We start from the raw sequence: 71911 nt of genomic DNA, 5'->3' as shown, positions 1-71911 counted from the left end.
CAAGCATGGACATTTTGGGAAAGAATGTAGAAAAAACAAAAAGAATTTTAGAGACGTGACCAATATTGCTCAGCTTTTACTCAGTCTGTTTGCTACTCTGAAGCAGCCGCTCCCCTCGTCATTAAACTCGTGGGGCAACTTGTTGAGGTGTTAGCCATTTGGGCTGTGAGTGCTTAATTTCCCCAGTAACTTACAACAAAGATGAAAGACTTGTTTTTGTTTAATAGCACAAAAAGGAAAGTGACTGTCACAGTTTTCCTTTGGGGGACACTGATTAAGTAAACTCACAGCCTAAAATGTTAAGTTACAGCACAGGCTTCATCAGTAATGGTGTTAGGTCAGACTGTAAATGTAAAAAGCCCTCATGAAGGTACTAATGAATCAAGCAAAAGAAATTGGTTAACGACCCTCACAGCTCCGAATATTGTATTACAGCGTGCACCAGTTACGAACCCATCCTCATGTATGATGTCTGCAATGACTGAAGTTGTGTTAGAGGATGAAGGAGAAATGACTCACAATTGTGTTACGTTTACATACACACCTACGAGGGAAGTAAAAGAAACTCCCATAGAAAATTTTGTTTGAAAATAGTTGTTTTGTTGATGGTTCAGCTCAAGAAACAAGCCGTTAGAACCTAAGTGGTACAGACCACATCGAGTGATGTTGATTACAGCAGCTGAAGTATTGTGTCAGGGAAGGGAAAACTTGTAAATGAACATGTCACACTGTTCCCTCATCTACAGGGATAGGATAGGACACACGGACAAGTGAGGTGCCCTGGGAAGAACTGAACGCAACAGGCTTCGGGGGCCAACCCAGGGTGAAGATTCCCTCTTAGGCCTTCCCCTCCCTTAGTCCATCCTTACCTCACTGGTTCATATAGGTGTCTCATGAATTAAGTATTAGGGAAAGAAGGAACAACAAATAGCAGACTCAGATGGAACAGAGGATACAACCAGTCTTTACAACGAATACTGCTCTGTTGCCGTTTTTCTCTTTTGTTTTCTTTCTTCCTCTGTGCAGATACCACTGGATGACTGTCCCGAGACCCATATGCATTGACCTCCTCACCTGTGTATGAAGCCACAACCTTCCAGAAAACGACTCGATCCACTGCTGAGCCAACTATCACAAAGAAAAAGAAAAAAATACACAACGCAGAGACTCACATACGTTCCGTATGTCAACAGTGGAACCTTCAGTCATCCATCGAACATGATCAAGATTGTCACACTACTAACCATCATGGACATCGCGCAAAGTGTAGACTCCAGAAACAACATATTCTTAGAGCTAATGAATATGTCAAGAACGCCTTGTTTGCTGGAAAGAACGTTGCATGGCACACGCAACTTCAGCTTCTGCCACAAACAAAGAACATGGCTGCTTTCCAGGACTGACTTGTGCACAACCATGGTGGTGAAAGAACTTTTGGAGCTTTAATCCCATCTCACAGGTTTAATGGATCCAACAGAGAACTTGAACAAAATCCAACAAGACATTCTTGATCTTTCAGCAAAATTCCACCAGATGACTGAAAGGTTCACGAACCCTAATTGCATGTTTGTTTCTGTGTCCGCATGCAATTACAGAAGAACTACACAGAATAAGTTATATGTGCCTGTAATTTACACCAGTTACAAGAATGAACTTTTAAGTGTTTAAATTTGTATATTATGTGAGAGTTTTAAAGAACTCTCAAACGGGGGACTGAAGGATAACAAATTTTAAGAATCTATTTCATTTTAGGTTTAACTGATGATTATTGAGTTTCCAGCAGTAGATTCCGGCCAGACTTGTAAATGAGTCAAATCATTGAATTCTCTCACCTTTAGTTCTGCAAATTACTTTCAGAGCCATTTGCTCAAGGTACAGCGGTGCCTTTGTCTCTATGATAATGTTAAGGTTTGAGCAATCAAGTCAGGATGATTGGATTAGCAATACAATAGCTGATTGGCTCGGGTTCTCTAGAGCAATCTAGAGAACCTGCCATACCGGTTTTTGCTGGATAAGAAGACTCCTCCCCCTGGGAATGTATATAACTACAATGTATACTGTTTAGATCTAGACTGTTTGAAAGAATTGCAGCCACGCGCAATAAAGAAGAACTTCTGCTTGAACGTGATCCAAACGTCTCCTGGTATTTGCTTAGAAGAAGGAAAAGTTTCCTACAGTTGTCAAATGGATAGTACACTTTTTTTGAGCATTATGTACATTTACTGTTCTTTAAAGGATCATGTGACACTGGAGACTGGAGTAATGGCTGCTGAAAATTCAGCTTTACCATCACAGGAATACATTACATTTTGAAATATATTAAATTAGAAAAAAAAAATGTAATTGTAATAATACTTCGATATTACTGCTTTTACTATAGTTTTGATCAAAGTGATCAAATAAATGTAGCCTTGGTGAGTATAAGAGACTTCTTTCAAAAACAAAAATAACGTAATAGTTAATATAGGGATGACAATTTGATATTCTTCCAAACCATTGAAAAAAATTTTTTACATTTAACACAGTTAAATTATTTTTTGTGTTTTTAAAGATCAACTTTACGCCAGTGTTAAATGACGGCATATGTAATCTAAACGTAAAAATAGGGCAATGGACAATTAAATATCCAATATTGACTTTAAAATATCCATCAATATGATTGGTATCAATAAACACAGATGAGCCAAAACATTATGACCACGGTCACCTGCCAAATATACTGTTATACAGTGTCGACCCACCGAGGCATGGACTCTACAAGACCCCTGAATGTTTCCTGTGGTATCCGTATTTGGCACCAAGACATTAGCAGCAGATCATTCAAGTCCTGTAGGTTACGAGATGAAGCCGGAGTGGATTGAACTTGCTGGTCAAGCACATCCCACAGATGCTAAATTGGATTGAGATCTGGGGAATTTGGAGGCCAGAACAACACCTTAAAGTCTTCTTCATGTTCCTCAAACCATTCCTGTACAATGTGTAGAGTGCATTATCCTGCTGAAAGGTCCACTTCCAGCAGGGAACACCATTGTCATGAAAGGCTGTACTTGGTCTGCATCAATGTTTAGGTAGGTGGCATGTGTTAAATTTACGTCCACAAGATTGGCAGGACCCAGGGTTGCTCAGCAGAACATTGCCCAGTGCATCACATTCCTTCCACCGGCTTGTCGTCGCCCCACAGTGCATTCTGGTGCTATCACTTCCACAGGTAAAAGGCACACATTGTACCCGTCCTCGCCAAGTGATTTAAAAGAAAACGGGACTTATCGGACCAGACAACCTTCTTCCACTTCTCTAGGGTCCAGTTCCAACGCTCACGTGCCCATTGTTGGAGCTTTCGATGGTGGACTGGGGTCATCATGCACTCTGATTGGTCTGCAGCTATGCAGCCCCATACATAGAGTGCAATAAACTGTGTGTTGTGATGTATTTCTCTCATAACCATCATTAAACTTTTGCGAGACCACAGTAGATCTACTTTTGGCTTGGATGAGACGGATAGCCTTCGTTCACCTCGTGCATCAATGAGCCCCGTCGCCGGTTTGTGGTTTGTCTTTCCTGGGATCACTGTTGGTAGATTCTCACCACTACTGACCAGGAGCAACCCACAGGCCTTGCTATTTCAGAGATACTCTGACCCAGTCGCCTTGCCATATCAATTTGGCCCTTGTCAAAGTTGCTCAGATCTTTATTCTTGCCCATTTCTCGTGCATCCAAAACGTTGATTACAAGAACTGGTCTTTTCTTACCATCTTATCGACCCAGATCTGTGGCCTAGTTAGGTGATGATCAACAATAATAATCGCTTTACCTGTATATCGGTATACTATCAATCAATACCAATAAATCCAAAGAAATCTCCATTGGACATTGAGAAACCTCTGTTGGTTGACCACTAGTCAGACATACTCTGACACAATCTGAATTCTAAAATAAAACTGAGAATTCACAAAACTCTACTATGAGAGAGAACACATTTGATATGTAAAACTGTCATATGCTATGCATTGCCCCCCTTCTGAGACCATCTGCCTTAAATCCATAATGCATGTCACTGTATTACCTTAATGATTATTTTATTTTAGCATTAAAAGCTGTTAAAACATTTACAAAGTGAAACTATTGATCCCAGCATCTATCCAGCCTGCTTGTAAACCTCTATGTTATGTTCACTGCTCGCAAAGGCCGTTTATTTTCAGGAAAGACTTTGCTCTATTGATAGACACATCTCACTTAACCATTTAAAGTCCTCTTATGGTCTATAAGAATCCTATAATGGAAGCTAAAGTGGCAATACACAGAGCACGAAGACACTGTGGTCCTGTAAAACGGCAGAGAACCATGGACAGGAATATTCACTATATTTGACAAAAAGAGTACCAGTAGAGCTCTTGTTACACTACATCATGTTTCCAGACTTCTGCAATGACAGCCTGCGGGCACCGTTTCACAGTGGATATATTTGCAAGTGAAGTCTGCACTGTGGATTGATAATGAGGACTTGAGCTTGAGGTACACCTATGAACAAACAGAAAAAAGACCCTATTAAGAATATCTATATTTTAGACTCTGAATTTGAGGTCTGTCTGTTTTTCTTTGATACTGTAGTGTAAACTGAATGGTACTCAAGAGTCATCACTTCACTTCACAAGGAAATGAAGCTTAAAACACAAACGCAACAAGTACAAATTTCTTAAATTCCATCAAAAAGAAAATTTGAATCACTGAAAACTTCCAATGGATAAATATATAATTTATATTAAAATGTATATATGATGATTTTAAAATCATTTGCGAGGACAACCAAAAATACATACTATAAGGATTGGAATTTCACGCAGTAGAGTACTTTAAAACACTTAAAAAAACGTTTTACTCAAAAAGAATAAACCTCAACAGATTAGGTTAGATTCCACACCTATATTAAAAATATACGATTACTCACAAACCATAGACATAAAAAATATGGAACGTCGCACCTCCACTCTCTTACATAGAAAAGCCAATGTCCCAATATGGCGCTGAAATCTTGCACTGATTCGGGACCCGAGTCTGTGGAGTAGTGAGCATGAAGTGAAGTGTCAAGGCTCTGCCACACTCCCACAGAGTCGTTTAGTACAGTTTACTGCAGAACAACTCATGTCGGTGTAAAATAAAGTTATCGAAATGTAGAAATTAAAACTAAAGCACCAATCTCCTCCCGAAAAAAGTCAGTTGGTGGCTCAGTGACTATTGTCAATCACAACGTTCAATTATGATGTCAATTTGTATAGTATCAAATAACTAACAAAACCCAAACTTATTTTTAAAAAACGAACACTTGCACTTACATCAGTGTGATAAAAACTACATAAAATGACAGATACCATTTTAGGAAGAAAGTATTTTGAAGTGTAATTTAATTGTTTAGTTTGTCTCACGTCCCATTAAATTACATGGAGAGGACGGGGATCGACTCGAGACACTTTGGCTTCACTTTTCACGACTTGTGCAGCTCGCTTGGCACAAACACATAGGCTACAAACACACCAAACAATTAAAATAAAGTTAAGACTACATAATAGTACAATTTTTAATTTGCCCTCACCCTGGCACCTACACAGAAAAAAGTAAACTGCTAGCATACAGGCTGATTAATGCTTTAAAAAAATCCAATTCAGAGGCCATTATTTTTTTCTAAAATATCTCATAACAAACAAAAAAAGATCTGGTAAAGGTCAACATCATAAACTCTTAGGGACATACAGACAAAGTTTCGTTGTTAACAAGTTAAGTTGTTCAACATGCTTCACATATTCTTTCCAACTTAAATTATTCCCACTCATCTAGACTTGCCATTATCATCAGTGAAGAACTGGCTCAGTTTTCTATCTTCTGTCTTTTCCAATGCATGGGTGTGGTGTGTTTCGTTGTGCAGCATGCAAAGCAAATCAGTTTGTAAATGCGGAATACCCTGCTGAAAAGAAAACAGCTAAAACAAGTGTAAGCTAGAACACTAGACTTCATAATGCATAGAGGCCTATTGTCTAGCTAGCAGGCTAACATTAGCTGTGGTTTATGGCCAGGTATGGCCTGAAAACCCAGAAAGCACAGGTTTCATGGTTGGGGTGAAAGTAAAGTAATCAGATTTATTGTCATATCTGTTGTCAAACTCAAGATGGAGTGATGGATATTAGGGCAAAATTATTAAATTGATATAAAACAGCAAAAGCTATTATTATTATTATTATTATATACTTTTTCTTAAATCCTTGATTTAGTCTATTTTAAAGTTAAATATTACAATAATATTTACTAGTAGTAGCCTAGTAATAATAAATTGTGCAGCTCTACACATCAAACCTGGAGTTTATCTATCGTAAATTGCATTCATAATTTTAATCAGAACCCCCCCCCCCCCTCCAAAAAAATTGTGCAGCCCGATATAAAAAAATTATAATAAAATAAACAATAATAATAAAATGTTCTATGCATAAAATAAATACTAACTAAATGGTGAAAAAAGGTCTGAACATGCACTTTGTCACAGCACCCCAACAATTCAGCTTCTTTCCACAATAAACACAATTTTTTACTCATAAAAACCTCTTTATACACTACAAAAAAGACAGATTTAATATATTTCTAAGCTCCCTAATAAGTGCACTGCACATCTTGTTCAGAAAATTCTTTGTGGAATTGAATACGTTCATTTTCTAGCCTCACTCATACTGAAGAAAAAGTGAAAGTGAGTGAAACCACTACACCAAGATAGTGAGTAAATGCTGCAATAATAGATGAGATGGGCTCCGCACAAGACGTATTGATCGAGGCAGGACGCTAAACAGAAAACGTGATAGACAGGTGTGACTTAGCAAACCATAGAAGAAATGACGGAATCCAACCTTCTCTGATTGTGCCATGTTTCAATTCCACAACAAATGGCATTTCTCTCTTTTTTATTTTGTAATGTAGATGTTCTATATAATTATTTGTTGGATATTCAGGTCTTCACAGCTATACAGTCGCATTGTCTGACTCTGACTACAAAATTCTTCCCAGAGAAGTTTACATGTTCTGTGTTTACATAGAATCAAACTTTCCATAAACTCCTTCCTTCCACTTTAGGTCAACTATTTGTGGAAATGGTATAGGTTTCAGGCACATGAAAGGATAATAAAAATCAGTCAAAAAGAAAAAAGCGACAACAAATTCAACTTGACCTCAACATCCGTCTCGTGTGAACCGATCACATGTGGTCAGACAAGACAGCTCTCCATTTACTACTGTACACCATGACCACTTGAGTCAGATTTCATCAAGCCATAATTGATCATGTGCAATACGTCAAACACTGTAAATACTGTAAGCATCCCTGCTCCATGGACCACCATTCTCTTTTTTATTTTCTTATTTGGCCTAAAATACACAGTAAATATAAGTGACTGGGCATTTGTTTGTTTCCTCCAACTCTTCCTCCTCCACCTCATTCCAGCGAGATCCTCGGTTACAGATGAGAGGATCTGCGACATCTGTTCAACAGCTGAAGACTTTGGATGTTTGGAAAGGAGAGGATTGGAAACAGGGGAATGTCAGGATAGGCAAAGATGGAAAAGCTTCCACACCCTCCATCATTTGTCTATGTTAGCATTAGACATGAGTCACAGTAATTACACAGGGCTGGAGCGGCACAAACCCCACCTACTTTACCCCAGTCACAGTCATGTGATACTTTTAACCTTTCAGACGAGTATTTGTGGAAAGTCTAAGTATCTTGGCAATCAAGGTGCATGACGTCTTTTGCTGGGATCTTGGTATATTAAAGCTGCCGTGTGTATTTTTTCAATGCTAAAACACGATTCCAGCTCAATGCACATAGACATCTAGAAGAATCTAAGACTATAAAGGCATTAGTAGATTATTTCCACTTTGTAATAAATCATGAAAAATATGTTATTCACGAGTTCACACTCCTCCCATGATGATTGGATAGATCATTCTGAACTTTGTTAAAAAAAAAAACATGGTTTTAAAATATATTTATTTACTCCCCAAAATTTGAGATGGTCAAATTAAACACTCCTTTAAACATTTAGCAGGATAACTTATTAGTTTAGCAGTGCTAACTGGTTTAGCGGTAAATAAAATACACATAATCATAACAATATATTATAAACCATCCCTTGTTGTATAGCAAAGGCTAAAGTACTATGAAGTGCTGCAGTGATGATGTAATTTTGTAGGCCTATAGAGAAGTTAGTAACACATTGTTCCCTGAACAAAAAGCCAATGGATTTTAAGCTCTGTGACCAACAAAAGTTGATGATTTTGATCAGGCATACAAGCGTTACACACACCTACAAATACTCATTCAGTTTTCTGACACTGCCAGTTAGCAGAGGCTTCCACTACACTGTAATAAAACATATATAGATATTTTTCATAGTTGTCAATCAAAACAAAGATTATTGGATTGGATTATATTTACAAGAAAATACGATTTCAGTCTTTCTACCAAAGGCCCCCTCTACTAAATTTTATTTCATTAAATGCATTATTTGTAATTTCTTTGTAATTATTTGTAATTTTTCATTATTCATGCTGCTAAGCAAAACAAAACTGATAATCTTCCAAAAACTCCAATGTTCAATCAAATCAATTTCTTCTCTCAGTTCCTCGTTCACATCTTAAAACTAAAGGTGACCTGGCATTTTCTTTTGACACATTTCTAAAAAAGGTTGTAATGGATGGATGCTATCTCCCTGTTTTTTTTAAGTACGTTATGGAAACATTCTTTTTGAAGATCCATTTGGTGCCATAAATGGTGCAAAAATTACACACTGCTGCTTTAATGGACATCATTCAAATCAGTTTTTTTTTTCAGATACAAATTTGATTGTCTAAGACTTACATGATGGAACACAGCACAGTTAACAGCATGCATTTGTACTGTAGGGTGTGAAATTTGCTTTGCTTTTATCTTCTAGGTGTTTTGGATAGAATTAAAGGCTAACAGCAATGCATCCGCAAAAAAACCCAAGCAGTTCCCTGCTGTTTCAGGCATTCGGATGTGGATGCTAAAAAGAACAAAGGCATCAGACAGGAGATGCTACTTCATATTTGAAGAGTGCCTCATCACTGCAATCAGAGGGGAATTTCATTTCATTTTGTAATTGTGTCCCTGACTTTGAAGTTGTGCCACACAGGGGAGCTCTCTCAGTCACAAACAGAGAAACGCTACTACGTTTATCCATCTCGTTTCTCTATCCCTGTTGCTCTCGCCCTCTCACTCGCTTTCTCTTACGTAAGCACACAGACTGCTGCGGATGCTTTACAAGAGTACAAGTCTAGAACACAGAGCATGAGCTCTTGTAAAGCATCCGCAGTGGTTCTGTTTATGGCTGAAACAAGCTGCTCTATTCTTACGGTGTTCAGTTTCATCTCCTTCCTTCACACAAGTCTGTAACCCAGTCTGTAACCACTGACTGAGATTCCCATCGTCATTTATTCATCGTTTAGAAAACAGTATAAAGAAGAACAATTACTCAATTCTCCACAAATGAATAGTGATGAAGGTGCCATAATGGTTAAGGTCAACATGAAACCTACTCTGTTTGTAATGTGATCAACTCTCTCTACCTTTGATTATGAGATGATACTTCAGGTCCCAAAAAAAAAAAAAAAACTCTTAGTAAAACTGTTTATAATCAACAACTTTATGTTAATAATGATGAACCAAAATTACTGAAACACCGAAACCAAAATTAAAGGTTTAATTTTGCTGAAAATTTTAATTATTAATTTAATATAAAAATATATTTTAAGTTGTATAAAAACGTTTATATTGCACATATCCGTCAGGCCACATTAAAGAGCACCAAAACAACATTTACTATTTGAAAAGTGTAATTCAGTCCTCTCAGTCCCTCGTTCACATCTTAAAACTAAAGGTGATCGGACATTTTCTGTGGCTGTTCATCGGCTCTGGAATAGTCTTCCCTTTCACAAGATCTTCCCCTTCTGTTTCTATATGTTAATCCTCTTTGAAGACTTAATGTTATTATTTATGTTTTAATTCAGTTTAAGGGTGTATCATTTTCATTTATCCAATTGTTTTTTTATATGTTTTATTATGTTTTAATGACGTTCTTTATTTGTTGTACAGCACTTTGGTTTCAACCTTTTTACAGTCTATGGTTTCAACATCTGTTGTTTTTAAATGTGCTTTATGAATTACTAAACTAAACTAAACTAAACTAAACTAAACTAAACTAAACTAAACTAAACTAAACTAAACTATTGGGTTTAAGCTTACCCAAATGTTGACTTATATAAAACGTGATAATATATAGTTTATACACAGAAATGGACCATTGTGAATTGAACAGTGTCAGTGTATGCGCACGCTGAATAGAATAGAATAGAATAGAATTGAAATATAGAATAGAATGAGGCATTTATATATCGCTTTCATATTTACTACTGTATAAAAGAGCTTTACAATCAGGGGGTCTCTCCTCAACCACCACCAGTGTAGGGTTGCAGCCACTGTAAAATTAAACTTATAATCAAATTCATATAGTAAAGTGTTTATGTGTATGATTCCCCGAATCCCCGAATTTGAATTACCCCGTAATTCCTCTCACACAATGCGAGCCGCGACCATAAGAGCATCAATGATTTCAACGTGAATCACACCGTGCGCCTGGCTTTAGTGTTTGGTGTGCTGTCTTGGTCACATCGCGGCAATACACACACTATAGGAACAAAACTGTTATATCTACGATTTTTTATTATCGTGTTTTATGGTTTCACATTTTGAAAATCTTAGTAATGGCTTTAAGGCCTTTAGTGAACTTATCTAAACATTGAAATTATCAAAACTAAAAGTCTGCAAGTCTAGATCTACTTTGCGTTACACTCTTTAATTCAATAGAAAAATGTTGATCCTAAACAGATTCCTTTGCAGAATCCTGACACATTGCCAAGCATCACTAAATTACCCATCATGATCACTCGGAAGGTAAAGAGCTGTATCACTGCCAGTTGAGATCTCACTGTAAAGTCCATTTAGGTGCGGTCATACATAATGTAAAGTCATGTACTAGCGGATGTGTTATGATATTCTTAATGCAGAGAAAAATGTAAGATCTAAAAGCAAGCGCTCAAACGTGTGCATGACGTGTAAAGGTCGACCTTAGAAATTGAGCTAAACGACTTTGATTTTCACAGCTGAATGCCATGCACACTTTGATGTGATTACCGGTACTTTGAATGACTCCAGGACTTTCCACACTAATGCAGAGGAAACAGGGAGAGTCATTTTTTCCAAAGTTATGCCTGCTAAGTTTTTCTTTTTTCCTGGCAAACGATTTCTACATTCATATAGCTACATAAGTAACTCTTATTGCAAATCAAATCAATAAATAGTCTCACACACACACACATATATATATACAGTAGTGGAGCCAGTACAAATACTGAACTAAAGATCTTAACTGCAAAGCACAAGCTTGCTGACACTTGTGGTGCCATGTGAACCAGAAGATGATCATTTCATTTGATACATTATGAAGGCCTGGTGATGAGATAAGCCACAATCCTTTGTCAAATTATGAGACATGACAATAAATAAACCAAATTACAAAGACACAAATCCCTCGACACAATTCACCCATTGCAATTGAAGAATGGCTCAGAAAAAAACGGAAATGGCTTTTTCAAGCAACTGCTCTCTGTATGGCGCAGAATTGTAGTCCATTGTTTAGAAGTCACACCCTTATTATTACAAAGGAAATGACATCCTTCTCCAGTGCCACAGCTTAGCTGGCAGCCGTCTGATTGCCCTTTGCCCTCATGCTATTGTAGTTTCAGCTGCTGTGTCCTCTTGTTCATCCATCTGGATAACAATGGGGCGCAGACTTACACCACAGACACGCGGAACAGACGGTACCCACTCAGGACAGTTAAAAAAACATTCAGCTGTTATGGACATGCAGTCCAATACCAACAGTCGGTGTGACGAGTGATTAAATAGCGCAGCAAAGAAAAGTTGCTAACAGGGGTACTTACAGTTTTTGTGTGAACCAGCCAAAGAAGACTGTACACTAGGGGAATGAATAGAAAATAGCCTACAATGATTCATATTCTTAAACTAGCCCATATATAGGCTTGAATTTTGAGTTTAGCAGCGCAAGTACAACCAAAAGTTCAGGTTTAAAGACTGAATTTGTATTTTATTTGACTAAATGAATTTATTAAGATATAAGTTGAATATATTAGAATATATAAAGTAATTGTAAAGGTCAGATAATGAAAAAAGCTCCAACAACCAGAAGAAAAAAGAAGAAGAAAAAAAAAAGTACCACCTTAATTTATGTCAAATCAAACTGGGGTCAAACTCCTGTCTAGGGTCACAACCGGCAATACTGATGAAAAGAATCGAGCTGAACTTCTGAACACATAAGAAGAAATGCCAGGACTTACTGTGTAGCAAGATAAATGGATGATAAAAATGTAAACATTGATGTAACACTGACATCTTATGATATAATGTAATGTGGGCAAACCACACCAGACTTAAAAGATTTAAAGGGATATTTCACCAAAATGAAAATTCAGTAATCATTCTATTATGTCATTCTTCTGTGAAGATATACTAAAATATGTTTGTTTGTTTTTTCTCCAATGTGGTTTTGGACCTTATTGACTTGGATCTCATAGGCAAAAGTAACATGTATCACAGAAGAACTACTTTCAAATACTTTAGTCTATACATCATTTTGATTTGCCAGAATAGGCTTGTCAATCCATTCAAGTATGACTACATCAACTAAGAACATTATATAAAGATAATTAATATTATTTGTGTATTTTAATCATTGTATGCTGATTATTATGTTGCTGATATTGATAGTCTACTCTACATAAAGCATCTGTACACTGCAGTCATGTACTCATATTTCATTGAGGGCTCTGACAAACTCCTCACAGTGCATGGCCTAACCATTATTGATCAAAAACAGTCATCTAATTGTTGATGAGGATGGCTATGCGTTTCTAATAAAGGCATAATATCACTTTCAGCAGATACACTTTAAGTGTTACATAATTTTACACTGGATCATGCTATTATCATCTATCATATAGGTGGTGTTTCATGATAATGTGTGTTCAGAAACATCTGGACTCAGTCGGACTTACATTCTTGTGTGTCCAGAAAAGGAAGTCTTGATGTTATTTTTTTAACCCCATCATACCTTAAAACTCTAAGAGAATAACTCCATTATTTATATCTTCATGTTTTATCATGGAAATGGATCTGATGAAACAGATATGAGCATACATGCAATCCCAAACCACTTCAGCTGTATTATATGATATCCTAAAACTATAAATAATGCATGTTAAATGAGAGCACAGATTGCCATTGGGACTTACCGAATAGAAGGATACTACAATGAGTGTCCGTGCCGCCTTTTGTGTAATCCAGAGGAAATATGGGGGAAAAAATAATTTAGGATTATTCTACATCAGAATTCCTCGCGAAACCGACGCTCTATTAGATGCACGTGGCCTGAAGCGCTTCGAATGGTCGTAAATTTTAAACGCGGTCGTGAGAAATGGACGGATTTTTGATAATCTCTGCGTTTGTTATTCAGTGAGCAGCAGTCACTGGCGCATAGACTGCGCTCCTCCCGCGGCTCCACCCGCTAGCCCCGCCCAATCGACGAGCCCATTGGCGCACACGGGCGTTTATGCAAATTTTTTCTTCCCGCTGATGTTCAAGAGTCTGAATGGGACCATACAAGTATCCAGACGGCAGGCATAAAATACCGTCATCTAGAGGCCAAACCACACTTTTCTGAACGTTAACGTTTCTGTATTTTTTAAAACAGACTTCTTTTTTTTTCTTTTTTTCTTTTACTGAGCGAGTGTTCATAGTTACTGACTTTATACTTTTAGAACTAACAACAAAATAATTATTTGTTGAAAAATAAATAAATAAAAATATTAAAATACTTGCCTTTACTTATATACAATTTTAATATTTTAATTATTATCAATTATCTCGTTTTATATATATATATATATATATATATATATATATATATATATATATATATATATATATATTATTATTAATATTATTTTTGATAATAAACAGATCAAGACATAAAGCTCTGGGAAATTCTAGAATATTACCATAATCATGTACTTACATTTACATTTATTGACGTTGTATTTACATTTATTCCAAGGGTCAAAGAATACTATTGGTACTGAAACATGTAGAAAACATGGATCATTTTTAGTGAATTAACAAATAAATGGATAAATAAATAATATGCAGAAAATCTGGGAGGATATTCAGATTTGTAATTTGAGCAGGTCCTGTTACCCTATAACCAGTAATGGGTATTTCTTATAATGGGAAGTTTACTTCCATTTTCATAATATACTGTATGTTAATGATCTTAATTCAGTGGTTTTAAAACTATCACAAAGACAGTGTAATATTTACAAAACCACAATTTACTAATATTTACAATCTGCTACACCAGTAATGTCACATACTTTTAATGATGAGAAGAGAAATACACACATTGACTTTTCTTGGTGTAAATCAAACCATGCAGTCAAATTTTATTGTTAGATTAATATAATTTACAGGAATTCTGATTTATAATTCACTGCACTGGAGTAAAATCGTTATATTCATTGCTTACAGTGTCATAACTTTAAAAGCTTGGCAATGATCATAACAAGGACCTTGTTAACTAATTCTAAGAATATCTACCTTTGCATTCATTTTTTTTCAATCAAAGAAAATAAAAGGCAAAAAAACATACTGACACAATTGAACTTTCTTTGTATACATATAAATAAACATATGTGTGTCATGATGATCTTGAAGTTCTTGATGATCTTGAAGTTCTTGAGTGATATGGTCACATATAACCCTCAAAACCTAAACCTTCGTGCATCTTTCCTGTCGTTGACGTTTGTAGGAATTGTAAATATCAAGGAACATATTTCGGCAGGAAATGTGGGCCTTTAGCTTGGAACAGATGAGGAATGAGCCAGCCATTTTGCGGTGCAGAGAGTAAGTCTCCTCTGGAGGAGGAGTGAGACGGTGTCGAAGCATGACAGGGATCAGGCTCTGGATGCGCTGTGTGGTACTCTGAGTGCCAAAGTCAAACGTTTCGGTAGAAGCAAACGCTTCACCAAGGATCATCACTGCCTCCACGTGTGCATCCTCGAATGCCTGAAGAGAATAAGACCATTTTGTTAAAGAGGACAGTCTCGAAACAATAGAGAAAGTAATGGCTTTAAATCTAGGGGGAAGTAAAGGAAAAAGCGGATAGAAAATATGCAAGACAGTAAAACTATTGTATTATAAACCATATAAAGCCACAAACCTTGGCTTCGAACCCGGTAAGAAACTTCAGGTCTTTAGATTTCTGCAGAACAGTTGCCCTGTCTCCGATCGACGCTGCATGAACCACCTTAAAATGACAATCATTTGAAAAAATATATACATTATACACACTTTAAGAAAGATACATAAAAGGGAACAAATGCAGTTAATGTTCTTTTTAGCAGTTAATGTTCTTTTTAACATTTACCAATATTTTTGTATCATCTTACCGTTACATTGTTTTTAAGTTCTATTGCGAATTTTTAATAATTCACATATTTATTAGGTTACTGTATGTGTCTATAATGTGTCTAAATAGAGATTCCTATTAATAACAAAACTCAAGCTCACTTTTTATGCAAAGCCCCTTCACATCCCATTCCAGTCCTACCCACTAAGGTGTTGTGCAAAAATATTCCCAAAATCTGTACCTCTATGTAATCATCTGTGAATGACTCTGGGTAATCTCGGCAGGCTCCAAAGTCCAACAGAAATATCTGTTATGATGAAGAACAAATGATCAAAGTCATAAATACTGTTTCAATGGGGGGAAGTGGAAAGGTCTAACAGCACCCTGAACACAAACAGACATGCAATTAAGGAATTATGAAAGAAATATGGAAGTTAAAATATACCATTTTACAATATAAACCATTTTGAAATATTATCACATTTTTAAATAACTGTTTTCTATTAATATCATTTTGCCAGCAGCCATATCACCCTGTAGCCCAAGACTGGTTTCCCACTGAAGCTAAGCAGGGCTGAGCCTGGTTAGTACTTGGATGGGAGACCTTCTAAGAAAACCAGGCTGCTGCTAGAAGAGGTGTTAGTGAGGCCAGCAGGGGGCGCTCACCCTGTGGCCTGTGTGGGTCCTAACACCCCAGTGTAGTGACGGGGACACTATACTCTCAAAGAGCACCGTCCAGATGAGACGTTAAACCGAGGTCCTGACTCTCTGTGGTCACAAAAAAACCCAGGATGTCTTTCGAAAGAGTAGGGGTGTAACCCCGGCATCCTGGTCAAATTTGCCCAGTGGCCTCTGTCCATCATGGCCTCCTAATCATCCCCATATATATATATACTAATTGGCTTCATCACTCTGTCTCCTCTCCACCAGTAAGCTGGTGTGTGGTGGGCGTTCTGGAGCAATATGGCTGCTGTCGCATCATCCAGGTGGTGCTGCACATTGGTGGTGGTTGAGGAGTGAAGCGCTTTGAGTATCGAGAAAAGCGCTATATAAATGTAATGAATTATTATTATTATTATTATTTAAATATAATTTAATAGCAGTATTTTAAAATGTAATATATTCCTGTGATGGCAAAGCTGAATTTTCAGCATCATTACTCCAGTCTTCAGTGTCACATGACCCTTCAGAAATCGTTCTAATATGCTGATTTGCTGCTCAAGAAACATTTATTATTATTCTCAATGTTGAAAACAGTCAAGCTGAGCAAACCTTCAAAAATCAGGATTCTTTGAATAGAAAGAATTATAATTGTCTTTACTGTCACTTTTGATAAATTTAATGCAATCTTGAGCATTAAAAGTATTAATTTATTTAAAAAAATAAAAAATGTGTGTATGTGTGTGTGTGTGTGTGTGTCTGTCTGTTAAATGTGTTACTGTGAAACTATAGATGAGCAAATACATCTGAACATACACACCTCTGTCGTCAGTGTCAGTGGTTGCTCACCTTGTTCTGTTCACTATTGTAGAAGAAGTTGGACCAATTGGGGTCTGTCTGCATGAAGCGGAACTCAAACAGCTCTCTCAAACACAACTGCAGGATGTTAAAACTTATCTACCGAATAAAGGTGAGCGAGAATTATTTTCCGAAAGTTCATTTTCAGTTAAATAAAATAGGATACCATTAGATAAACAGTATCAATATTGCCAAATCAGGAGAAATACTATTGTAGGTTATTCACACAACTATGCAAAGGGTATATCGTTGATTCAAAGATTTAGTGCCAAGTTACAACACAAAAATGTACAAACATTTAAGCAAATGAATCAAACAAAAGCTTATTGCAAATGTCTGTTCTCTGTTTAAAACCCACCTCATTTCTAGTCTCCTGATTCAAATCAACACAGCTGTCCAGTGGAACTCCATTAACCAGTTCCATGGTGATCACGCGACGACCCGACAGCTCATCAAAGACCTCAGGGACCATGAATACTGGATCTCCTTTAAGCAAATTCCTGTGGGAGTCAAGAAAAATAGTGTAAAGGACTATGTTAATGTGTAAAGGACTGCTTTCAAAAACATTACAGAGCCAAAACAGTGTTGTTATGGTCCATTCAAACGGTACACAATCCAGATACTTATTAGAACTGAATATTTATGATATACCTGAATCGCTTTGCACACTCTGCCTCTCTCTTGTAGTCACACTCCCATGCCAGCTCCCTCTGAAGAACCTCGAGACTACTGTCAGCAAACAGACCTGTTCAAAAAAATCAACAGCTACTGACATCCCACACAATGTGTAGGACTCAATGTACCCACTTCTGACATTTTTGCCTTTTGAACTTAAAATAAAAATGAAAAAATTGCCAGTGCTCACCATCAGGCAGCACAAGACTCATCTTCAGAACAGACATAAGATTGTTGATGTCACTATGAATGCTCTCAGCGACACCCGGGTACTATATGAGAAAACAAAAAAAGTTTGTTTACACAAAACATCAATATATGTTGCAAAACTTTAGACTGCTGAAACCAGAACATGAAAAATTCTGTCGAATACCTGAATCTTCATAGCAATTTCCCTCCCATCAAGCAAAACTCCATGATGCACTTGACCAATGGAGGCAGCAGCAAAGGGTTTTTCCTCAAATGATGAGAGTTTCTCCTTCCATCCAGACCCCAAGTCTTCCTCAAGCACTTTCTGCACATGGGGTTTCACAAAGTGAACACAACAACATCTGAAAAACGTCAGTTAGAAGAAGCTATTAAGGCAACACTAACAACTGCCATCAATGTCATATAATGCGTTATTGTCCTCCTGGGAAGTTAGTATTCACGAAGTCAGGAGCGTTCAAGTCACTTTTGTCAAAGCAAGATGGCGTTGCACCTTCTCTTAATTACCTACACAAAAATACAGCAAGGTTTTTAAACTCTACTTCTAGAAAATGAAGAACAAAGAATGTGCATCAGGTGTGTTTTGCTTTTTAATGGTTTTAAATTTATGAAGCCACTGTATACTTCATCATTGCTATATTACAATGCTATATTTTTTTTGTGCAGTGAATCAGCTTATTTTGTAGTAGATAAAAAAAGCTGTATAAAGTGCACTGAAAGTCCCTTGTAGGCCATCTACGAAACAGCATTGTTATGGTTAACTAAAACTAAGACTATTATTGTTTTTGTTCATTGAAATAAATCTAAAATAAAATATGAATATGAATATTAGATGAGAAACTTTTACAAAATTAGAAATGTTACATTGGCAACTGACTGAAACAAATAAGTTAAAATGTATGTACTAAAGCTAAATCAAAATATGAATTAATTAATAAAAAAAGACAAAAGCAAAATTGCTAAAAACAAACTAAAATTCCAAATAAAAAACAATTAAAAAAATATGAATAAATAACAACACTGCTATGAACATTTCTTATCTTTGTCTTAACAGTATTCTGTGATGAATATTAAAACAGCTTGTTTGTAAAAATACTTTCTTTCCAGCATGGTGCTCATTAACCCAATTATTTCAAGAGATCAAGGCAGTTTTTAATAGTTGTGTGGTTAATATTTTATAAGATCATCATTCCCCCACCCCACCCCACACAAAAAAAACACAGAAGAATCTTTTCATAACAAATAACACTGCATCAATGAAATAGTAACCAGTGTAACTTACATGCATTTGCCAGGCTGGCATGAAGTCTGCACTCTGTCGAACCCTCTCAAATATTTTCTGCAGTTGCGGGCTAATGAAGCTATTATCTATTGAGGACATAAAAAAATGTGAAACATCACAGAGGAAAATTTCCTAACAGCACAAAATAAAGTATCTAATTATTTTTGTGCCTTTGGAATGCTTTAAATAATATTTTGTGAAAAGCAACAAAGGACAGAAAACATCTGGAAGAGTTTCAAGCTCTAAAATGGGGCTCTTGATCCGGGAATATTTAGGGTCATCATTTATATGAACAATTGAAGGCACTTGGTCCCAAAGTATTCACAATAAAACTAAAGGATTTACCCTGAATGCTTAGCATCTGTCCAATCTTGAGGGCCGCTCCTCTAACCTTACACAGTGTGTTCACTATTCTCTCTGCATTGGCCTCTGACAGGAGGGGGGAGTCTAAAAGAGCCCCCATCTCTGAAAGAGAAAGACACCAGAAGAAATTAGACTAATATGCCCAATAACAGTTTTAGAAACAAGGCAAGGGGTACCACATACTACCTGAGCGTTTTCCTCCAAAAGACTGTTTTGCCACCTCAGCAATGGCTCCAATGCCTAGACCAACCACTAATCCTACAAAAGAAAGCAGCAAAATTATTATGAATAGGACAATTAATGCATTATTAAGGTGCGATCACATTTATCAAGTGTAGCGATGCAAGAAGCCAAGTAGCTTTCTGTGGGTCAACACGACAAATCTACACAGTACAAAACCAATTTAACCCCGTTGCGAAATCCACTTGGGGAAACCTTTCGATATATATATTATATATACATACATATATATATATATATATATATATATATATATATATATTATAACAATATTATAACAATGGAAATTAAAAGTAATACAGCAATATAGATGTTTTATGTGTGTGTATTACAAACAGTCTGCAGTGCAAATAATAAAACTGAAAATCACTGACCCCCAAAATTGGCAAGGCGACTGATCCGCGTAGCAGGTACCTTCCGCTCTCTGGCTCGCTCGCTAAGCTGCAAAGCATCAAAATCATACTGCTCAATAAAGTCTACAAATGTATTTATTAAAAAAAAAAGAAAAAAAAGATCATAAACGAGCAGCACATGCTGAAAAAGAAAACTTGAAATAGACACGTTGCATATTAAACGATATACCGTACTTAAATGACAAATACATTCCAAGGAGCTTTAATTTTAATTGTATGTGATTTTGTCATTTTTGTCTTTTTTTTATATTCCTATTTAAGTTTAATTCATTTTTATTTCAGTTTTAATTAATTTAATTTTTATTACCGGTAATAATTATTACTTTTTTTTTTATTAAAGTGCTTCAACTTAGAGGCGATTTTTATTTGAGTTTTTTCATCTAATATTTATGTTTTATTTGAGCTTAATTTCAATAGTTTTAAATGTTTTAATAGTTTAACAATCTAATAGTTTTAGTTTACAAAAATACATTTTCAACATATATTAATTGTAAATCACAAGACAAGGCATATATTTCCAATGTTAACATTTAAAACCTCACCTTTTGCCGTACAGGCCTGTCAATATTCTGCTTTGCCTCCCGCGCCTTTTTAATGTCTTCAGGGCTTAACCGGGCCACCACAGAATCGTGGACAAACCTAGTATGGTGATGAAACATTGATACATGCAGAAAACGAGTGTTTTGACCAGGCCAACCGGTTCCTTTGACCGTGCCAGTAGGTGCAACAAAAGGCGTCTCTGACGTTTCATTCCTTCCATCATGGCTGGAAATGTCTGGGGGCATTTCAGAGCCGACTGCCCACTTTGCTGCTTCATCCGCGTCCATCTCCTCCCACTTCTCAATGTTAGGAAACTCGTCAGTCTTGGGAGTCTGAAAATGTCCATTTAAAAACAATATATGTTAGCAATGTAATTTCTCTTACTATGTTCATTCATATCTATAAATTGGCAGAGAGATACATCTTTATGAGTTCACTAACGCTTTCTCCCATTACAGTGCCCATCACACCCTCGACCGCCTCCGTTGCAGCTTTGACCCCTGCACCAAAGGTCGAGTTACAGGCCATCAGTCGGAGTTGTTCGCCCTGAATGTTGGCGAAGGCAGCACCCACCTTGCCGGCCCCCCTCAACACCTGCAGCACTTCTGCCAACATCACTGAAAATCACAGGTGCAAGTGAACCTTCAAACATCATATCATTACTGAAAAGTTCAGAGCAGCCAGTTATTTTTGTATTATTTATATACAATTATAGTTTATTAATTAGTTTTCAATTTTGATGTGTCTTTGTCATTTTTATTATTACCGGTATTTGGTTTTAGTTCCGTTTTAGATTTGATCTATTTCCAGTTAGTAATTTAATGTTTCAACTAATCTTATTTCAGTTTATTGCTTTGGCAACATTTCTCATTTTCATTTAGTTAAAATTGTTATGTAATAATAATATTTTGAAATATATAATATTATGTAATTAATATTTTATTCGAATCATATAATATTATGATATATCATATAATTTCACTTTGCTTGTCATTGTGAAACACATGCATTTAGCATTTGCAAATTTGTAATTAGGCTTGATGTAAAGTTAAGGCACATTACACTGCATTTATCCCATGTCCAAATTCATTGACATGGCATGGGCATTAATAATACTATTGAATTGTACAGTATTCAAAATGTATCCGATCAAGAAGCATCTAATAAATTAGTACAGCGGTGTAGTTTTCTAACAACAATAATACTTACTCGTGTTGAGAGATTAGTATACTTCTCAGCGTCTGTGAGAAGTGTCCTTTCTACTCCGCACACCTCTGTCTGTTTTGCAACCACTACCGGACACGGAAATACTCTGGTGATTGACAGCTGACACAGCCAACCAAATATGCAGATATCAAAAAGGGGTTGGTTTTGCTGCTGACAACCAATCACGAGCGGAAAGCAAACACGTTTAACATGGTAACCATAGTATCAGTTTTGACATACACGTCTTGGGCCAATAGAATGTGGTACGGGGCGTATCCGAATGTCTCATTGACCAATGATCCGGTGGAGGATAACGCCGTGTACTGGCCAGTGTGAGAAGTGCAGTTACAAAAGACGCTGTCGCTGATTTTGATTGAGTGAAGCGCAACTAGCGGAGCTAAGTGACTTTCATTTGACTTTCTGGAGGAATTAATAGCACATTCAGAAAATTGCAGAGTGTGTGTGATTCTCCAATGGAATATTATTAAATGTACCTGATTTTTTTTTTTACTTAAACACATCCACACTAATAAATCGAAGATTATTGTTAAAAATGTTTTTTAACGTTACACAAATGCCATTATGTACATGTTAGCCTACTAGGGCCTATCTATTTATTTTAATAAAAATGATGGCATTATCGCTTAAACCGTGTGTCTTTTAAGATGCAGGTTTTAAGTCATGAAAGAAGGAACTCTTTTATAAAGTTTATGTCACTAAGTTTTGTCATCACCGTCAAATATTTATGAAAACATTTAAAAATTCAGGCAGAATTTTAAAAAAATCATCGTTGACAAAGGCCATGATTTTGTACTTCACTTTGCAGGTTCTCATTTATGACTGTTATATAGGCTAATTGTAGTCAATAACAGTCTAATCTAAAACTTTTGTACAAAATGTGTGTTGTTTTACTGTAGCTTAGCCCAAATAATCACCCTGATGATTTATCTGTGGTGCACAGTGCACACCAACATATTTTTCTAATTCATGTGTAAAATAACTTCCTCGCAATTTCTCTTCTCTTCTCTTCTCTTCTCTTCTCTTCTCTTCTCTTCTCTTCTCTTCTCTTCTCTTCTCTTCTCTTCTCTTCTCTTCTATTCTCTTCTATTCTCTTCTCCTTCTTCTACGTGTTTACTGGCTACATTTTTCTTGTTCAAGAAGCCGTTTTACTTGATTATATTTCACAATAGGGAAAAAACAATGATTGCAGCATCCGTTTCACACCAACAACAGCTGTGAATATATTCCTTTACTCGCATTTATTTTCCATATACAATCTCTGATATGGTCTTATTTGCATCTCTTGCATTATATCAATTATTCTCATTGGGCATTACCTGAAAGAACTGTTGCCTCTAAAAGGCCCTCTCTCACTTTACACTAAAGGTATTATAAGATAAATGCATTGTCTTTTTACCATTCTCAGTCTTAAAGATATGTGTTTAGTTTTTTAAGCACCTTCAAGTTCACCCCGTGCTCTCATGATCATATCCCCATGCTTATTTTGACTGTGATATGGCAGTATTTAGACAATTAAGAAACAATAAGGAACAGTTTATTATAGTAGCTATGCCCCACTAAACGTAAACATAAAAACACAAAACCTTTGCACTGTTCACTGTATCCCTGTATTCCTCATATTGTAAAGATCCCATACACAGATCATTCACCCTTACTACAATGAACATAGCCTGGTGCCCGTACTCTGATGCATGTTGCTTCTTATCTTTCTCTCACTATCTGTGTTCATTTGATATTTTATTTACTGGTATTTGAATATTTGAGAATTGTTGTCTTTCTTATTTATGCATGTCCAGTGGCAGTGGCTGCCAAAGACTAATGGTAAAAGTACAGTACAGAACAAAAACAAACAGAGTCTGCAATTACGGTACATGTTTTTGCTCAGACTTGACTTTTATGTGAAATGTGGTGAAAGTGAAAGATGCAGATTGTTATGATGATGAGGTAGAAGAATTTTCCTCTTTGTGGGTGTAGTGATAGAGGGGGAGTCTGAACATCCATATATGGGCATGCCATCAACTTTCTCTCCCCATTGGCTACAAGCGGTTTGCAGCTGCTTGTCAACAAAATGGCCTTCCTCAATTGCTTTTCGAGGACCTACTAACTATTTCTGTTTTGGTGAAATAGTATTGAAACTCTGGTTAAACAATAGAGACGACCATTTTTTTTAGACACAGTATTTACCAAAACATTACTGTGTTCAAAACTGACATATATAGTTGATAAAGCCAGATGAATACTGGGATTTTTGCTTCATTTTCGAGTTAGCTTGCAAATGCTAACAGTCTACCTGCAAACCCTCATCGACCTCAGCTTACATTTCTGTTTGTTTTTTAAAAGCACAGAGAAAATTTTGAATGACTGTTGGTTTAAATCGACAATATAGCCATTTCTGGTTATAAAAGTAAAGCTGTCGGAGCGAAACCAGCGGAGATTTGGTCTCAGAAGAAGGTAAGCAGAGACATAATTCTAGCAGAGCTGCTACTGTTTTAGCTTGGCTTATTATTTATTGTTGATGGTGACATCAAGTGGAAATGTTTCAAAACGTTCAATGCAGTCAAAAATGTAAACTTTTGATACTACAGTCGCTGAACTACCACTACGTAATACTGAAATAAGCCAAGTTAGGAAAGTATAAAAGAAAAGTTAGCAAGCTGAGGTTTCCACTTCATGAAGACAGCTTAGCTAAACATATGCTAATTACACACTGGCGCAGATAAATAACAGCGTCAGTAATATACATTCCCTTTAGTGGAGAATATACTAGTGTTAGTTATACTGCTACCGATTATTTCGGTTGACATGATTGTTAATTGAAACTGTATTGGAGAGGTTCGGTCATTTTCAGATGTTTTAAAGCTGGCTAATAGTTTGCAATTGCCAGTTAGCTGCTAGTCAGTTTGATCAGCTTTAACTGTCTCAAGTCAAATGATCCTCTACGCGTTGCCTTTATTTCGACTATTTACTGTTTTGAATTCAGAGTGTTTATTGAAATTAAAGAAAAGCACTTAAGATGCCAAGCGATTATGTTCAGACAAGCCATGGATTAACTTGATGAGTAGGCCTAGTGAACAGGAGGAGAGCTGGGAATGCAATACATGACAACATAATTCACAAATAATTTATGAGTACCGTAGGATTAAATATTAAATCACTTATATTATTTTCCTGTTTGGACTGATATCTTTGCGAGGTTAATCATCAGAAATGCGAATATTTGCTGTCTTTTTGTTATTTGCCTTTGGTGAACGTTTGATATGGTTCAATCAATTTTCAGTGGTTTAAATTAATCGACGTTTTCTGAGATTTTCCAAGAGTAGACCGTAAAATGTATGGTCATATTAACATTAAACGGATAAAGAACGATTTCACTCAATAAGGTACAATTGGCACTTAGAAAATTAGATACAAATAGAATGTACTGTGTTGTGCACTCCTGAGTTAATCATCTCGTCGACTGACTTGTTTAACAAGTCTTTTAACATGTTGTTTGTCCTCCTGATTACATGGAGTCATCAAATCTTTCTGTCCCCCTTTTTTCTTTTCTTTTCTAACAATAATGAGACCCAGAATTGATTCTATATTACCCAATGATAATGAACTAATTTAATTTTCACCAGTTTAACTAAATTCCAACTTTCTTGATTTGATTAATTCAGGAAGTTTTTTTGTAAAAAAAAATGTTTTAAAGAGTTTGTCCGAGCAATGGAGATTAGATGAGACAGTGTATTGATCTGAACCATGCTTTTTTTTATTTGGCGCCATTTGCTCAGTCTCTAAAGAATAGCAACAAACAAGACTACTAGGCTAAGTGGTACTAGTTAGATTTCAAAACAATTTTGCATAAATATAATGACACATATTTTTATTATTGATGTCATGCCAGATATAAAAATTACACTCTTGTTGAACAGTACAGATTAAACTGTTCTGTATCATTCTTAAAAACTATACTGTTCAATCTCTTTATCCTTGTTTAGCAAATCCGTTTTCTCATATGTGTCAATGACATGACGTGCATATTTTTGTGTCCAATTGCATTATTTCCTTTTAAAATAATTGAATGAATTAATGACATGTATCACTTTATTCTATAAAACCTATTTAGTTTGGATTCATTATACTTTCAAATAATAAATATTAGCCTAGGCCTATTTTATGTTTTGGGATCTTAACCCCCCAAAATATCAGATTCCGGTTCAGCCATAAGCACAAATAAACAGAATAAGAAACTATATAAACTTGTGTTTTAATTATAAGAAATTCAAAATAATGTAGGCTATAATTTAAAAATATTTTGTACTTTAAATTATTTTCATGATCATTTAAAAATAATTTTTGATGCCACTATAAAGAAAAATCGGTCATAGACATGTGCTGGTATAAAGTAATACGATATATAACGATAATGAACATGCACAATATTGTTATCGTGGACGTGGAGACTTCAAAATAAATAGTAAATAATGATTTATTACGAATAAAGAATTTAAGAATACTTTTCCCATCAATTGTTAAAAATGCACAACACCGCTGTATCAAAGAGGAATGCGCGCACTCTGTAAACAAGCCCATGGCGGAACAAGTGAAGGAGATGCACTGAATGAAAATCTGATGGAACAGCAGACATGCAGCCGTTACCTTGGTAACACCATAAATAAAGCAGCTGCGCTACTTTCTGTTTCTGAACAGTGTATAATGATTACACAAAAATCCTATTTCTGGACAAGCGATTTACTTGTAATATATTAAATGTCACATTTCAATCGTGATGGTGGTATTCAGGAAAACGGCACTCCTGGTTGTGTGATGTTGCTTAAATGTATCATGTTATAAAGATAAAAACATTTTGAATTGAGTTTCATTGTGTGTACTGCGCTCGTTTGTTTCGATTTCTTCTCGAGATTCTGCGTGAGCCTCAACAGCACAACCTTGCAGGGCTCTGGACTGCGACCTTTTTTTGAAAATGTGCGAGTTAAAATTTGACTGATCTAATCTGTCACGTATTATCGCTACTCTCCAGTAGTTAGTCCCGTTGGAGTTAGCAAACGTTTTGTAGAGAAACATCGCACAAATGCTCCCAAATATATTTGAAGGGTCGCACAAATACAATATTGGGAGAACATGCGACCAAAAGGGTCGTAATTTCGAGCCTTGTAATGGGCTATTTATTTTCAAACTTAAAGGATTAGTTCACCTTCAAAAAAAAATGTTGCTGATAATTTACTCAACCCGATGTCATCCAAGATGTCCATGTCTTTCTTTCTTCAGTCAAAAAGAAATTAAGGTTTTTGAGGAAAACATTCTAGGCTATTTCTACACAGAATGGACTTCACTGGCAACCATCTATCCCAATGTTCAAAAGAAGGTTCAAATGTCCGTCTCAATGCAGCTTCAAAGTCTCTACACAATCCCAGTCGAGAAATAAGGGTCGTATCTAGCGAAAGGTTCGGTCATTTTCTAAAAATTAATAAAATTTATATACTTTTTAATCACAATTGTTCGTCTTCTGCTGGTCTGTGACGTGCCACGCATTACGTAATTACGTGTAGAGACTTTGAAGCTGCATTGAGACGGACATTTGAACATTGGGATAGATGGTTGCCACTGAAGTCCACTCTGTGTAGAAAAATCCTGAAATGTTTTCATCAAAAACCTAAATTTCTTTTCGACTGAAGAAAGAAAGACATGGACATCTTGGATGACATCGGGGTGAGTAAATTATCAGCAAAAAATGTTTTTGAAAGTGAACTAATCCTTTAAACATTTTTACATTTTAATCTGGACTACAACATGCCAAAGAGATTTTGTTTGAAAATGTTTTGATTCTTTATTCGGTCACACTTTACATTAAGGCTCCATTAATTAACATTATTTAATTAATTGGTTAAAAAAACAACTGACAATGAAATCTACTTCTAAAGCATTTATTAATCTTAATTAACATTTTATAACACTATTAAAATCATAAGTTGTAATTGTATTATTTAACAGACTAACATGAACTAACAGTTGTATTTTTCTTCTGTAACATCAGTAACAAATGTTGCCATTGCTCATTGTAAATGTTAGTTAATGCATTAACTATTGTTAACTAATTAGACCTTATTGTAAAGTGATTGTTCTCTATCATTCTTTTGCACTTTAATCTGTTATACATTTATACATTTTTGTGTATTGCTTTATTACATTAAATGTTCTATTATTTTTGTTATAAGAAAAAAGTGATAGTATGACAATACCTTTTTCGCAACTTATTTCAATATTGTGATAATACTGTATACTGTAATAATAAAAGCTTGTTCAGCAATTATCACAAAATAAAAATTTGATGCCGTCAAATGCCTAGTTGGGACACATTTGATGGTATGGGTAGGGTTCAGGGGTAAGGGAAGAGTCAACAGTGTAATTATAGATGTTAATTACAGATGTAATATGCAGGCTTTACTTTATAAGTAAAATGTTAAACTTGTATACACAATAAGTGTATTGTGTATATTGTATCAAATTATTCATTTAAATGTTAATACATGATGGTAGTTAACTGTATTGTAGTTAAAGACTATATAAAGTAGGACTGAGAACTCTGCATGACACTGCATTAATAAATGATCCGGCTGAAAGAGAAACATCTTGCAAAAAGAAAAGAGAGGTGACTAATCTTTAGTATAGTTATTATGTAGTGCTCCTTTAAAGTTGCTATGCATTTAATGTTTTAAACATTTTGATGAATGCATTTTAGATATTTTATTTTAAAATAAATTAGGGCTTTCCTGTAGCTCAAACAGTAGAGCGTGCAAGGTCATGGGTTCGATTCCCAGTGAAAGCAAGAACTGACAAAATGTAAAATGTGTACCTTGAATGCAATGTAAGTCGCTTTGGATAAAAGCCTCTGCCAAATGCATAAATGTAAATGTAAATGTAAAATTCTCAACCGACTTAAGCTAATGATTATTTTTGTATCAAATAAAAAAAAATACTTTGTTATTCAATCACAATATTTATTAGAGTGTATCTAACCTACCGGTACTCTATTGCACTGTAGGCTGTTCCAGTTCCTACCTTCTGAATGTGATGTCGTGATTTTATTCTGTTGTTGATCAATTTAGCTACTTTTACTTCAATAGAGACTTTAAAACACTTTTATATGTACTTGAAATTAAAATAAAATGAATAAAAAAAGTCCAGTATTCAGAATTTTTCCTGTCATTATTAATGTGTCTGGTCAGGTGGCACAACTGATATTCATTTGGTGGTACAATCATACAAATTCTTGATTTAAACCAACAAATAATTGGTCAAAGTGAACAAATGGCTGAAAATGGTTGATTGTGCATAGTTATTGAATTGAATGCTTTTACTGGTATACTTTTTGGTTATTTTTCTGTCTTTTAAATCAGATGCTAAATATACTAAGAACCTGGCCACTAGAAAGCAATAATTATAAATTAATATGAATAAAATGCACAACCATAAAATAATGTGTTAGGTGCTGTAGACACTCGTTAGGCTACTTTGCTAAGATTTCACAATACAATTAGGAATATATATTTACAAATATGTGGTTGTCAAATTAATTTAAATGTTAGGAATTTAAATGTTATGTCAATTGCAAAATGCAATTGAAACTTATGTTCCTGAATAGAACATATGCATTACAACAATTGTACAACATTTTTGAAGTTTTATTTGTCATTGACCCATATTCATTCATAGCAGGCATGTAGTGTCAAACAAAGCAATGCGTTTGATATAAACAGACCTATAGTGTAACACTTAAGATTGTCCTCCTCTACAATAGCATTCTCTCTCTTGGCAAAGGTTTTTTTGTTGTATGTCTTCTTCAGAATGTATAAGCTCTTCTGCTAATTAATGTTTTTTGTACGGAGCCACCCAGAATGAAAAGACTGACCTACACTGATTGTGTAATTGTGTACCACATGTGTTGGAATGCAATGGGATCGGAAAGATCCAGTTTAATAAAAGGTTGTAGCCTAAGTGTTAAACTACATTTAACAAAGGGAATTAGACTAACTCAATATTGAAAACAAAATTCCTGAATTTTCACTCTTAATTGATTGGAATTTTTCAGTTCTCCAAGTATAGCTTCCTTCTTGTAGAGATTACAGATACACCAGCAGCAACACCAGTACTGTTCATGTAAGCTGGAATGATTCATAAATTTAGTTGACCAATAAAATCCACTGACATTTGTATCAGTGATTAAGTTAATAGAATTGATTGTAGTGTGTCAGCCCAGTCTTATTAACAGGCCGGTTGTAAAAAGCTGTGGCACAAACTTTACATAAAGTAAACCACACAAAAGACAACATACTTAACGGGATCCTCGATTCTCCACATAGTGGCTTAAATAATATGTCTAATATCAGATTAAGCTCCTCAATACTATATTTATTATATAATGTAGCCTTTTTTTGGAGGCAAGTAGGTGTTCACATTCATTTCAGATGATTCACTACTCTATTTATTGTTGTAATTCTGATTAAGACATTTTAACAGATTTGCATGAATTCAGTGAATCTAAGTCTTGCCTCTTTTTCTCTTAGTCCTCAGATGGAGTAATCTGTCCAGCTGGAACATGCAGACCTGAAAAGTGAAGATGAGTGGTGAAATGCAAAGTAGCTGCCCAGTATAGAGGCAGGTATGCTCCCCATGGGCTCATAATGAACCGTGACACCTTTTCCCACATCCGGCTGTGGTGCCCACGCCCCTTTGGCACCTACTCCCAGAATAAGCCATACAGCAATGGTACAATTCGTAATGGAACAACTACCACCCACTGCAAGGCTGACGATTCAGGGCTTACAACATTAGAGACCCATGTAGTCGGTGAGGAGCAAGATGAAGATGTTGGCACTGAAAACACCCCACCAGCTGCTTCATCTACCCTTCTGGTTCCACCACTACCTGCACCAGCCTCTCCGAATTCACAGATGGAGGATGGCAGGGTACTGCTTGATACCTGGTATGTCATCAAACCAGGCAACACCAAGGAGAAAATTGCCTTCTTTGTAGCTCACCAGTGTAATGGTGCTGGAATTCCCAGGCCTAGTGCCATGAAAGTCAAGGGAAACTGGGCTACCGATTGTACCAAGGCCAAGCGCCGGCGTCGCTGTTCCTCTTATGACCCTCCCACTAGAGCTCAAACTGTTGCCGTTGATGTACCCACAGAATCCAACTTGGCGGAGGATGGTGTTGGAGTAAGTGAGACAGATCTGCTCTCTGTGGCTGAAATGGTTGCCCTTGTAGAACAGCGTACAGCCTTGGCCCTTCAAGGTATGGTAGCGCAAGGACAAACCAGTCCTTATACAGTCCATCAGAAACCTGTTGTAATCCTCTCAGAACCACCTTCATCTGCACCAACTTCTCAAAGTGACTTTGATTTGCTGCAGCAACAGCAGGAATCCCGACGGGTTGCTCAGGCTGTTGCACAGTTTGAATCTCGGCAGCAGAATCTTGACAGTACAACTTTGCGGCCAGAAATTAATGGTTCAGGAATAGACAGCATTCACACTGGTGAGTCTGTGGGTGGTGCTCCAAGCCATGGACGAGGGGAAGTACGGATTGCTTTTCGAGTGTCAAGTCTGGACCCTCGCACCCAGTCTGAGCCTGTTGGCCGCCCCAAATGCATGTTTATGAGTTGTGGAGTCGGAGGGGGGCAAGCAGGAGCCAGAGGCAAAGATAAGATCACTTGTGACCTCTACCAACTGGTTAGTCCCTCATCTCGAGATCCAGGTGCCCTCCTTGCTGGCTCAACAAAGGCCGATCAGCTTGGGGAAGGTATCAACGACAGGCCTCCCTCCACAACGTCAGATCCTAACCAAGACTCTGCCTCAGGAGAGAAGGCAGCAGTGTCTCGAGAGCGGATGACCGGCTTCCACGTTGAGGTTGTGGTCACGGGTGCAGTAGACCAATGTGTCTTCTATGGGAAGGACAGCACAGAGAATGTTCAAGAAGAGACTGTATGTTTTGCTATGCCTAATGGGACTAATTCAACTGAATGCTCAGAGGATCCTCCTCCTGGCCAGCTGTTCTTTCTGCAGTCACCATCTACTGAAGATGAAAGTTGTTCAACAGTAAACAGTGGGATGGTGTCTTTAGACTGTGCAAACAACAATGGGCAAGTGGGGCCTACTGTCGAGAGGCCAGACTCCCCACTGACAACTGTGGATGATTGTTCTGATCCTCCGTTGTGCCGCCTTTACCGACATGTCTCCCATGACTTCCTTGAGATTCGCTTTCAGATTCAGCGGCTTCTGGAACCACGACAATACATGCTTTTGCTTCCGGACCACATCATGGTCAATATCTTCAGCTACCTGCCCACACATTCGCTAGCAGCTCTCAAATGCACCTGTCATGATTTCAAGACCCTGATTGAGACCTACGGCGTGCGTGCTACAGACTCTCGCTGGAACCAGGACCCGTTGTACCGTGATGACCCTTGCAAGCAGTGCAAGCGGCAGTATGAGCGGGGAGATGTATCGCTCTGCCGCTGGCACCCTAAACCTTACCACCATGACTTGCCTTATGGACGTTCCTACTGGATGTGTTGTCGGCGCACAGATAAGGACACACCTGGTTGTCGTGTTGGGCTACATGATAACAACTGGGTACAGCCATGCGAGCTGGTTCAGGCCCGCGCCAAAAGAGACGATGGGAGGTAAAGGATTGAGTCAGGATTGTCCTTTCTCTCCCTGCTTTTGCTCTACTGAAACCTCATGCCACTGTACTATTTATGGTTGCGCTCGCCTCTCCTATCTTATCTTGTTAACCTTGCTATCATTGTCAGTATCAGTTCTTATCAGTGCATCATACCTAATTCTCAGTCCCTACATAAGCAGACCAATGTTTTGAAATTTGAAAACCAGTGCTGGTTAAATGAGTTAGTCTGCTGCATGGGACTAGTCTTCACATGTACTTTAATTGGTTAGAAATTCTTACGGCTTGGCAATCTTCCAAGACAAGCTCTGATTCTTACCCCAACCTTATAAAAAAACTGCAGGCTAGACAAAGGACTGCGAGTATAACGTCAGAGGTTGTTGTCAAGTTTAATTTGCTGTCCCTTTGGTCAAAAGCGTGCAAAATGATGTCACTTTACAAATCCAAATCCCTGCTGTCACTTTGTAATCAACAGTTTGACTGCTTGTTAGATTTTTCTGTTTTGTGTGAATGTGAGTGAATAATATTTTTTTGTTGTTGTTGGACTTCATTTTTCCCCTCCTTCAAATTGATTTATGAAATCAGTCTTTATTTCTTGACCAAACCTTTCCTCTTACCTATCTCTTTGCCTGCCAGGCTGTCTGTGTGCTTGTTGGCAAAGGAAGCTTTTGCCAAAGCAGTAATTAGCTTCATGTGGCTGAAAGAACAACAAAGAACAGGACAACTCAAAACCTGATTCTAGCCTTAACCCTGTTCGTTCTGCTCATTCCACCAGTCTGTGAAATCTTACAAACAGAAACATTGATGCTGATCCCTCTGGTTTGGGAGACCGTTCTAGGTTTCGCCATCAATCTGCTATTGGGAATTTTTGCCTCTAAAATGAATAAAAGATATTTAAAACTGGTGTCTGTGATTGATATATGTTTTCTTGGTACTTCAACTGTGAAATAGTTGTTTTGTTTGTAAGTAATTTATTTATTTATATGAATCATCTTGTTACATTTTTGTTTTCTACAATGTACATGATTTTATTTGTTTTGAATATGGGCTTAAAGGGATAGTTCACCCAAAAATTGAAATTCTTTCATTTACTCACCCTCAAATTGTTCCAAACCTGTATGGGTTTCTTTCTTCTGTTGAACACAAAACAATATATTTTGAAAAATGGTGTAACCAGACATTTGACGGTAACCATGGACTTCCATCATATTTTTTTCCTTCTATGGAAGTCAATGGCTGCCTACCGTCAACTGTCTGGTTACCAACATTCTTCAAAATATCTTGTGTGTTCAATAGAAAGAAACTCATACAGGTTTGGAAGGAGGTTGAGTAAATTACAAACTTTTTATTTTTGGGTGAACTATCCATAGATATACATAATAAAGGCTAGATGTCTTACAGCAGACTCTCTTAACGTCATCACCCGGTGGCCATCTTGTCACAGGTTAGCTTTCTGGCGGGCTCTGTGGTACCTGATGTAAGGTGAGTGATCTGCACGAATACGAACACAAATACTCTTATCTCGCTGAAATCTTGATGGATTTACAAACGGTTTGGTTTCTTACAAATGTTATTAACGTGGCTATAATTCTGGATGCTTGAACATGTTGAAATATATAATATTATAATTATTCATAAGTATGCAGTGTCATAACTACATCTCTGACGTTTATAACAAACCAACCCGTTTGAAAATCGGTACAAAATTGAGCAAGTTATGGTTATTTAAAAAGTACATGCACCATTAAAACACAATGTTACGAGTGAGCGAACTGCCTGTGACAAGATGGCCACCAGGTGCGGACGTCAACCTCCATTGGCCAGCAGCACGGACGAGACATCTAGCAGTATTATGTATATCTGACTATCCCTTAATTAAAAGATGCACTTTGAAACCTTTGGCTCTCTATTGCCATCTGTGGTTAACATATAAAATTGCAAGTTACTTGGAAGGCGCTCCTTTTGTTGTGCTTTGATACTACTTATTGGAATTGTTCATTTGTACTTAATCTTCTAGTATATCTTATGTGTATATAGGAACTTATAAAACAAGCTTTTTATTTATTTCAGTGACACTTAAACATGAGGTATCTTATCTGACACTGTCAGCATCTCAAAAGTGAAAACCAATCCAATTATGCTCTGTCTTTTTTAATTAAACAATGATTTCCACAATGATTTTATTGCATTTTCAGTGATCCATTTAAAGTACTGTTTTCACACATTGTATCAGGTAGATGTTAGTCATTAGCAGATTCTGTAGACGTGAAAATTCAAAGATTTAAATCAGTGTTTCCCAACCCTGGTCCTGGAGTACACTTATCAGTACACACTTTAGATGTCTTCCTTATCTGGCACTTATTTCAGGTTCTCTAGTAACAAACTGATGAGTTGAATCATTTGTATTTGATTAGGGGGACTCTAAGACCAGGGTAGAAAAATGCTGATTTATGTCTTATGGCCAGTATTTTCCCCTCATGCATAGTAACCCCAACAATAAACAGCCACAGTCATCATTATTAGCGCATTAGCATTGACTATATTCTTCCAAAGTGGGTCTTCACTTATGTCAGGTAATTGCTTTGATGCTTCTGCCACTTCCTCCTCTGTAGGCTCTGGAGCCTGAGCATCACTTATGCCACAAACCCAGCCAATAATCTTCATCATTATGGATTGGTCACCATGTTCAACTATGGCAGAGAGTAAAGATTATATATATATACATATACACACCATACCAGAGGTGTCCAATCCTGCTTCTGGCCAAAGTTTTGCTCCAACCTTCCAAAATCATTATTATTTTGAATAAGTAATCATTCCATGACATTTAAAAAAAATTATGTAAAAAAAAGTGTTTGATATAGTAAGAGTGTGTGTATGCAATTAGTTTTACTACATTCGCCATGCATCATGTGACCTACCAGTGTCAGTTCAATGCCATTCACAAATCCTCTTCAGTTGCCTCATGGGAATAGTAAAGTGTTCATCGGATGCACACTTCAGAATATCACCAGAAATAGTATTATCCGAGTAATGTGAATTCGGACATACTTCTTGTCACATGTTTTTCGCCTATACTATATAGGGAAGTATGCGATTTCAAATGCAATCGAAGACCTTGATTAGATTTTTTAGGTGTGTTTAATTAGCATTGAAGCTGAACTCTGATAACTCTGATAATGGCCCTCCAGGAGCAGGATTGGACATCCCTGACATACACGCATTAAAAATATACATTTTATCTACAAATGTTAATTTCTTAAAACATATGATGCAAGATGTCATCTTACTTTGATTCTCATCAGTTACTGCCTTTTCCTTTTCATCTGCCCCTCTTCGTGCTTTCCTTCCTCGTTCCTCCTCTTCCCTGTCCAGATCGACCCTTTCTTCTTTAGAATAGCGCAAGTTAAAGACAAGGCGATGGAGCTTGGCAAAGAGAGCACGGTAAAAGTTATTAATAAATATAAATCATTTTAAACAGATTCACCAGTTGATAACACAACTTGGGTTAGAAATCTTTATTAATCCCCTTTAAGGAATAATTCACTTCAAAATGAAAATTATGTCATCATTTACTCACCCTCAAGTTGTTCCAAACCTGTATGAGTTTCTTTATTCTGTTGAACACAAAAGAAGAAATTTTGAAGAATGTCCGTAACCAACAGTTGATGTACCCCATTGACTTCCATAGTCGGGGAAAAAATACTATGGATGTAAATGAGGTCCATCAACTTTCTGGTTACCGACATTCTTCAAAATACTTTCTTTTGTGTTCAGCAGAAGAAATAAATTAATACAGTTTTGAAACAACTTGAGGGTGAGTAAATTATGACAATTTTCATTTTGAAGTGAACTATTCCTTTAAGGGGAAACTCATTTGACACCATTACACAGCACAAACTATTAAACATTACAGCACAATCAATCCATACAGTAATTACACAGCTTCATTAACTTACATGTTTGTCCTCTATGGGTGGGGTGTTGTAGCTTACAAACAGCACTAGAATAGTGGTGCAGAAGAAGAGCAGCACTGCAAAGTAAAGGTAATGAACTCCACATATAACTTTTGGGCATTTGGATGGATAGATGCAGTTTCCAGAGCCATATGCAAACTCGGGTACCATGCGACACAGACCGATAACCAGTCCTCCCATCAGGCCCCAGAAAGCCCCCTAAGGAACAAAAGGTGAGGATGCAAGCTTTTGGTAAATTTGTGTTGCCGGCATGTGACGTTACATTTGATGAAGACTAAATATGTACAAAGCAGACACTTACTGACTCATTGACTCTCTTCACAAAAACAGCAAGGAAGAAGACCGCTGCAATAGGTGGAGCTAAGTAACTAGTCACGGATTGAATATAATCAAATAGCTGACCACTCTGGGCTGCCTGGACAACTGGGATCCAGCAAATGCTAATGGCGACGATGCAGAGTACCCACACCCTGTTACAGAAGTTGATACATGTGTTCAGTTCATGAAAATCGTAGAAAGAAATGTTATACGCTGGACATTAAGGTTAAACTGAAAGTAAATAATATTTGTAGTTATTAAGGTAACACTACAATAAGGTTTCATTTATTAGTTAACTACATTAGTTAACATGGACAATGAACTGCACTTCTACAGCATTTATTCATCTTAATGCTAATTTCAACATTTACTAATACATTATTAAAATCTAAAGTTGTATTTGTTAACATAAGTTAATGCACTGTGAAGTAACATGACCAAACAATGAACAGTTATATTTTTATTAGCTATTAACAAAGATAAATAAATACTGTAACATATGTATTGCTCACTGTTAATGTTAGTTAATGAGACCTTGTTGTAAAGTGTCAATTCATTATTTGAATAATATTAAATTATAATAATTAATCTTTGTCCTGTCCTTCTTAGAAGTTCCCACATTTGTTGAAATTTAGGAGTAGGTTTGGAAATGATCAAGATCTTATTTTAGTAGGAACAGGAGATAGCAAACTTAATCTCAGAGAGAACGTTTCTTTTTTTATGCTTTTTGGCGAACTGGTGGCAAATTCTTTGGAAAATTTGGAGAGAAAAAAAGTAAGCATGAAAGTCCACCCTTAAACCTTACTCTCAATGAGGTGTAAGCAAAAGCAGAATTTGCCACAAATTCACCTAAACGAAAGTTATGAATAGTGTTGAGGAGATAAAGATATAAGTTGCTTGATACAATTGAAGTAAAAAATGACGATTATTTTCTGAACATTGTTTCACAAGTTCTCAAAATGGCTATTAATTGTATTGTTGAGGACTAGGAATTGGAACAAGTCCTGTTAAATCGAGGAACTATTGGTAATGGTGTAATTCGCTCTATAAGTATAATTTTAAAACAGTATATTTTGACACTTAAAAAATGCTGGGTTGTTTAAAGCCAACTTTGGGTCAAAAATGGACAAACCCAGTCGTTAGATTACACTTTTTAATTACATTTTTAACACAAATTTGGTGTTTGTCCATATTTGACCCCAAATTGCATTTTTTTAGAGTGTATTACACAGGCAGATATTGGCTGTGAATAAGTCATTAATTAGTGTGATTTAACATAAATGTAATGGTTCCAAACCTTCCAACAACCATAAGCTCTTTATCTCTAGCTTGAGGCCGGATGCGAGTCCAAATGTCCATGGTGAACAAGGTGCTGCTGCTGTTGAAGATAGATGCTAGAGAGCTCATGAGAGCTGCTAACATAACTGCCAGCATTAAACCTCGGAGACCTGTGTAGGGATTGATTACATAGAAACAGGATTGAGAGCAAAAATTAAGTAACCCAAACAACTTAATTTTTGTAAAGGTATAAGGATAATAATTAAAAACCACAGAAAAAATAATAATTTGGTTGATCACCTGTTGGCATTACAGAAACCACTAGTTTGGGGTAGGCAATGTTGGAGCAGCCAACCTCTGTGCCACACACTTCCTTACAGATGCTTGGCTCAACACAACCTACTTCATCTGGAAATTGATTTTATTATTGATATTCGCTGACCGAAATTTTAATTTATAAAGACATGTGGTATTAAATATGTTCATACTATAAAAATACATACTAGGGTAAAGCACTCTGCTGATCATGCCTGGAAACACCATGAGAAACATAGGGAGCAGTTTCAGGTAACCACACAATATACATCCGGCCTTCACATGCGTCAGACTGCGGGCAGCCAAACAGCGCTGTACAATTACCTGCAGAATACAATATGTAATGTGAAGAAATTGAGCAAAGGTGGCAGTTATATATTTATAATTCTTTAAACACTATTCTTACCTGATCAGTACACCAGTACCAGCTACCAATAATTGCGATGCCAAATAAGACACCCGGCCATGGCAGGTCCCCTGTCGTGGGATCCCTGAGCAAGTGAAAGGCATCCTCTCGTGGAGTGTAACAATGTTCAGAAATATTATATTTCGAAGGGTATAGGGAAATCGTCTGAGATGGTAAAGATAAACTATACTGCTCCAATAAAGTATTGTAACCTCCAACTTTATAGAAGGCTGTTGACAAGTAGGGGACAACACAAAGGTCAGTTTATAATATAGCTTTACTGATACAAGTATAGTATTTTTTTACATTTATTTTTTTAATATTTTGTGAGGTCAACTTTTGCACGTCTGAGGTAGGACTCCATTATGATTTTGAAACACAAAATTTGACCACAATCTCCGGGTGTGCTGTAACACAATTGTGTTTAAGCGTGAACTGAATATTTATGAAAACAACATATTTCACTTTTTAAAAGTTGTGCTACTACAATTTATTTTAACCTTAAAACACAACTTGTGATTCAAAATATGGATAAAACACCTGTGAAAAATCAACACTGCACATATAGGCCGTGATTTTATGGACTTTTCTTGGATTGTTTTTACATTTAAGTCAAATCAAGTCAAGTAACCTTTATTTATATAGCGCTTTTTACAATACAGATTATTTCAAAGCATCTTGATAACAGGAAAATAATGCAACAAAGTTTGTTTCGGTTGGACAGAAGATCTAGAAGAAAATAGTGTCATAGTCCAGCTTAAGTACGTTCAGTGATGGTTCAGTTTTGTTGTAAAAAGTTATTCATTTAGTTAATTTATCTATCTGGAGAAAACAGTGAAGTCATCGTCCAGCTCAGTTCAGTTCTCATATAATGGTGTCAATGCAGGCAGATCAATAATATTGTTGAATTGAATATTAAATGTCCCCAACTAAGCAAGCCAAAGGCGACATTTACATTTAATCATTCAGAAGATGTTTTTATCCAAAGCGACTTACAAATGAGGAGAACATTTGAAGCAATCAAACCAACAATAGGGCTACCACAGTATACGTAGCCAGATTTAAAAGAAAAAGGGGGGTGGTAAGTGTTAGTATTAATGGGTGTTAGTATTAATGGGTCATGTGTTGACGGTGGTTTTCAGGGGTTAGACGACTAGTGCTTAAACTTAGTTGATGTTTAACTCAGAAAAAAACAACCATTAAGAAGTGCGTGTGCTGTCCTTCTTCAGGAATATGATATTGACTAGTACTTCATGTAAAGTGTCATCAAATAATAAGCATGAATGGATTTTGAACTCCAAGCAGTTGGTACTTACAGAATCCCATGAGGACGAAGGCTCCAGCAATGATAACAAAGGTCTGGACAGTATCTGTATACATCAGCGCAGCCAGTCCTCCTACAGAGACATTGCATGTCATTTGCAAGACATTTTGTGGGCCTCAACAAATGGCTGGAGCTCAATAGATCATTTGTACCTAAAATTCGATTTAATATCAACATTAGTATAATGTCGCTGTACCAATACCAAGGTCATGGGTTTGAGTCCCAGGCAATGCATGAACTGATCAAATGAAGTCTTTGATTACTTTGGATTACTGCTAAATGTAAATGAAATAAGATGGATCAGTAGCCGATTTTACCTGTGATAGTATAGAGTGCTGTTATGCAGAGCAGAGCAATCACTGCGACATAGATATTCCAGCCAAGAGCCTGCTGTATGAAAACCGCTCCTGAGAACATGTCGACCTACGTTCAGCGAGGAGGAGAAATTAGTGAGTCGGTGCCCTTTTGTGCAAAACTCACTGTGATTCTACATCGTTTTTTCTATTGTCTGGATATGAATTTACACTTACAGAAATCTTTGTGAAGATGTAAAGGAAAAGTGAAATTACAGAGAGATACAAGCTAATTCTAGACCCTCCAAATCTTTTCTTGAGGTATTGTGGCATTGTAATCACCTTTTGAAAAAAAGAGTAAGTATATTAAGTCTCTTTCACTGACATTATTCAAATAAACATTTGTCATCTAAAATATATTTTTTATGAAAAACGAACATACCCCTGCGGTCAAATAAATAGGGACGAACACCCAGCCCAACAGCAAAACAATAAATAATGCCTGTGAAACAGAAACATTTTTGATATTCAAAACAAATTATTGGAATCACAATCTAATCCAAATTACACCTTATGTATTAATGTGCAGCTTACGTTCCATTCAAAACCCCCGACAGCTATTCCACTTGCAGCTGCTGTTCCTGCAAGGCCAACAAAATGACCACTGCCAATGTTGCTCGCAAAAAGAGACGTTCCCACCTGTGTGACGTTAGAGGAAATACACAGAAAAAGTAAACAAGCTTTAAAATAAGCATTGAAATCTTTATATTATTTCAACTTCTTTTCATACGAGGAAAGGGTAGATATTGCCACAAAACTGCGTGACTTAACATCTAAACTACAAATTAAAGTGAATTAGTTAATACTCACAGGCCACCACACCATGGTCCGACCTGCAAGAAAGTAGCCGCCTACTGTGCCACGATTAGTCCTAAATGAAGACTAAGATGAAAAAAGATTAGTTTTTACTACATTTTACATCAATTTAAAATGTAATTCTACAAATTTTAACAGATATATAAATTAGCAGCTATTTTGGCACTTTTAAACATACTAAAAAACAAACTTTTCACATACCCAAATTCCTACTGCAATAACCACCAAAAAGTAGCCAATGATCACACTGATGTCAGCTGCATTGTTGATGGATGTGTGTTTCGCTGTAGCGTTTTCCATTTTTGAAGGCAGACGGACACGATGCTAATTTCATTTATGAGATGGCAGGATATGAAACAAACACAATGGATGAAGCACTTGTGGAGAATTTTCTTCATACAGGATTTGAGGGTAAAATCCATGATCTTTGCCCACATTGCAAAAGGGCTGATGAAGGAATATTATTAACAACAATAATTAACTTATTACTCGCCACTCAGGAAGGACTTTAACAGTTTTAAGCATTACATGTTAATCAAACTTACATCTTAGCTTACTGTATGCTGTGGTACTTTCTCTTGAAAACAAAACAACGGAGGACTTAAATTATTGTTAAATTATATTATTTAAAAAGGCATACGAGAAAATATTAGAAGAGAAATTCTTTGTTAGTGTAAAACATTTAAGAGTATAATTATGTACATGTATTTACTATACGGTTAGATTAGGGTTTGGTTTAGTGTTAGTTACATGAAATTATGCATAATTAACTATATATTACTATACTACATATACTAAATATAACAAAGACAATAAAATAGTTTTTATATGCATTTACATTTTTCTTTTATATAAGCAGAATTTTTTTTTCTTCCATTAATTTTTTTTAAATCTCTCTTTAATTGCTTGTTTGAAACACGTTTGTGTTTGACATCAATGTATAAAACCTAAAGCAATGTTTAGTATTTATGGTTTTAAAAATACATCACTGATTAGAATAGTCACTGGTCTGTGAATTCCCCAGTTCTCACCTTATTTGGAAATCACTAAAAGAGGAGGGAAAAAAATATTTTATGGCCTGGTTAATAATCCTGCACTTGTGTGTGTGAAACTATCACTACTTTACTGGTTTTAAAGGCTACAACAATTCACTAAAGACAAACCACAAAAAAATGACTTATGTTCAATTTATTTTAATGAAAACCAGAGCACAGACTTTCCATTCAAACAACGTTCAATATTTGACAATTCTAGGTCTTTGAAACAAAAAGACCTGTTTGACATCAGATGTAAATACAGAGTCCTTTTTGTCTCTGAGAAAATGTTACTGTAAGACGAAATTACAATAACTTAAAGATAAAAAGAACAATGAAATCATACAAAACGCATTCATTTGGTTCCTATTGCAATTCTATGTTTAAAACATTTCAGATGAGATGACCAGCTAAACTCAAAAAGATGCCATTAAAGCACTACTGATACGTTTACTGATCCACTTCATTGAGGGCAAGCTGAACAGTGCGTTACAACGATGTGCAGAAAATCATCAATCACTGTCATAATTAACTCAAACCTCCACAGATGTTGTAGTGGACACTACAAAAATCACATTTGATACTGAAGGACTGTAACATAGACTGTGTTAATGTTAAGACTCATGTTGTGTTGCATTATTATTCAATGTTAGTTCAGTAATGTGAGATTTAAAAAGGGAGAAATTTAACTCCAAGAGTTATTTCTTGATTTCATTTGATGTCTTAAAAAAAAAAAAATCAAAAAAGGATTCAGGACTGGTATTGTAAATGCATTTTCAAATATAACATTTCATAAATTTAGGATCAGTTAAGATACAGTAGAGTTTGCAACACAAAGTTGAATAGCACATTGAAAATTACATGCTTTTATCAGCGTTTATCATCTGGGTTTCAATGTCAGTTATGATCATATGTATTGTACGTAAAATAAAGTAATTTAAAACAATTTGCGAAATGTCAAAAAAAAAAAAAAAAAAAAAAACTTTCATTGCTAACCCTGACTGACCAAAAAGAAAAAAGAAATTGGCGAAGCCATTCCTTTATGAAATGTAATAACTTGTGGTTTAGAATGCACAGATAAAATGCTCTTAAAAACATTGTATGCTAGCGACCGTTTGCCAGATCAAATTTCAGAATAACCAGAGCAACATGTTTTACCTAAGAAATGTATCCAGTCACATGACTTTAACTCTTTCTCCGCCATTGACTGAATTTTCTGGCTTTCCGTGTTTTCACTGTCATTTGGTAGGGGGACGCTATTCCACATCTTCTGAAAAAGTACAAAATCTCTGGCTCAAAAAAAAAAACAGGCAAAGAAGCAGAAACAAGCCATAGCATATGTAAGCAGATGCAAATGTAAAATAACGCGATCATCAACATAAAAAAAAAAAAAACATAACTTTTGTTATAAAAAGCAGAGGCTCTGTTCAATCATTGAATATGTCGCATGTTCAGAAAGTTTTCTAAAAATGATCAAAACAGCTGACGGACAACTTTTTTCAAATACGATGGCGGGGAAAGAGTTAAGGGAAAGACGTGTCTTTCAAATGCACATCAAACTATTTAATCTGTAAATGTCATAGTGTCATAGTTCAATCATAGTTTATACATATGTTTTTTGGGGAGAAAAATCATCCATCGCAAGAGAAGTGTATACATTTATTAAGAACATTATGGATATTTTATTCGCATAGTGGTTTTTGCATCCAGCATTTTTAATGCAAATTTTGGGATACTACATAAACATGCTGGTTGGTGTAAACCCAGGAAAGAAAAAAAATAAACTCATGATGTTGCTTAATAACGGTTTAATAAGTGTAATTCATCACCATTGTCATTAAAAAAATAAATTAAAATGACAGATTTTAGAAGTTTCTTAGACTGTTTAAGAGAGAACCCATATTAAAGACCTATGACTTTACAGTAGTATCAACTGCTGTAAGGGTAGCAATCTTGATGTTCTAATGCATGTAAAACTATACTCATCCTCACAGGAATGGCTTTAAGCAAAACTTTTCGAATAAACTTCAATGACTTTTTATTCATTGAGTCAAGCATCTTTACAACCGGTTTTATTTTTTGCTGCGATTCAAACATTTAATTATTCTCCAAGATTGCAGTTTCTAAGATAAAATGTTTGCATCTGTAGAAAATTTATTAAGAGCCAAAAAATCTGAAATCATATCCAAATATTATGTATATTTTCGGTCAATACTTAATAAACGAAAAACTTGCGTTCAGCTTGCAAAAATGAAAAAAAAAAAAAAATCATTTCAAAACATCTAGACATCAACTAAGAGTAAAGATGTAAAAGTAGGTGCATAAACTTGTCCGAAATGCCGATTTGTCTCTTTGAAAATCACACTTCCTGATTCGCCCTGTTGATCCGCATGACTCTGCATGATCGGGTCGGCCGTTTCTCCTTCCCCCGTTTCTGTTGAGCAGTCCGGAGACGTGCTAAAATGTGTTTTTTGGGGAACTTTAGGGTAGTACACCCAAACTGGCTAACTCCTCCTGTATCCCCTGGCAATTTCTCCCGTCTTTGGACCCAGCTTCTCCAGCCAGGTTTCCAGCAGTAGACGCTATCATAAAATCTTGATCCGTTCTCACCACCCAAAACGTATATCCTGCGTTTCCATCTAGCCACACCACCGGCAGCAATGCGCCTCGGCAGACCTGGAAAAACCACCGGACTAGGGGCACGGTCGCTACCGCCACCCCCTCGCTCTACTCCAACCGGGACCTCCCGCTCCACTCCAGATCCTCGTCCCTCTCGGAAGAACAACACGCGTCCTGTGGCATCTAGTGGTTCGGCCTGGGTGTAGTTGCCATCGATGAACTTGGCGGCATCGCGCAAGTAACCACCAACGGCACAAACACCGCCACGTACTGCTACTCCTCCAGCCAGGCAGGTGGCACCAGAGTCAAGGGCGACACGGCTCCAGGTCCTTGTAACTGTGTGGTAGATAAGCACACCAGCATGCACCACAGCCCTGCTCTGCTCCAGTGTGGTACCACCAAGCAAGTAGAGCCGACAGCGAAGGGCAGCACAAGCAAAAGAACGCAACGGCAATGGCAAACGAGGTCCTGATGCCCAGGTCAGCGCATTAAGGTCAAATCTTTCACACGTGTCTAGAAACGCTGTTCGGTTACAGCCACCGAGAGCGTATAAGAAACCTCCACAGCCAAGAAGACCCAACATCGCACGTGGTTCAGCCATCAATGGCCGTGTAATCCAGCGGTTTACCACGACATCGTACTCATGCAGTGATGATGAGACCTGGCCACTTCGCAGGATGCCGCCTGCCACAAACAGTCGACCTCCAACAGCGATGCAGCCCGGGCAAAGCAACGAGCCCAAGGCTGCCAGCTTCTCCCACTTCCCTGTACGAGGGTCAAAGCAATCCACCGTGAAGTCCCTGTCTTGTAAAGAATCATCCTCCCTTGGCTTAAGATCTACACAGACTATTTTCTTCTCAAACATGCCTTCTCGAGGCCTCAGCGGTCCTCCCATGCCGTCGGTAATGGCTCGAGGCCCAAGTTCTTTGTTCATTCTGACGTTCTCTTCAGGGCCCAAAAGGCCGGGACGTAAATGGCGTAACAAACTGGGCATGTGAATGTAACGATCAGCGGGCTGGTATTCTGCCCAGCGCCTTGCTGCATCGTAAACTTCGGTCTCGGTCTCCACACCCAATCGATCAGACTCCAACAAGCTACCAAGAGTTCCTGGGTCCAACAGGAGGAAATCTCGCTGCCGAGACACTCGAGGGAAATGCTGACCCACCAACCTCAAAGAAGCCCGAAGAAGCAGCTGGTCATGATGTGAACGAGCCAGAGAGTACATGCCCAGGCAATTCTCCACAGACAGGTGTTCAAAAAGGAACCTTATAAACAGGAAGATACAAATGTGAGCATCAGCAAGACAAGATACAAGGTAGAACAATCACAAAAAAGATAGCATCTAAATAATACCTAGAGCAAAGGTCCTGCAAGGGCATCACTTGAAGACGATTGGCCGCTACAAACAAATCCTCTGCTGTGTCGAGACTAAGACCTGCTTCTCCTGTATAAACAAAGTGGATAACTGTCTCCATAACAAAGGGCGTCACCTCCTCCAGTCGGATCTCAGTAAGACGTGACTCTACGAGAGGGCTGGTAAACATGGCACGGAAATACGGACTGACTGCTGCTAAAAGAACTCTGAAAAAAAGAAGAAAGAAAAAAAAGTGTTCACATAACAAAACAGAACAATTTTCACTACCATTTCAAAGTTTGTGGTTGGTATGATTTTTTTGAATGTTATACTCACCAAGGCTGCATTTATTTCATTAAAAAAATTTGGTATTTTCTTTTTAATATAGAATTTATTCCTGTGATGTGGTAGTGTATAATTTCAGCATACAAAATGTGCCATACAATTTAATTTGTACAATACAATAGATTGTATGCCTTTTTTTTTATTATTCTAGTTGTGAAAAATACCTTTTTATGTACAAGACAATCAGAAAAATAACCTTCAAAGCAGAAAAAAACAAAACCAACCTGTGACACATGAACTTTTTTCCTTCCACCAACAGAGTGACATCACACAACTGCTGAGCATCAAGTAACTGCTTTAACCCTGAATGAGTTGACAGAGGAAAACACAAAAAGATAAAACGGTGGCTAAATTAATTAAATTCATATTGTCTCCATAATGGTCTCACACTTCCACATTTGATGAATATGGTGCCATTTTAGTTTTGCTGTTTTTGAAGAATGGAGTTTATTGTTTTTTTACTCGTGGCATGGCTGGATCTTTAGGGTCCAAAGGTCTGTGACCACTAGTAAAATGCTTCTATTTTGTATTATTTAAATTTAATAATAATATCTGATTATTATTTACATTTGTTTTGTTTTGCATTACAAATGTACATTATTTGGATAGTGACCCAGAAGAAGTGCACACATAAATATTCCTTCATTTTACATTACAGGTTTCCCTTGATGAACATTTTTCACAGGCCTTAAACCTTTTGCCCCGGTTTACACCTGGTATTAAGATGCATTTTGGTCGTTCAGATCACAAATAGAAGAGGAAGACATTCCTGTTTACATCTAGTGTTTTAGGGTGCTTTCACATCTGTAGTTCAGTTCATTTGGTTCGGACCAAGGGCAAAAAATAATAAAATGTAGCATTTTGGTTCCTTTTCACACCACACTGATTGCTCTGGTCCGAATTAGTTGATGAAACGAACCAAAATGCAGTCACGTGACAACATCACTCTTTGGCCAGATGTGTCTTGATCGTATCCATAACTGCACTTCGATTGGTCAGAATTAACTTGTGCGATTCAACCAAACTAAATGAGGCAGGTGTGAAAGCACCCTTAATCTGTCTCTTTTGTCCACTTTCGACCACTTCTGTCCTGATTTCTTCGAGGGGAGGGTCTATGCATGGGTAAATGTATGGACTTTTTCAAATCTTTCAAATGGATAAAATAAACTCACGCAATTTGCATATGAACACGGCTGGAGAAAAACTAAAAACTTATGGAGAACAGCAGCTTTTGTTTCTGCTCTGACAGCCGCAAGATGACACCGAACACAGTGAGTCAGCGTTAGAAATCAGGAATGGTGAGTGCTTGGTATGTTTTTAGTCTTCAAACTAAACGTCTCCAGCCGACAAAGTTTAAATCCCGTCTGGCTAGTGCGCTTCCCATAATGTTTAAGCATTAGGTCAGTACGTGGAGAGTAGGTAGTCTTTTGTGGCTGTTCGAACACATTCAACTACATGAGCATTTGCACAATGAAAGCAATCCGGACTTTTTCGACTACCTCTGGAAGTGGTCGAAAGTGGACAAGCTCAAAACATTTTAGACACCGGTTACACCTCTATTTAGCGTCGTCCACTTGTGATCAGATCGACCAAAACGCATGTAAATACCAGGTGTAAACAGGGCCTTGTGGTGGACCCTATTGCAAACGCGGTGGCTGTTGTGCTATAGGACATACGTGTAAAGAGCAATAAAACAGGAGGAAGATAGATTAAAGCATGTACTATACATTCTCATGAGATGTTAAATAAGAAATTACATTATAGAATCCATAAATATATAATTATATATTTCATAATCTAAACAATCCATGTTTAAAAACAACCAATATCTCACCCTGAGTTACATATTCCCCCAAAGGTGTCGAGTAGTCATCAGGAAAATCCTCTTCCTCCGAGTCACTGTCTGAGAGAGGTTCTCCACCGCCTCTATCTGCATCCTTCCACGGCTGTGGTCGCCAGGTAATCGTACCACCTCTGAGTGTGCTGCCTCTGACACTCATCTGTGGCAGGGATTTAATGTAAAAATACATTACTCATTATATGCTCTTATTCTGACATTATAATACTTGTGATTACATTTAATGCACATTGATGACAGATCTGATTGGTGACAGCGTGACAGTTTCTAGGCCTGAACTGGGAAGATATTTACCGTGTCCCATAATTTCTAGAAGATATTCAGTGTTCCCTAATTTTTTTTAGAATTGAAAAAATTTGATATTAGAGTTGAGCACAACTACTGGTATAAATGCATACAAAAAATATTCACCAATAGAAACTTTCAAAAATGTTAAGACTGTAATTTTGTTAATTTTCCTGACTTTAATTATAAAATAATCTGCTATTTCCAGCAGTTTCTTCGTCAAAACATTTCCCAAAACTATCTATAGATAATATCTGTTTGGTGAATATTAGCAATGGTGTTGACTGACCTGATTCTTCACGCTGCGCACCATAAGTAAATAAACCAGAATATTGCAATGCAAACTGACACGAACAAATACATCAGCGAGCATAAAACACTCTTGTCCATAAAAACAAAACATGTATATTTTCTCAAATATTACCATGAGAGGTGAAGGTTTCTATCAGAGAGCGAGTTGACCCTAGCAGTATAGCTCTAGGTAACGGGCAGTCTCTTAATTCTTGGTGCGTCTTGAGTTCGATTTTGTGTATCAAGGCTATCAGGGTGCCACAATGGTACAGACGGCCTGACACCCTTCGGCCCGTTCACAACGCCTTGACCTTCCTGGGTAGTTTCAGCGCAAATTGTTCGGCTCATTACGGTGTGTTGCACATCCTTAGCATTTCAGCTCAGAAATATACACGCGCGCCTGATATATCCACCTTGACGACCGCGGCCCCATGTAACGTTAGTAGATTAATAGTGGCTGTAATCCGGACTGGCCGTAAGCACCGTAGTCACAGGAAAAATGGATGATTGTTTGACCAGTAATGTCTATTGCAACTATTTCTCACAGCTGCCAGCATTGCGCCATGATTGGAGGCGAAGCAAGCCGATTCTGTCACTTGCCGGAACAACATACTAGACTTCCGCTTTAGTAATAAATAGGCCAATGTACCGGATGTGACGGATATTTACTTCCGTTTGATAAGAGTCTGAAGCGAAAGAAAAGAGGGAGATAATCACACAAATAAATATTTTGTTAATTCCACATATTTAAAGTCTTGACAGCGTTCTTATTCGGAAAGTCTCTAAAACTGTTTAGCATACATCCAGTCTTACTTCATTCAACAAAATTATAAAATTAGGGTTTTGATAGTAGTACGTTAGTATAGTTCTGATAGGTGTAACGTTAGCTGAACAAGGTTCTGATAGGTGTAGTAGTAAACCTACTATATTTATGAAAATTTGATTTAAAAAAAGTATCAATAAATTAAATAAATAAAATATTAAGGATAATCATGAAACCAAAGAGTACATTTTGATTTACTTTTTCCTTTTCTCAAAAATACGTTGTTTATGGACTTGTTTGGATAAATAACTTTTTGGTTAATAACATCCTTATTCTGGGAAAATATGTACCGGTATACACAATTCTAGGAACTCTTTAATTGTTTCTCCTTTCTTAAGGCCAGTTAATTCCAGACAGACATCAAACACCAACAAACAAGTTGGCCATTGTATTTTGAATGTAATGAAAACCAACTGTAAATTTCACACTGCCCCAACAGACACCGACAAACACTGATTGATGTTCAGTTTGTCGGGTGAAAACAAACTCCGACAGTAAAAGCTTGCAAGAATATTTACTATGGTTTTCATAGTAAAAGTCCCTGCAAACGAACTATAATTTTCACTATATTTATATGAGCACTACTACGGCAAAATATATAAAACTACAGCAAAAAAAAAAATCAAAGTGTAATAAGATTTCCAATTTATTCATTTATAAGAATAATAACAATAGACTAAAATAATAATAATTAATTGTAAAAAGTATCACTGTCAATACGCATTTCCAATTGAATTTAGACGAAATGACTCCTCTCGGCTTCCGTACATTTAAACTGTCAACCCGTTAACCATGGCGTCCTCTGTAAGGGCAGTTACACGGTGTTGCTCTTTTTATCTACTTACGTCTTCGAGACTAAATGTCAGCAGTGGATTTAGATGGTCCTGCCGACCTTGCTCCTCTCGACCGGTCAGAAGCAGCCTCTATGAGCATGTACGGGAAGGGTACAGTCACAAACCCGAGCTAGACATGCAGCGTGTGTGCGATGAGACAGATGCGGTGACAGCGGAGGTGGACAATCGGAAAGGAGATCTGCGGGCAGCTGATGTCGAAGTTATAGTAAGACACAGCATGCATTAAAACAATACTGCTGCACAGACATTCGTTAAACTGATATTTTCAGATAAGTTAATGCATGTGAAAACGCTAATGGAACGCCTGTGTGGTACAATGTGTGTCTAGGTCTCAGTCTGGAAGAAACTACAGAAGGTGCAAAAAGAAATATCAGATTTGGAAAAGAGAAAGCTTGTGATCAGTGGCAAAGTCCGCGCTCTTGTAGTAAGTGTTCATAATAATGTACATAACAAGAGTTTCAATATGAAGTGTGGGTACTTTACATTGGACAGTTGACGTTTCCTGCAGTGTGCTATGTTATTCCTGTATGTACAGTTAAGCTAAAAGATCAATGGTGGGGGTAAATTACAACAAATATGTATTATTACAGTGCATAAAATATACACACTGCTTTATACTTATTTAACAGTTTACCCAAAAATGGTTGGTGAAGGTAAATTTGAAAGAAGAAGAAGAAGAATTTTGGCTATTTTCTCTTTGAATAGTCAATAGAATACTTTATAGTCGGTAGAAATAATTAACTGTATTCCTTAACTTAATAACATGTTAAAACAAATGTTAATGTTGCTATCATTTGTGGCTTATTTCTGGATGAAAATTTGGTTCAGTCCATTTTTACCACTCTTTTCCGTTTCAGGATGAACATGACAAATCCACTTTGTCTAGTGTAAGTACCAGCTTTTTTTGAATTGCATAACACTCTAATCTTTAGTTTGAAGAATTAAATGCGGGCTTTTTAATTAATAAAAGCATGAAAGCTTTTTAAAATTGAAAGCTGCTGTATTTTAGTGTTTTTTCTGCTTGCTTTGCGATATGTAGTATGTATAGGAATATTTGTATGACATTCTCTCCCTGCTTTGTACTTGACAGCATGTGGAGTACAACAGTGCGAGAGAAGAAGGAAGAGCACTCAGGGAGAAACTTAGTCAGTTGTATCTGCAAGAGTGTGAGCTGGAGAAAGAACATTACTGCCGCGCTCTACGACTGCCCAACAGAACACATCCAAGTGTGGTAAGGGACCACTCACCTTTCATAAAAAAAAAAAAAAAAAGTAAAATGTAAAAGGAAATATTATGTATTATAAAAAAAATAGTAAAACCATTCCTATTAACTGCTATTAAGTTATGAAACAATTTATTACTAAATGTTAAAGGAACCAAATCCAAGTATCAGATTTGCACCTAGTCAAATAACAGTATACAAAAACATACACATCATAATGGATTCTTTTAATGCTTCTGTAATAACTGAAAAATCAGGAAAGCTGGGTAGGCAATTTTGGAGAGGTAAGCTAGCTTAGAAAGCGCAAGATCCCACCCTCCCTTCAGAGTGCTTTCCAAAGCCACGCTTCCTTCAAAACACATGAGCACGCACAGCCAGAGCGGTTCATTTCAGCGTTGACAGTGTTGCCATAGATGGGCATAAGTCCGAGGACGTGAACAGCTCCGAGTATAACATCAAGCATCTCTTAATTACTGTAGTAACAACATGGCGTGAACGCAGCATAAGCTCGTTGTTTTGGTTCAGGAGGAACTGTAAAAGTGGCTGTTGTTTGTTTGCGGCGCTCGGTAACTGTCTACAACTCTGCATTGCATCATCTCTGCTGACGCGTGATGTCTGCGAGCAGGGTGTGCGGAGGAGGGTATGGAAATACATATGTTGACAGCCAGGTAGGACATCCAGTCATTGCATTTGGACCAAATGCAATAATTGGACGAACATTTTTTTGGGTTCCGACCTGAGACTTCCACAGAAGTAGTTTGTTTAGGCATGGTTTGTAGGGAATTACAAACATGCTCACATATATTCAAACGCACATAACTATAGAATTAATTTTTGATGCACACGTGAGCGCCATCAGCATTTCTCACAGGTTCGCGTTTAAAGTCTGTTTAGAGAGAACGGTGTCGTCTTAGCGGCCCCTAATTTAATAACAAATTATCCTTTCGACGGACGTTAATCAATCAAAACTAACTTTAGCTGGAAAGTAACATTATTCAAGAACCGCTATAAAGCCGAAACAATCTGTTACCTTCAATTATACGTTTATCCCTGTAAAGCAGCTTTGAAACGGTCTACATTGTTAAAAGCGCTATATATATATATAAAATATATATGTACATTTTTTTAAACATTTAGACGACTTCTATTATTGATTGCTATCAGGATGTGAAGAGAGTTTCATCCAGTATGACAAAGTGTTTATGAATAACATTGCCTACACTTGCTTTGACAGGAATGTCTTTTATTTAATTTTTTTGTTTTTTCTCCTAGCCCATCGGAGATGAGAGCCAGGCAAGAGTGGTTGAATTGGTTGGTCAGAGACGAGGTAAATTTATTTGAATAAAGCCATAAACCATCATATCCATTTCTTGAAATCGGTTTGGGCAAAAATACAATTTGGAGTATGATTTGAAGCAGCTGCCATGGGTTTCCCTGACCTTGAGTTTTGACTTTGTGTTATATTTCTTGCAGCAATTTACAATAAATCTCTAGCAATGAGATCAGTGTTTGAAATGTGTATTTTTTTTTTCAGCAGCTTTATCAGGGGAGGGGGGAGGGGGGGGGGGGGGCAGTACTGAATATAAACAACATGCATTTTTATTATCTTCTTTAAAAAAAATCTCAACATCTTGCATATTCTGCCATGGGCAGGGATAATATGAGCAGAACTGTATTATGTATTATGTTAACATACAGTCATGGCCAAAATTGTTGGCACCCCTGGTAAATATGATCAAAACTGGCTGTAAAAAATAAATCTGCATTGTTTATCCTTTTGATCTTTCATTCAAAAAATTGCCAAAATTCTAACCTTTCATTGAAGCAAGAGAATTGAAAGTGGGGCTAAATCACATTATGAAATAAAGGTTTTTCTCCAAAACACGTTGGCCACAATTATTGGCACCCTTTTATTAAATACTTTTTGCAACCTCCTTTTGCCAAGATAACAGCTCTGAGTTTTCTCCTATAATGCCTGATGAGTTTGGAGAACACCTGACAAGAGATCAGAGACCATTCCTCCACACAGAATCTCTCCAGATCCTTCAGATTCCCAGATCCATGTTGCTGCTTCTTCTCTTCAGTTCAGCCCACTCATCTTCTATAGGGTTCAGGCCAGGGACTGGGATGGCCATTGCAGATCTCGGTTTTGTGCTCAGTGACCCATTTTTGTTTTGATTTTGATATTTGTTTTTGGATCACTGTCCTGTTGGAAGATCCAAACATGGCCCGTTATAAGATTTCTAGCCCCGGCTGTTAGGTTTCGATTTTTTATCTGTTGGTATTTGATCCAATCCATGATGCCATGTATCTGAACAAGATGTCCAGGACCTCTGGCAGAAAATTAGGCCCACAGCAGTAAAGATACAGCAGAGTATTTCATTTTACACATGGGGTACTTTTTTATCCCTGTGTGCACCAACCCCATCTTAAGTGTTTGCTGCCAAAAAAGCTATTTTTTTGGTTCCTCTGTCCATAGAACGTTTGAAAAGTACCTGACACGACTGGCACTTCAAACGGGACGGGTTCTATGGTCAGATGAAACAAAAAAATAACTCTTTTGGCAGCAAACAGAAGTACCCCATGTGTAAAATGAAATACTCTGCTGTATCTTTACTGCTGTGGGCCTAATTTTCTGCCAGAGGTCCTGGACATCTTGTTCAGATACATGGCATCATGGATTGGATCAAATACCAACAGATAAAAAATCGAAACCTAACAGCCGGGGCTAGAAATCTTATAACGGGCCATGTTTGGATCTTCCAACAGGACAGTGATCCAAAAACAAATATCAAAATCAAAACAAAAATGGGTCACTGAGCACAAAACCGAGATCTGCAATGGCCATCCCAATCCCTGGCCTGAACCCTATAGAAGATGAGTGGGCTGAACTGAAGAGAAGAAGCAGCAACATGGATCTGGGAATCTGAAGGATCTGGAGAGATTCTGTATGGAGGAATGGTCTCTGATCTCTTGTCAGGTGTTCTCCAAACTCATCCGGCATTATAGGAGAAAACTCAGAGCTGTTATCTTGGCAAAAGGAGGTTGCAAAAAGTATTTAATAAAAGGGTGCCAATAATTGTGGCCAACGTGTTTTGGAGAAAAACCTTTATTTCATAATGTGATTTAGCCCCACTTTCAATTCTCTTGCTTCAATGAAAGGTTAGAATTTTGGCAATTTTTTGAATGAAAGATCAAAAGGATAAACAATGCAGATTCATTTTTTACAGCCAGTTTTGATCATATTTACCAGGGGTGCCAACCATTTTGGCCATGACTGTATATTATAATGTTAGTTTATATATTAATTGTATTATGTTGCTGATATTTGTAAATACATTTTTGCTCATTGGATTAGCTGCTTTACCAATGCTTGCAGTTTTGATCAATACATGGTGTGACTGACCTGAAATATTTCCTAACCTGGTCAAATGTTTTGTAAATGCTAGGAAATGTTGCACAAAAGAATATTGTAATTTAATGTAGTGTCATGTGTCCACCATAGAATTTGATTTCAAACCAAAAGGCCACCTGGAAATTGGAGAGGGTCTTGACATCATAAGACAGAGGTTAGATGTTTTCTCTGTCATGTTTTAATTTAAGTAAATTATTTATTTTTATTTGTTTTTCATTTGCATCTCTTTCCTCTTAGACGGCTTGCCCATGTGTCAGGGCACAGATCGTACTACTTGAGAGGGGCAGGGGCCAGACTTCAGTTTGCCTTGCAAAATTTTACTATGGATCTTCTTCAGAAATTGGTTAGTATGTTTTTAACTATTTCTGTTATTTGGAATAATGTCTCCACCCTCCACCCATAAAGGAACTTATTATTTAAAAAAGAAAAGTAAGTAAATCAATTTTGATTTCATATCGACTGATCCATTTCAACATTAATGTTTCGGTTGAGTACACTTAACTCAGTTTTGAATTTTTAACATTTTACAGGGCTTTATTCCCATGGTTGTTCCTGACATGTTAAAATCAGTGGTTTTTGTGAGTATCGCTTTGTTCTAATCTTACGGTGTAATGAATGATATCTATGTAACAACATTTTTATTACATTTATGGTATCCAAAATTCTGCATTCCATTTCGGAGATATCTCTGATTGTTTTTATTTTGTTTTAAACTATTCCTGAATTTTGAAGAGCTTTCACAACTATAAATGTTTGAACAAAGGCGTTTTAAAATGAAAACAATCTTAGTCCATACTGGCGTTTCCACTGCAATTCAGAAAAGATCTCCGTCCACACTACACGACCAGAAACGTCACATTAGCCCTTAGCCAATTGTTGCCGATTGCTCTAATAATAGCTTGCCTCCTGCGCATATAGGCATCTGCAGTACAAAATGCTGAGTTTAACTACACAATGGCTGCTAAAAAGGACAACAAAGTCAGCAAAGCTTCCAGTTCCGTCTCTTTGTTTACACGGTCGTCAAGGCTGGTCTGTTACAGAGCCGTTGAGAGAGACGAGTGAATGTGGGCAGCCAAGCTTCGTTTTTAAAAGTCTCCGTTTTGGTCCGTCTTCTACACTGACACGCAACCCAGAGTTTTCAAACTAAAATGGGGTCTGCAGCGTTTCCAAAAGTCTGTTTTCTAGGATCGAAAACTCCGGATGAAAAATTTTTGCATTTTTAATTGAAAACGCACTAGTGTAAACAGGGCCTTAATTAGATCTTCATTGTCACATACTACTGTGACTAATGGCTTTAGCAATATAATCTAAAATCATTTACACTGAATACTTTAGATGCAGCTGTGTATTAAGATTCTTAATGGAAATATAATGTAGTGACAACTGTAGTAACCTATAAAGAATCCCCATGAATCTCCATGATATTTGTGCTGTTTTTGCATCTGTTCAGGAAGGTTGTGGGATGCAGCCTCATGCTCATAAATCACAGGTGTACTCTCTGGACCCGTCACGCTTTCCTGACCTCAATCTTGCTGGAACAGGGGAAGTAGGAGTGGCAGGTGATAAAAGCATGAACTTCTGTGATATGATCATTAATCTTATGATATATGATAATTCAAAGATAATAAAAAATGTGAATTATAAGTTTTGTTATAAATTAAAACAAAAGTCATTTTTTGTTACATTCATACATTACTATTCAATAGTTTGGAATAGTTAAGATGTTTAAAATATTTTTGAAAGAACTGTCTTATGGTAAGACAGCTACCTAGACTGCATTTATTTGAACAAAAATACAGTAAAAAAAGGAATGTTATGAAATATTATAAAAAATAAAAAATAAACTTTCAATTTGAATGTTTAAAAAAAAAAAAAATTGTGATGGCAAAGCTGAATATTCAGAAACCATTAATGCAGTCTTCAGTCTCACGATACTTCATAAATCATTCTGTGCTGTTGATTGAACTTTCTATTCATCAAGGAATCGTGAAAAAATGCATCATGGTTTCCACAAAAATATTAAGCAGAAAAAATTCATTATTAATAATTGAGCAACAATTAAAACCTCTTAATTATTCCTAACTTTTGACCGGTATTTTATTTTAAGTTGTTACTATTAATAGAATTATACTAAAATATAGACCAGTTGGCATCAAATGTTAGGTTAGCAAAAAAAAAAACTTCACAATGAATTGATGATTACCTATATTTTACTAGGATATTTCATGGATCATGCTGTAAATTTGAAGGATTTACCTGTCAGGTATAAAAAGTCCCTGATTTACCTATTGATTGATCGTCTGAATGCTACATTAAGCTTTTCTTTGATTGATGCAAGCATAAAGTGTCATTTGTATTGCTTTTATGTTCTAGGACCATCTGTAGTAGCACATGTTATCGAGCAGAAACAGATACTGGAAGAGAGACCTGGGGGCTCTACAGAGTTCACCATTTTAACAAGGTAATCAGAAAACAGAAGTGGTAGTATGGAAATTAAATAAAAATAGAAAAGCAGAAAAGTTAAGATCCTTGATGTCAAGATGAATGTAATTGCAGTACTATGAACATTTATCTGTTACCTTTAGGGTGTTTTCTTTGTTTACTTTTATGCAGATTGAAATGTTCGGTGTGACTTCGAATGAGACGGGAGAGGAGAGTTCCCAATTGCTGGATGAATTTGTCATGTTACAGAAGGAGATTTTCTCTTCCCTAAAGCTTCATTACAGGTTTTGTCTAAAATCTAACCAATGTTTACACACACTAAGATTAAGCATAGTTAGTTCATTCATGTTTTGATTTAGAAAATGTGACATTCATATTATTTTGAAAATGGTATGGCATTAAAACCTTAAAAGCATTTATTTTAAGTACGGTATTTATTGGGCTAACAGTGGTTCTTAAAGTTTATTCACACTAAGAAGTAAATATTTGTTGTGAGTTTTCACTTGCTGTCAGTGGTCAGTCAGTGAATACTAGGAAAATATGTAGATATGAAACCAGTAGATGGATAATTGCTAATAAAATAGTAATAGTAATTCTTTCCCTCACAGAGTCTTGGATATGCCCACTCAAGAATTGGGGCCTCCTGCCTTCCGAAAGTATGATATTGAGGCATGGATGCCAGGACGTGGCAGCTTTGGAGAGGTTGGAACTGTATTTTAAAATGAAGAGTTAGTAGTCAGTGTAATTGATCATTAGATTAATGCATTAAAAAAAAGAGAACCATCAACAAGAATAATAAAATGGCATTTTTTGTATTTTTATGTATAAGAATGTATTTGCTATTTGAATTATTTTCTGCTTTTGCTTGTCAAAAAGAGGAATATATTTCTACTTTTGCATCCTTTTGTTGAATATCAACTTACTTAGCCCTTTATCAGATCTCCAGTGCCTCAAACTGCACAGACTACCAGAGCCGACGTCTAAACATTCTATATGAGGGAAATGATGGAAACCCTAAGTATGCGCATACAGTAAGAGGCTATTTATAATACCATCTTAATAACAGTATGGTGAGCCATGGCTGCAATATGTCCATTATATTTGTTGTTGTTTATAAATTTTTTTTTTTAAATATGATTATAGGGGATAATTACGGAAATTACGGAAGCCCTGAACCGCAACGTAAAAAAATCTATTAAAAAAAGACTAAACATTTCAAGAATAAAGTCTTCCATAGAAGTTCTTATTTATTTATTTATTTTATTGTAAAGAAATGCACTCGTTAAGCCGAACTGCTTCTGACATGGATCTAAATATAATTGTAGCTTTTTACTTCTATCTGGGCTTTCAACAAAAGGAAATTCTACAGGTGCTAATCTACCAACATGGCATTTGTCTTAGGACGCATATAGACGAGCACGAAGACTCCGCCGGAAGAGGAAAAAGGCACCACAATCTAGCTGATCCAAACTTTATGTGGCACGTTGACTCAACGCCACCTGGGCCGAGAACACTCAACAGTAACCGTACTGTCTCCCTCTTCACCGTAATTCCTTTCTGGATACATTTTAAATGCATAATTATTTAGTTTAGATCCATGTCCGAGACAGAGCGCATTTCTTTATACACACACAAAAAAAACTTCTAGGTAAGACCTCTCGTAATTTTGACATTCTCAAAATATTTAGACTTTATTCTAGTAATATTTAGACTTTATTCTCGTAATGTTTTTTCTTTCTTTCTACGTTGCGGTTCAGAGCTTCCGTATAAAATAGCTGCAGCAGTCAATAACACTTTATTTTTCATATTTTAGGTAAATGCTACAGCTTGTGCTATTCCACGTACCATCATTGCCATTTTGGAGACACACCAAACCAAGGTAGAAACTAAACTAGCGATTATTTTTCAACAGATATTCATTGTATTATTAATTTTGTCTCTCTGTTTGTCTTCTGTTAGGAAGGGACGGTTCAGATTCCTGAAGTCTTGCAGCACTATCTTGGCTTGGATGTGATAGAAAAACCTACATACACCCCTATTAAATATATGGGACCAAACCAACCTAAGCGACATACCTCAAAATAACTTCTTAAAAGTATATCAGACTTCAGTGAAGTACTATTTTTACTGTATTCTCCACAGTGAAGGCAATGTATATATACGTGTTTGTCTTATTGTCTCAAACCTCTTATTTCCAAAAACAACATTTATGTGGCCTATCCAAATTTTCAATAAAATGCCACCAGCGACATCTAAAAATTTGCTATGGCTTTGTTCACTAGTTGTACACTCTGGGGTGTCAATTTTTTCCACCAGATAAAGGTTTTGTTGGTGATTTTAACATAATAATAATAATAATGAAATTGGCATTTGTACACATTTTTAACTCTATTAAAGTTTTAAAGTTAGACAACATGTGTCCGGACTCACTCACAGTTGTAATCATTCTTCAGATTTAATATTGTCATATGGAATCGATGTTAATGACATTGAAGAAGCGTTTGCAGCAGAGTGATGACATCTCCAGTTATTATCGAGTCTCTTCCATTTAGCCAAGGCTGCAAAATCAAAAAAACTTGTTACCTGAATTTTCTCTATTCCTCAGCATACCTGATAGCTTAGACCTCGATGTTGCAACAGAAACTTCAATAAAAAAAAAAAGATTTTTGCTGCTTGTACAAATTACTTAAAATAAGCTCAAGCAAAACAAGTCCTATAAATTTTGTCCTAACTTAATTTCATTTTGTTCAGTTTCCTTTAAATAAATAAATAAATGTAAAATTATAGCTGGAAGCAGCAGTTATCGGATCAAGGCCCTTATGGCCATTTTTGGCATGTTTGGACATTTTATTAGGAAACTTTTGAACATTGCAGCATTCACATGGTTAAACACTTGCTACACATTGAATTTGATCAAACCATTTTCAAATCTATAGCGTGTTGCTTTAAACAGCATGCCACTTATGCAATGGTTTGTTTAATTGTACAGACACTTGAGTTTTTGAAGGCAGAACCGTATTGGATCTAAATTACATAACATTACACGTCATTTCATCGTAACTTTTGCTTTTTAATTTATGTGCAAATCGGTCCAAAGATCAGTCAAAACTTGTCAAGTAAAAAAATAAAAATCAGTTTCCCAGAAAATAGCTCATACACAGAGATGCCAGCAACGAATAGCAACGACTGCCTTCAGGTAGCGTGTGTCCCTTTCAGATAACCACGTTTTTTTTTCCCGCTCCTCCTCTTCTGTTTCTCTCTCTCTTTTATATTAAATTTCCTCTTAACTTCCTTATTGGTTTCTGCCCATTAGGAAAAGTGAAAAGCTGGATTTCTTCCATATCGCCACACTCTCTCTCCCTGGAGAAGACAACCCATAGTTGTGGAAGTGTGAATCACATTTAAAATCCAATGAATTCCTCATCATCAGAAGATTCGTTGAATATTTGGCAGAGCTTTTTCTTCTCCTGGCATTCCAGCTCTTCAGCAGTGGGAAAGCATGGTTCAGTTTGCACACATGCACTGTGCATCCCGATTTGATAAAAGATGACTGAAAAAATGTACTTAGAGAGACTAAAAATAAGACACCTGCATGGGTAGGTTTTCAGCTGAAATTGCAATTCGTTGTGTTTGGAAAAATTATTTAATTTCATTGTAAATATTCTGCTAAGATTTTATATTTCAATATAATTATTGCAGAAATGCACAGTCTGCCATCATTTTGATTTGAATGTGTTTTTATCAGTTTTTGATACGGAACGGAATCCGACAGCAAAAAAACAGCTGTCGGAATCCGTTCCCCCACCCTCATTATGAGAGGTTTTGATGAAGTGGCTTAAAAAAAGGCTGATTCAATTTTTGTGTGGATGGAGCTTAACTGCCATCAGTTTAAATCATTTTTTTGCCTTTTAATCCTGATAGGACAGTATGGGATAAAAAAATAAAAAATAAAAAAATCGGTCGTCAAAATCCCAAAAGTGTTAAATGTCAGTGCTTAGACCACTAGGCTATACGGGACAAGTGCAAAACAAAAGTTTGTTGAGTATTTGAACCTCACTGATAAGAAAAATGAGAGGGGGGAACAGAATCCGACGGCAAAAAAACAGCTGTCGGAATCCGTTCCCCCACCCTCATTATGAGAGGTTTTGATGAAGTGGCTTAAAAAAAAGCTGATTAAATTTTTTTGTGGATGGAGCTTAACTGCCATCAGTTTAAAGAATATCTTTTGCCTTTTAACCATGATAGGAAAGTATGAAAAAAAAAAAATAAAAAAAAAATACGATGACCCCGGACCTGTCGTCAAAATCCCAAAAGTATGAAAAAAAAGAAAGAAAAAAAAAACGATGACCCGGGACTTAAACTCTGGTCGTCAAAATCCCAAAAGTGTTTAATGTAAGTGCTTAGACCACTAGGCTATAGGGGACAAGTGCAAAACAAAAGTTTGTTGAGTATTTGAACCTCACTGCAAAGAAAAATGAGAGGGGGGGAACAGAATCCGACGGCAAAAAACCAGCTGTCGGAATCCGTTCCCCCACCCTCATTATGAGAGGTTTTGATGAAGTGGCTTAAAAAAAGGCTGATTCAATTTTTTTGTGGATGGAGCTTAACTGCCATCAGTTTAAATAATATCTTTAGCCTTTTAACCATGATAGGAAAGTATGAAAAAAAAAAAAAAAAAAAAAATACGATGACCCCGGACCTGTGGTCAAAATCCCAAAAGTATGAAAAAAAAGAAAGAAAAAAAAAACGATGACCCGGGACTTGAACTCTGGTCGTCAAAATCCCAGAAGTGTTAAATGTCAGTGCTTAGACCACTAGGCTAAAGGGGACAAGTGCAAAACAAAAGTTTGTTGAGTATTTGAACCTCACTGATAAGAAAAATGAGAGGGGGGGAACAGAATCCGACGGCAAAAAAACAGCTGTCGGAATCCGTTCCCCCACCCTCATTATGAGAGGTTTTGATGAAGTGGCTTAAAAAAAGGCTGATTCAATTTTTTTGTGGATGGAGCTTAACTGCCATCAGTTTAAAGAATATCTTTTGCCTTTTAACCATGATAGGAAAGTACGAAAAACAAAAAAAAAAACAAAAAAAAAAACAAACAAACGATGACCCCGGACCTGTCGTCAAAATCCCAAAAGTATGAAAAAAAAGAAAGAAAAAAAAAGACGATGACCCGGGACTTGAACTCTGGTCGTCAAAATCCCAAAAGTGTTAATTGGCAGTGCTTAGACCACTAGGCTATAGGGGACAAATGCAAAACTAAAGTTTGTTGAGTATTTGAACCTCACTGATAAGAAAAATGAGAGGGGGGGAACAGAATCCGACGGCAAAAAAACAGCTGTCGGAATCCATTCCCCCACCCTCATTATGAGAGGTTTTGATGAAGTGGCTTAAAAAAAGGCTGATTCAATTTTTGTGTGGATGGAGCTTAACTGCCATCAGTTTAAATCATTTTTTTGCCTTTTAATCCTGATAGGACAGTATGGGATAAAAAAATAAAAAATAAAAAAATCGATGACCCGGGACTTGAACTCTGGTCGTCAAAATCCCAAAAGTGTTAAATGTCAATGCTTAGACCACTAGGCTATAGGGGACAAGTGCAAAACAAAAGTTTGTTGAGTATTTGAACCTCACTGATAAGAAAAATGAGAGGGGGGAACAGAATCCGACGGCAAAAAAACAGCTGTCGGAATCCGTTCCCCCACCCTCATTATGAGAGGTTTTGATGAAGTGGCTTAAAAAAAAGCTGATTAAATTTTTTTGTGGATGGAGCTTAACTGCCATCAGTTTAAAGAATATCTTTTGCCTTTTAACCATGATAGGAAAGTATGAAAAAAAATAAAAAATAAAAAAATACGATGACCCCGGACCTGTCGTCAAAATCCCAAAAGTATGAAAAAAAAGAAAGAAAAAAAAAGACGATGACCCGGGACTTGAACTCTGGTCGTCAAAATCCCAAAAGTGTTAAATGTCAGTGCTTAGACCACTAGGCTATAGGGGACAAATGCAAAACTAAAGTTTGTTGAGTATTTGAACCTCACTGATAAGAAAAATGAGAGGGGGGGGAACAGAATCCGACGGCAAAAAACAGCTGTCGGAATCCGTTCCCCCACCCTCATTATGAGAGGTTTTGATGAAGTGGCTTAAAAAAAGGCTGATTCAATTTTTGTGTGGATGGAGCTTAACTGCCATCAGTTTAAAGAATATCTTTTTTCTTTTAACCATGATAGGAAAGTTAAAAAAAAAAAAAAAAAAAAAAAAAAAAACGATGACCCCGGACCTGTCGTCAAAATCCCAAAAGTATGAAAAAAAAGAAAGAAAAAAAAAACGATGACCCGGGACTTGAACTCTGGTCGTCAAAATCCCAAAAGTGTTAAATGTCAGTGCTTAGACCACTAGGCTATAGGGGACAAGTGCAAAACAAAAGTTTGTTGAGTATTTGAACCTCACTGATAAGAAAAATGAGAGGGGGGGAACAGAATCCGACGGCAAAAAAACAGCTGTCGGAATCCGTTCCCCCACCCTCATTATGAGAGGTTTTGATGAAGTTGCTTAAAAAAAGGCTGATTCAATTTTTTTGTGGATGGAGCTTAACTGCCATCAGTTTAAAGAATATCTTTTGCCTTTTAACCATGATAGGAAAGTACGAAAAACAAAAAAAAAAACAAAAAAAAAAAAAAACAAACGATGACCCCGGACCTGTCGTCAAAATCCCAAAAGTATGAAAAAAAAGAAAGAAAAAAAAAGACGATGACCCGGGACTTGAACTCTGGTCGTCAAAATCCCAAAAGTGTTAATTGGCAGTGCTTAGACCACTAGGCTATAGGGGACAAATGCAAAACTAAAGTTTGTTGAGTATTTGAACCTCACTGATAAGAAAAATGAGAGGGGGGGGAACAGAATCCGACGGCAAAAAACAGCTGTCGGAATCCGTTCCCCCACCCTCATTATGAGAGGTTTTGATGAAGTGGCTTAAAAAAAGGCTGATTCAATTTTTTTGTGGATGGAGCTTAACTGCCATCAGTTTAAATAATATCTTTAGCCTTTTAACCATGATAGGAAAGTATGAAAAAAAAATAAAAATAAAAAATACGATGACCCCGGACCTGTGGTCAAAATCCCAAAAGTATGAAAAAAAAGAAAGAAAAAAAAAACGATGACCCGGGACTTGAACTCTGGTCGTCAAAATCCCAGAAGTGTTAAATGTCAGTGCTTAGACCACTAGGCTAAAGGGGACAAATGCAAAACAAAAGTTTGTTGAGTATTTGAACCTCACTGATAAGAAAAATGAGAGGGGGGGAACAGAATCCGACGGCAAAAAAACAGCTGTCGGAATCCGTTCCCCCACCCTCATTATGAGAGGTTTTGATGAAGTGGCTTAAAAAAAGGCTGATTCAATTTTTTTGTGGATGGAGCTTAACTGCCATCAGTTTAAAGAATATCTTTTGCCTTTTAACCATGATAGGAAAGTACGAAAAACAAAAAAAAAAAAAAAAAAAAAAAAAACAAACGATGACCCCGGACCTGTCGTCAAAATCCCAAAAGTATGAAAAAAAAGAAAGAAAAAAAAAGACGATGACCCGGGACTTGAACTCTGGTCGTCAAAATCCCAAAAGTGTTAATTGGCAGTGCTTAGACCACTAGGCTATAGGGGACAAATGCAAAACTAAAGTTTGTTGAGTATTTGAACCTCACTGATAAGAAAAATGAGAGGGGGGGGAACAGAATCCGACGGCAAAAAACAGCTGTCGGAATCCGTTCCCCCACCCTCATTATGAGAGGTTTTGATGAAGTGGCTTAAAAAAAGGCTGATTCAATTTTTTTGTGGATGGAGCTTAACTGCCATCAGTTTAAAGAATATCTTTTTTCTTTTAACCATGATAGGAAAGTTTGAAAAAAAAAAAAAAAAAAAAAAAAACGATGACCCCGGACCTGTCGTCAAAATCCCAAAAGTATGAAAAAAAAGAAAGAAAAAAAAACGATGACCCGGGACTTGAACTCTGGTCGTCAAAATCCCAAAAGTGTTAAATGTCAGTGCTTAGACCACTAGGCTATAGGGGACAAGTGCAAAACAAAAGTTTGTTGAGTATTTGAACCTCACTGATAAGAAAAATGAGAGGGGGGGAACAGAATCCGACGGCAAAAAAACAGCTGTCGGAATCCGTTCCCCCACCCTCATTATGAGAGGTTTTGATGAAGTGGCTTAAAAAAAGGCTGATTCAATTTTTTTGTGGATGGAGCTTAACTGCCATCAGTTTAAAGAATATCTTTTTTCTTTTAACCATGATAGGAAAGTTTGAAAAAAAAAAAAAAAAAAAAAAAAACGATGACCCCGGACCTGTCGTCAAAATCCCAAAAGTATGAAAAAAAAGAAAGAAAAAAAAAACGATGACCCGGGACTTGAACTCTGGTCGTCAAAATCCCAAAAGTGTTAAATGTCAGTGCTTAGACCACTAGGCTATAGGGGACAAGTGCAAAAAAAAAAGTTTGTTGAGTATTTGAACCTCACTGATAAGAAAAATGAGAGGGGGGGGAACAGAATCCGACGGCAAAAAAACAGCTGTCGGAATCCGTTCCCCCACCCTCATTATGAGAGGTTTTGATGAAGTGGCTTAAAAAAAGGCTGATTCAATTTTTTTGTGGATGGAGCTTAACTGCCATCAGTTTAAAGAATATCTTTTGCCTTTTAACCGTCATAGGAAAGTATGAAAAAAAATAAAATAAAAAAAATACGATGACCCCGGACCTGTCGTCAAAATCCCAAAAGTATGAAAAAAAAGAAAGAAAAAAAAAAACGATGACCCGGGACTTGAACTCTGGTCGTCAAAATCCCAAAAGTGTTAAATGTCAGTGCTTAGACCACTAGGCTATAGAGGACAAGTGCAAAACAAAAGTTTGTTGAGTATTTGAACCTCACTGATAAGAAAAATGAGAGGGGGGGAACAGAATCCGACGGCAAAAAAACAGCTGTCGGAATCCGTTCCCCCACCCTCATTATGAGAGGTTTTGATGAAGTGGCTTAAAAAAAGGCTGATTCAATTTTTTTGTGGATGGAGCTTAACTGCCATCAGTTTAAAGAATATCTTTTTTCTTTTAACCATGATAGGAAAGTTTGAAAAAAAAAAAAAAAAAAAAAAAAACGATGACCCCGGACCTGTCGTCAAAATCCCAAAAGTATGAAAAAAAAAAAAAAAAAAAAACGATGACCCGGGACTTGAACTCTGGTCGTCAAAATCCCAAAAGTGTTAAATGTCAGTGCTTAGACCACTAGGCTATAGGGGACAAGTGCAAAACAAAAGTTTGTTGAGTATTTGAACCTCACTGATAAGAAAAATGAGAGGGGGGGAACAGAATCCGACGGCAAAAAAACAGCTGTCGGAATCCGTTCCCCCACCCTCATTATGAGAGGTTTTGATGAAGTGGCTTAAAAAAAGGCTGATTCAATTTTTTTGTGGATGGAGCTTAACTGCCATCAGTTTAAAGAATATCTTTTTTCTTTTAACCATGATAGGAAAGTTTAAAAAAAAAAAAAAAAAAAAAAAAAACGATGACCCCAGACCTGTCGTCAAAATCCCAAAAGTATGAAAAAAAAGAAAGAAAAAAAAACCGATGACCCGGGACTTGAACTCTGGTCGTCAAAATCCCAAAAGTGTTAAATGTCAGTGCTTAGACCACTAGGCTATAGGGGACAAGTGCAAAAAAAAAAGTTTGTTGAGTATTTGAACCTCACTGATAAGAAAAATGAGAGGGGGGGGAACAGAATCCGACGGCAAAAAAAACAGCTGTCGGAATCCGTTCCCCCACCTTCATTATGAGAGGTTTTGATGAAGTGGCTTAAAAAAAGGCTGATTCAATTTTTTTGTGGATGGAGCTTAACTGCCATCAGTTTAAAGAATATCTTTTGCCTTTTAACCGTCATAGGAAAGTATGAAAAAAAAATAAATAAAAAAAATACGATGACCCCGGACCTGTCGTCAAAATCCCAAAAGTATGAAAAAAAAGAAAGAAAAAAAAAAACGATGACCCGGGACTTGAACTCTGGTCGTCAAAATCCCAAAAGTGTTAAATGTCAGTGCTTAGACCACTAGGCTATAGGGGACAAGTGCAAAACAAAAGTTTGTTGAGTATTTGAACCTCACTGATAAGAAAAATGAGAGGGGGGGAACAGAATCCGACGGCAAAAAAACAGCTGTCGGAATCCGTTCCCCCACCCTCATTATGAGAGGTTTTGATGAAGTGGCTTAAAAAAAGGCTGATTCAATTTTTTTGTGGATGGAGCTTAACTGCCATCAGTTTAAAGAATATCTTTTGCCTTTTAACCGTCATAGGAAAGTATGAAAAAAAAATAAATAAAAAAAATACGATGACCCCGGACCTGTCGTCAAAATCCCAAAAGTATGAAAAAAAAGAAAGAAAAAAAAAAACGATGACCCGGGACTTGAACTCTGGTCGTCAAAATCCCAAAAGTGTTAAATGTCAGTGCTTAGACCACTAGGCTATAGAGGACAAGTGCAAAACAAAAGTTTGTTGAGTATTTGAACCTCACTGATAAGAAAAATGAGAGGGGGGGAACAGAATCCGACGGCAAAAAAACTGCTGTCGGAATCCGTTCCCCCACCCTCATTATGAGAGGTTTTGATGAAGTGGCTTAAAAAAAGGCTGATTCAATTGTTTTTGTGGATGGAGCTTAACTGCCATCAGTTTAAAGAATATCTTTTTTCTTTTAACCATGATAGGAAAGTTTGAAAAAAAAAAAAAAAAAAAAAAAAACGATGACCCCGGACCTGTCGTCAAAATCCCAAAAGTATGAAAAAAAAGAAAAAAAAAAAAACGATGACCCGGGACTTGAACTCTGGTCGTCAAAATCCCAAAAGTGTTAAATGTCAGTGCTTAGACCACTAGGCTATAGGGGACAAGTGCAAAACAAAAGTTTGTTGAGTATTTGAACCTCACTGATAAGAAAAATGAGAGGGGGGGAACAGAATCCGACGGCAAAAAAACAGCTGTCGGAATCCGTTCCCCCACCCTCATTATGAGAGGTTTTGATGAAGTGGCTTAAAAAAAGGCTGATTCAATTTTTTTGTGGATGGAGCTTAACTGCCATCAGTTTAAAGAATATCTTTTTTCTTTTAACCATGATAGGAAAGTTTAAAAAAAAAAAAAAAAAAAAAAAAAACGATGACCCCGGACCTGTCGTCAAAATCCCAAAAGTATGAAAAAAAAGAAAGAAAAAAAACCCGATGACCCGGGACTTGAACTCTGGTCGTCAAAATCCCAAAAGTGTTAAATGACAGTGCTTAGACCACTAGGCTATAGGGGACAAGTGCAAAAAAAAAAGTTTGTTGAGTATTTGAACCTCACTGATAAGAAAAATGAGAGGGGGGGGAACAGAATCCGACGGCAAAAAAACAGCTGTCGGAATCCGTTCCCCCACCTTCATTATGAGAGGTTTTGATGAAGTGGCTTAAAAAAAGGCTGATTCAATTTTTTTGTGGATGGAGCTTAACTGCCATCAGTTTAAAGAATATCTTTTGCCTTTTAACCGTCATAGGAAAGTATGAAAAAAAAATAAATAAAAAAAATACGATGACCCCGGACCTGTCGTCAAAATCCCAAAAGTATGAAAAAAAAGAAAGAAAAAAAAAAACGATGACCCGGGACTTGAACTCTGGTCGTCAAAATCCCAAAAGTGTTAAATGTCAGTGCTTAGACCACTAGGCTATAGGGGACAAGTGCAAAACAAAAGTTTGTTGAGTATTTGAACCTCACTGATAAGAAAAATGAGAGGGGGGGAACAGAATCCGACGGCAAAAAAACAGCTGTCGGAATCCGTTCCCCCACCCTCATTATGAGAGGTTTTGATGAAGTGGCTTAAAAAAAGGCTGATTCAATTTTTTTGTGGATGGAGCTTAACTGCCATCAGTTTAAAGAATATCTTTTGCCTTTTAACCATGATAGGAAATTATAAAAAAAATAAAAAAATAAAAAAAAAACGATGACCCCGGCCGGACCTGTCGTCAAAATCCCAAAAGTATGAAAAAAAAGAAAGAAAAAAAAAACGATGACCCGGGACTTGAACTCTGGTCGTCAAAATCCCAAAAGTGTTAAATGTCAGTGCTTAGACCACTAGGCTATAGGGGACAAGTGCAAAACTAAAGTTTGTTGAGTATTTGAACCTCACTGATAAGAAAAATGAGAGGGGGGGAACAGAATCCGACGGCAAAAAAACAGCTGTCGGAATCCGTTCCCCCACCCTCATTATGAGAGGTTTTGATGAAGTTGCTTAAAAAAAGGCTGATTCAATTTTTTTGTGGATGGAGCTTAACTACCATCAGTTTAAAGAATATCTTTTGCCTTTTAACCATGATAGGAAATTATAAAAAAAAAAAAAAAAAAAAAAAAAAACGATGACCCCGGACCTGTCGTCAAAATCCCAAAAGTATGAAAAAAAAGAAAGAAAAAAAAAACGATGACCCGGGACTTGAACTCTGGTCGTCAAAATCCCAAAAGTGTTAAATGTCAGTGCTTAGACCACTAGGCTATAGGGGACAAGTGCAAAACAAAAGTTTGTTGAGTATTTGAACCTCACTGATAAGAAAAATGAGAGGGGGGGAACAGAATCCGACGGCAAAAAAACAGCTGTCGGAATCCGTTCCCCCACCCTCATTATGAGAGGTTTTGATGAAGTTGCTTAAAAAAAGGCTGATTCAATTTTTTTGTGGATGGAGCTTAACTGCCATCAGTTTAAAGAATATATTTTGCCTTTTAACCATAAAAGGATAGTATGAAAAAAAAAAAAAAAAACGATGACCCCGGACCTGTCGTCAAAATCCCAAAAGTATGAAAAAAAAGAAAGAAAAAAAAAACGATGACCCGGGACTTGAACTCTGGTCGTCAAAATCCCAAAAGTGTTAAATGTCAGTGCTTAGACCACTAGGCTATAGGGGACAAGTGCAAAACAAAAGTTTGTTGAGGATTTGAACCTCACTGATAAGAAAAATGAGAGGGGGGGAACAGAATCCGACGGCAAAAAAACAGCTGTCAGAATCCGTTCCCCCACCCTCATTATGAGAGGTTTTGATGAAGTGGCTTAAAAAAAGGCTGATTAAATTTTTTTGTGGATGGAGCTTAACTGCCATCAGTTTAAAGAATATCTTTTGCCTTTTAACCATGATAGGAAAGTATGAAAAAAAAAAAATAAAAAAAAAAATAAACAATGACCCCGGACCTGTCGTCAAAATCCCAAAAGTATGAAAAAAAAAGAAAGAAAAAAAAAACGATGACCCGGGACTTAAACTCTGGTCGTCAAAATCCCAAAAGTGTTAAATGTCAGTGCTTAGACCACTAGGCTATAGGGGACAAGTGCAAAACAAAAGTTTGTTGAGTATTTGAACCTCACTGATAAGAAAAATGAGAGGGGGGGAACAGAATAAGACGGCAAAAAAACAGCTGTCGGAATCCGTTCCCCCACCCCCATTATGAGAGGTTTTGATGAAGTTGCTTAAAAAAAGGCTGATTCAATTTTTTTGTGGATGGAGCTTAACTGCCATCAGTTTAAAGAATATCTTTTTTCTTTTAACCATGATAGGAAAGTTTGAAAAAAAAAAAAAAAAAAAAAACCAACGATGACCCCGGACCTGTCGTCAAAATCCCAAAAGTATGAAAAAAAAGAAAGAAAAAAAAAACGATGACCCGGGACTTGAACTCTGGTCGTCAAAATCCCAAAAGTGTTAAATGTCAGTGCTTAGACCACTAGGCTATAGGGGACAAGTGCAAAAAAAAAAGTTTGTTGAGTATTTGAACCTCACTGATAAGAAAAATGAGAGGGGGGGAACAGAATCCG

The 71911-nt window shown here is 36.7% G+C and overlaps 5 protein-coding genes across 6 annotated transcripts; 2 read left to right on the top strand and 3 right to left on the bottom strand.

Annotated features, from left to right (window-relative positions):
• Positions 1–14143: 14143 nt before the first annotated feature.
• On the bottom strand, positions 14144–22226 carry coq8b (coenzyme Q8B). Its single transcript, XM_079610947.1, has 15 exons — positions 22038–22226; positions 21270–21445; positions 20831–21160; positions 20250–20316; positions 19822–19893; positions 19618–19737; positions 19273–19358; positions 18157–18297; positions 17974–18055; positions 17760–17853; positions 17467–17608; positions 17100–17207; positions 15832–15897; positions 15402–15488; positions 14144–15247 (listed from the first exon to the last, which is right to left on the bottom strand). Coding segments are annotated over exons 1-15 (1869 nt in total). The 5' UTR covers positions 22039–22226; the 3' UTR covers positions 14144–14950.
• A 1856-nt stretch (positions 22227–24082) lies between these two features.
• On the top strand, positions 24083–33959 carry fbxo46 (F-box protein 46). Its single transcript, XM_079609499.1, has 2 exons — positions 24083–24506; positions 30623–33959. Exon 2 carries the CDS (start codon positions 30740–30742, stop codon positions 32741–32743), a length of 2004 nt encoding a protein of 667 aa, XP_079465625.1. The 5' UTR covers positions 24083–24506; positions 30623–30739; the 3' UTR covers positions 32744–33959.
• A 953-nt stretch (positions 33960–34912) lies between these two features.
• On the bottom strand, positions 34913–41589 carry slc5a2 (solute carrier family 5 member 2). Its single transcript, XM_079609498.1, has 14 exons — positions 41520–41589; positions 41244–41348; positions 41092–41151; positions 40887–40991; positions 40674–40779; positions 40349–40429; positions 39033–39262; positions 38815–38950; positions 38612–38719; positions 38331–38481; positions 37017–37185; positions 36698–36913; positions 36029–36164; positions 34913–35428 (listed from the first exon to the last, which is right to left on the bottom strand). The coding sequence occupies exons 1-14, from the start codon at positions 41532–41534 to the stop codon at positions 35214–35216; spliced, it is 1833 nt and encodes a 610-aa protein (XP_079465624.1). The 5' UTR covers positions 41535–41589; the 3' UTR covers positions 34913–35213.
• A 1115-nt stretch (positions 41590–42704) lies between these two features.
• Positions 42705–49998, bottom strand: LOC306997878 (kelch repeat and BTB domain-containing protein 8). The gene is made up of 5 exons (XM_079611441.1): positions 49445–49998; positions 48712–48877; positions 47102–47180; positions 46532–46759; positions 42705–46443 (listed from the first exon to the last, which is right to left on the bottom strand). Exons 1-5 carry the CDS (start codon positions 49445–49447, stop codon positions 44919–44921), a joined length of 2001 nt encoding a protein of 666 aa, XP_079467567.1. The 5' UTR covers positions 49448–49998; the 3' UTR covers positions 42705–44918.
• An 868-nt stretch (positions 49999–50866) lies between these two features.
• On the top strand, positions 50867–60714 carry sars2 (seryl-tRNA synthetase 2, mitochondrial). Of its 2 annotated transcripts, XM_079610613.1 has the most exons (16): positions 50867–51193; positions 51317–51412; positions 51846–51875; positions 52079–52219; positions 53483–53537; positions 55716–55779; positions 55863–55968; positions 56156–56203; positions 57076–57184; positions 57843–57888; positions 57999–58086; positions 58239–58351; positions 58676–58769; positions 59006–59098; positions 59881–59946; positions 60027–60714. In XM_079610613.1, exons 1-16 carry the CDS (start codon positions 50927–50929, stop codon positions 60150–60152), a joined length of 1542 nt encoding a protein of 513 aa, XP_079466739.1. In that variant the 5' UTR covers positions 50867–50926; the 3' UTR covers positions 60153–60714. The 2 variants fall into 2 exon arrangements, with proteins under 2 accessions (XP_079466739.1, XP_079466740.1); XM_079610614.1 differs by lacking the exons at positions 59881–59946; positions 60027–60714 and adding an exon at positions 59469–59617.
• The last annotated feature ends 11197 nt before the right edge of the window (positions 60715–71911 follow it).

Source organism: Phoxinus phoxinus (assembly GCF_949152265.1).
Source record: "Phoxinus phoxinus genome assembly, chromosome: 4".
In the NCBI taxonomy this organism is placed as follows: domain Eukaryota; kingdom Metazoa; phylum Chordata; class Actinopteri; order Cypriniformes; family Leuciscidae; genus Phoxinus; species Phoxinus phoxinus.
Note: the sequence above shows the minus strand (reverse complement) of the source record. Positions and strands in the feature narration are given on the sequence as shown.

Excerpts from the sequence above, each read along its gene's own strand:
- LOC306997878 (XM_079611441.1), bottom strand. Across the intron at positions 46,760-47,101 it reads AAAAAGTTCATGTGTCACAG|AGTTCTTTTAGCAGCAGTCA; the intron begins GTTGGTTTTGTT and ends TCTTTTTTTCAG. Across the intron at positions 46,444-46,531 it reads TTGCAGGACCTTTGCTCTAG|GTTCCTTTTTGAACACCTGT; the intron begins GTATTATTTAGA and ends CCTGTTTATAAG.
- fbxo46 (XM_079609499.1), top strand. The coding sequence starts at position 30,740 with ATGAACCGTGACACCTTTTCCCACATCCGGCTGTGGTGCCCACGCCCC.
- sars2 (XM_079610613.1), top strand. The coding sequence starts at position 50,927 with ATGGCGTCCTCTGTAAGGGCAGTTACACGGTGTTGCTCTTTTTATCTA. Across the intron at positions 55,969-56,155 it reads TGGATCTTCTTCAGAAATTG|GGCTTTATTCCCATGGTTGT; the intron begins GTTAGTATGTTT and ends AACATTTTACAG. Across the intron at positions 58,087-58,238 it reads GAGTTCACCATTTTAACAAG|ATTGAAATGTTCGGTGTGAC; the intron begins GTAATCAGAAAA and ends ACTTTTATGCAG.
- coq8b (XM_079610947.1), bottom strand. Across the intron at positions 17,854-17,973 it reads GAGTCTTGTGCTGCCTGATG|GTCTGTTTGCTGACAGTAGT; the intron begins GTGAGCACTGGC and ends TTTTTTGAACAG. Across the intron at positions 17,609-17,759 it reads GAGTGTGCAAAGCGATTCAG|GAATTTGCTTAAAGGAGATC; the intron begins GTATATCATAAA and ends TGACTCCCACAG.
- slc5a2 (XM_079609498.1), bottom strand. Across the intron at positions 40,780-40,886 it reads ACATCTTCACAAAGATTTCT|GTCGACATGTTCTCAGGAGC; the intron begins GTAAGTGTAAAT and ends CGCTGAACGTAG. Across the intron at positions 38,720-38,814 it reads CAGCAGAGTGCTTTACCCTA|ATGAAGTAGGTTGTGTTGAG; the intron begins GTATGTATTTTT and ends ATCAATTTCCAG.